At 43.2% G+C, this 71,763-nt stretch overlaps 1 protein-coding gene and 1 pseudogene across 2 annotated transcripts; both read left to right on the top strand.

The window, feature by feature from the left end:
- The first annotated feature begins 20,473 nt into the window (after nucleotides 1–20,473).
- On the top strand, nucleotides 20,474–62,448 carry RFWD3 (ring finger and WD repeat domain 3). 2 transcript variants are annotated; one of them, XM_049622602.1, is made up of 13 exons: nucleotides 20,474–20,592; nucleotides 25,240–25,714; nucleotides 34,544–34,740; nucleotides 38,032–38,102; nucleotides 39,697–39,888; nucleotides 39,985–40,076; nucleotides 48,607–48,721; nucleotides 49,217–49,445; nucleotides 53,683–53,833; nucleotides 54,947–55,123; nucleotides 57,180–57,394; nucleotides 58,035–58,246; nucleotides 60,099–62,448. In XM_049622602.1, exons 2-13 carry the CDS (start codon nucleotides 25,242–25,244, stop codon nucleotides 60,240–60,242), a joined length of 2,268 nt encoding a protein of 755 aa, XP_049478559.1. In that variant the 5' UTR covers nucleotides 20,474–20,592; nucleotides 25,240–25,241; the 3' UTR covers nucleotides 60,243–62,448. The 2 variants fall into 2 exon arrangements, with proteins under 2 accessions (XP_049478559.1, XP_049478560.1); XM_049622603.1 differs by lacking the exon at nucleotides 20,474–20,592 and adding an exon at nucleotides 20,634–21,021.
- LOC125916414 (40S ribosomal protein S11-like) lies at nucleotides 25,721–32,964 on the top strand (annotated as a pseudogene).
- Nucleotides 62,449–71,763: the final 9,315 nt, after the last annotated feature.

The following is a 71,763-nucleotide window of genomic DNA, read 5'->3' as shown; positions in this document are numbered from 1 at the left end:
TTAATCCATTTTGAGTTGATTTTTGTGTGTGATGTAACATAAAGGCCTAATTTAATTATTTTGCATGTGGATATCCGGTTTTTCCAATACTATTTTTTGAAGACACGATCCTTGCCCTATTATGTATTCTTGGCACCCTTGTCAGATGTATACGTGTGGATTTATTTCTGGGCTCTCTATTCCATTCCATCGGTTTATATATTGGCCTTTATGCCAATACCATGTTTTGATTGCTGTACCTTTGTAATATATTTTGAAATCAGAAGTTGTGATACCTCCAGTTTTGTTCTTTCTCAGGAATAATTTGCTATTCATGGCCTTTTGATTCCATATTAAGTTTACACTTGTTTTTTCTATTTCTGTAAAAATTGCCATTAGGGTTTTGATAAGGATTGCACTGAATGTGTAGATCACTTTGGGTAGTATGGACATTTTAACAATATTAACTTTCCCAATCCATGAACATAGGATGTCTTTCTATTTGCCTGTGTCTTATTAAACTTCCTTCATCAATGCTTTGTAGTTTTTAGTATATGAGTCTTTCACCTCTTTACTTAATTTATTCCTAAATATTTTTTTTTGGTGTGATTGTAAATTGGATTGTTTTCTTAATTTCTTTTTCAGATAGTTTGTTATTAGTGTGTCGAAACACAACAGATTTTTCTATGTTGATTTTGTATCCTGCAACTTGACTAAATCGTTATTCTAACAGTGTTTTTCTTAATGGACCCTTTAGGGTTTTCAGTGTATAAGATCATGTCATCTGCAAACAGGGACAATTTTACTTCTTCCTTTCCCATTTGGATGCCTTTTATTTCTTTTTCTTGCCTGATTGCCCCAGCTAGGATTTCCATTACAATGTTGAATAGAGGCGGTGAGAGTGGGCATCCTTGCCTTATTCCTGATCTTAGAGGAAAAACTTTCAGTTTTTCGCCATTGAGTATGATGTTAGCTGTTGGCTTGTCATATATGGTCTTTACTAGGTTGAGATAATTTCTTTCTATTTCTAGTTTGTTGAGAGTTTTTATCATGAAAGAATGTTGAATTTTGTGAAATGTTTTCTCTGCACCTGTTGAGATGATCATGTGTTTTTATCTTTTATTCTGTTAATGTGGTATATCACATAATGACTTTTAAATGTTGAACCATTCTTGCATCCCAAGATGCACTTGGCCCAGGATGCACATCCACTTGGCCATGGTGTATGATGTTTTTAATGTGCTGTTCGATTTGATTTGCTAATATTTTATTGAGGAATTTTACATCTATATTCATCAGGGATATTCCCTTTAGTTTTCCTGTGATATCTTTGGCTTTGGTTTTGGGGTAATGGTGGCCTCAAAAAATAAGTTTTGCAACAATTTGAGAAGGATTGGTGTTAACTCTTCTTTAAATGTTTGGTAGATTCATCAGTGAAGCCATCTGGCCCTGGACTTTACTTTGTTTTGGATTACTGAGTCAATCTCAGTACTAGTTATAGGTCTGTTCAGACTTTGTATTTCTTCATGATTTAGTCTTGATGAGTTGTATGTTCCTAGGCATGTGTCCATCTCTTCTTGGTTATCCAGTTTGTTGGTGCATAGTTGCTCATCATAGTCTCTTATGATCCTTTTTATTTCTGTGATATCAATTACAGTGTCTTTCATTTATGATTCTATTTATTTGAAACTTCTTTCTTCTTTTCTTAGTCTAATTAGGGGTTTGTCATTTTCTGTATCTTTTCTTTTAAAAAAAAGTAATTTTTAGGGCGCCTGGGTGGCTCAGTCGGCTAAGCGTCTGACTTCAGCTCAGGTCACGATCTCACGGTCCGTGAGTTCGAGCCCCGCGTTGGGCTCTGGGCTGATGGCCCAGAGCCTGGAGCCTGTTTCCGATTCTGTGTCTCCCTCTCTCTCTGCTCCTCCCCCGTTCATGCTCTGTCTCTCTCTGTCTCAAAAATAAATAAACGTTAAAAAAAATTTTTTTTTAAAAGTAATTCTTGGTTTCACTGATTTTTTTCTGTTATTTTTCTATTTTCTATTTCATCTATTTCTTCCCTAATATTTATTTCCCTTCTTCTAACTTTGGCCTTAGTTCTTCTTTTTCTAGTTCCTTACCTTATTTATTTGAGCTCTTTTTTCTTTTTTAATGTATGTATTTATCACTATGAATTTCTCAACCAAAGGAATGGGAGAAGATACTTGCAAATGACAGATCATTTAAAGAATTAGTATCCAAAATCTATAAAGAACTTATCAAACTCAATACCCAAAAAACAAATAATCCAGTGAAGAAATGGGCAAAAGATATGAATAGACACTTCTCCAAAGAAGACATCCAACCATCCAAAGATGGCCAACCGACACATGAGAAAATGCTCAACATCACTCATCATCAGGGAAATACAAATCAAAACCACACTGAGATACCACCTCAGACCTGTCAGAATGGCTAACATTAACAACTCAGGCAACAACAGATGATGGTGAGGATGCAGAGAAAGAGGAACCCTTTTGCACCGCTGGTGAGAATGCAAACTGGTGCAGCCACTCTGGAAAACAGTCTGGAGGTTCCTCAAAAAATTAAAACCAGAATTACCCTACAACTCAGCAATTGCACTACTAGGTATTTATCCAAAGTATACAGGTATGTTGTTTCAAAGGGGCACATGCACCCCAATGTTTATAACAGAACTATCGACAATAGCCAAAGTACAGAAAGAGCCCAAATGTCCATCGATGGATGAGTGGATAAAGAAGATGTGGTATATATATATATGTGTGTGTGTATATGTGTGTGTGTATGTGTGTGTATACACATATATATACATACATACACATATACACATATATATACACACACACATAATGTATATATGTGGTGTATATATATAAATATATCATATATATATATATATACACCACATATATATATATATATATATATACAATGGAATATTACTTGGCAATCAAAAAGAATGAAATCTTGCCATTTGCAACAACATCGATGGAACTAGAGGGTATTATGGTAAGGGAAATTAGTCAGAGAAAGACAAATGTCATATGACTGCACTCATATGTGGAATTTAAGATGCAAAACAGATGAACATAAGGGAAGGGAAGCAAAAATAATATAAATACAGAGAGGGGGATAAAACATAAGAGACTCTTAACTATGGAGAACAAAATGAGGGTTGCTGGAGGGGTTGTGGGTGGGGGGATGGCTACACGAGCAAGGGGCATTAAGGAAGACACTTGTTGGGATGAGCACTGGGTGTTACACATCGGGGATGAATCACTGGATTCTACTCCTGAAATCATTGTTGCACTATGTGCTAATCAACTTGGATGTAAATTAAACTTAAAAATAAATTTTAAAAAAGATTGGTTAATTTCCACACATTTGTGAATTTTCTGGTTTCCCCTCTGCTACTGATTTCTAGTTTCATTCCACTATGGTCAGAAAAGACACTTGGTATGATTTCAATCTTCTTCAATTTGTTAAGACTTTCTGTGACCTGACATGGGATTTAACCTGAGCAGAAAAGAAGCTGCCTCTTGCTCTAAGAGCTTCAAGCTCCAGACCTTCTCATGGAATCTGGATGAAGCTAGTCTCCACTGAGCCCACGTCCTTGCTTAGCTTCCCCCCACCCCAGCCCTATCCTAACTTCTGTCCTGAGAGCCCCCTTCCATAAATCACAAGTACCTGAATTTCTTTCTCAGATTCTGCTTCTAGGAAGCCTCAGATAAGAAGGAAACAGATGACACGATAGACGGAGAATAATAAATGAATAAACAAACACCCCATACATACATCCTCCATCTCTGCCTTCCCAATCCAAACTGCAATCCGATTGTGTCCTTGCAGAGGAAAATAGCCTGATGATTAAATGAATGACATCACTTAGACTTTCTAGCTGGAAACACAGCTAACTTCAATAAAACATGTCTCGCACTATAAAAGAAAGCTGGGCACTGACCCAAGAGGAGGAAGTGATTTCCCCCCACCCACCCTTAGGTGTGTGGCTTCCTTCACACCCACACCGGCCTATCTTCAAGCACAGAAAAGCAGGCGAAGGAGCCTTTTCTCCGGTTACTGTATTCTGGTTGTAATAGCTCTCTGGACGCATTTTCTGATCCCCAGCCCTAAGCACGGGGCCTGGCACTGCAGTGTTCTACACATAGTTACTGAGTGCATTTGGGAAAGTGAGGGGAAAGTGTGGAAAGGGCAAGAGGAAGGAAGGAGGAGCCTTCCCTCTGAAGTGCCCAGCAAGGCGTTCTAGTGAGTCTGGGCACCGTGAGCATGGCGGTTGGCAGCAAGAACTACGTGGAAAGCTCCGAGAAGACTTGTCAAACATCCTTGTCCACCATGTCCCAGCCCCGGGGCTGTGGCCTCCGCAGGGCTAAGGACCAAACAGCGGTCCAATAGGCTGACTGCCCGGGGAGGCGAGGCTCGGGCACGGGCGCTGCCCTCAGGGTCAGTTCCCGAAGAAACTGGACTGACGAGTCACCGCCCGACCTGCCGGGGGCGCAAGCCGCGAGGCGCCGAGAGGAGGCGCCGGGACTTGAACCTCGTTTGGCCGCCTCACCGGAGGGGGCGGTCGGAACGGCGGGAGGCTCTTCCTGCACCTGTGCCCGGGACTGACCGGACGCCCTCGGGAGGCACCACGGTGAGTCAGCGGGTCGGCCCCGGGCGCCGGCAGGTGCGGGAGGCGGCGGGGCACGGAGGCTGCAGCCGGATTTCTGCGTGGCGAGGGGGGAACGCGCGGTGGGAGGCGGGAGTGACCCGCAACCCCATTTCCTGGAATTCGGGACCGACTTGGTGTCCTTTCCTCCGCTCTGCTGCTCAAGCTGCGTGCTTCGGTCTCTGTCTTCTGCCGTGGAAGACGCGGAGCGGGGGGGTGGAGAGTGGGGATCGGGTGCAAGTCGCCGAGGTGCCTGGGGAACCCGGCTCGGAAGAACTGTGCAGAAGCCCCCCTAGAGAGACGAACTCCAGGCTGTGAGCGGGAAATTACCAAGACGGACGGTTCCAGCTCCCAACGATGAGTGCCCCCGTTTCTTTTCCCGGGCCCATTTTAGGCACGGGGAGAGTAACTTGTAAAATGTCTCATCAGTAAAGCTATGTCAGATAAGACTCTTTTGGAGGGGAGAAGGAAATGGCATTAGAGTTCTTGACGGATTTTTTTTTTTTCTTTTAAGTTTTATTTAAGTAATCTCTGCACCCAGCGTGGGAACTCACCACCCGGAGATCCAGTCGACTCCTCTACCCGTCTGAGCCGGCCAGCGCCCCTTCTTTATGGACTTACATTATTACTACCATTACCAGTATCTTATATTTAAGATCTTTCAGTTTTAAACTTAGTAACCTTATTCCTTTATTTTTTAAAAAATGTTTTTGTGTTTATTTATTTTTGAGAGAGAGAGAATGCGAGCAGGGGAGGGGCAGAGAGAGAGGGGAACACAGAATCCAAAGCAGGCTCCAGGCTCTGGGCTGTCAGCACAGAGCCGCTTGAGGGGCTGGAACGCACAAACTGCCAGATCAGCACCTGAGCCCAAGTCCGTTGCTGAACGACCTGAGCCACCCAGGCGCCCTCCTTCATTATTTTACTGCAAGTAACATGAACATGCTATTGTTAAGGTTGTCAGCAGTTTTACTTATTATAAATAGCACTGAACATCTTAGTATTCATCTGTTACCCAAGCTTTTCCAAAGCATAAATTCCTAGAAATTCACGTTGTTGAGTCAGAGGATACGTGTCTTTATATTTCCTTTCATCCTTTTGATACCTTTGTCATATAATTTTAGTTATATTTTAGTCATTACAATTTTTAATGTTTTTTTTTTTTTTTTTTTCAGAGAGAGAGAGAGATGGGGGGGGGGGGGGGCAGAGTGAGGAGAGAGAGAGAAAAAATCTTTAAACATGCTCCATGGTTAGCGTGGAGCCTGTCGTGGGGCTTGATCCCACCACCCTGGGATCATGACCTGAGTTGAAGCCAAGAGGCAACCACTCAACTGACTGAGCCACCCAGGCACCCCAGTATTTTAATATTTTGTAGGTAAGTCCCCGTATTTGTTCATTTATTTATTTTAATCCTGGTTATCTCCACCAACTTCCTCTTTCAACTTTAGGATCATTTGGTTTAAATGACCAAAATACACCTTTGGGAGTTTCATCAGAATTGCATTAAATTGGATTTACATTTGGGAAAGATTACCAGGTTGGTCATTTTTAGTCTTTCCCCAAAATGTAACAGATCCCTTCATTTATTCAAGTTTGGTTTTATGTGGTTTTCGTCCTAGCATGCCGCCACTTCTCCTATAACTCTTATTGCTTTAAATTGTCACTTTGCTGAGTGGAATATTTTTTCCCCTATCATTTCTGATTAGTTATCGCTAAGATAGGACCTTTCAGTGACACTGGAAGCTGGGAAGCTGAAATACACAAGATTCCCTGAGCAGCATTTCACATCTGCTTCTGTCTCCACTGGACCAGAGAAAGGCATAAAGCCCATTGCCCTGAAGTCTCAAGAAATGGCCTTTAGAGAATCTGCTTAGCAACTGGGAATGGCTGGGTAACCCAAGAGCCATTGAGTCTTTGAAGGCAGGCCCTAGTGCCTGTGACTTCCTCTGCCAGATCAATATAACTATGGCAACAAAAACAAAAGTATATCAACTGTTGCTTATTTGGTTTCACTTCTGCTAGTTTCTTAACTCATTCTTTAAAACCAGATTTGGGTTCCAGACCAATTACCTTCTCCAGACTGTTATCTGATCTGTAAAATGCTGATAATACTTGTCCTGCCTACTTCATCCAGCTGTTGAAATTGACTTTGTTTAAAAGTACTTTGGAAACTGTTCTGTGGCCTTGTATTTATTTAAATGCAACAACCTCCCTGAACTTCAGGGTCTTCGTCTATAAAATGAAGGTAACCATGGTGAGCTCATGGTTCCAAAGCACTTACCCTGCCGTAGGTGAATAGAGAGATTTGTGATCATCATTATTATCATCATTCATTACTGAACTCGGTAATCTTTAGTTCCAAGTACAGCAAACGTGATTCAAGCTGGTTTAAACAACAAGGAAGGGGGCGCCTGGGTGACTCAGTCGGTTGAGTGCCTGACTTCAGCTCAGATCATGATCTCATGGTTCGTGGGTTCGAGCCCTGCGTCAGGCTCTGTGCTGACAGCTCAGAGCCTGCAGCCTGCTTCAGATTCTGTCTCCAGCTCTCTCTGCCCCTCCCCCACTTGTGCTCTGTCTCTGTCTCTAAAATAAATAAGCATTAAAAAAAATTTTTTTAATAAATAAAATAAATAAACAATAAGGAAGGCTATTGGTTCATGAAACCTATAACTGAGGAATCGGTGGCTCAATGTTGTCATCAAGGACTCAGACTCTTCTTTTCTTTCCATTCTGCCATTCATAGGTTAGCCTCATTCCAAGGCTTTAGGATGAAGGCCCTGTGCTTTCTCACTCATATTCAGAGAAGAGAGAGAGAGATTAAGAGTTAGAAGCTGGCTTCCTGGGCTGTCGTAGGGAACCCAAGAAGCTCCCCAGCAAACATTCCTCCCCACTCAAATTAGCCCAGGCACCCAGTTTTGAACTGATCACTGTGATATATTAGGAGTTGTCTTAGATCAAGGTTTCTCAAACCCTACACTATTGACATGTGGGGTCGGATAATACTTTGTTGTGGGGGAGCTGTCCCGTGCAGTATAGCACTCCAACTTCTACCTGCTAGATGTCAGTCGCACCCATCCCCCAGTCATGGCGACCAAAGATGTTTCCAGGCGTTGCCAAAAGTCCCCTGGGTGGGGAGAGGCAAAATCACTTCCAACCAGGAATGGGGCCAGCGCCCCACAAACTCATTGCTGAGAGGGAAAAGAACAGATAACCTCTGAAAACCTGGGCAGTAATAGGAAGTCGAGAAACGGATGCTACATAGGGCAGCACACATGTCCCCCCAATTCCTCTAGCCTGGAAAATCTCTGAGTCTTCAGTGCAGATGCCGCTGAGACAGGCAACACTTGTAACATGAAGTCTCATTGAGTCATAGGCCAATGGGGAGGCTGGAATAAACTTACAGCTTGCTGAAAATACAGTAGAGAATGCTGAGGAGGACTGGAGAGGCAGGGATGCTCAAGCATTGGGAGGGGGAAGACAGAAAAGAGAATTTGAGATTGACAGAAGCCAACTTCTGTTACAATCCTGAATACGCTTGGCCAGCTGTGGTCAAGGTTGCAACCTGGGCCTTCATGGGCCACAGCCACTTGCCAAACATGTCTTAGGTGACCCATACAGTGTTGGACTAAAGTTTTATTTTATTTATTTTATTTTATTTTTTATTTTTTAAAATTTACTTCCGGGGCGCCTGGGTGGCGCAGTCGGTTGGGCGTCCGACTTCAGCCAGGTCACGATCTCGCGGTCTGTGAGTTCGAGCCCCGCGTCAGGCTCTGGGCTGATGGCTCGGAGCCTGGAGCCTGTTTCCGATTCTGTGTCTCCCTCTCTCTCTGCCCCTCCCCCGTTCATGCTCTGTCTCTCTCTGTCCCAAAAATAAATAAAAAACGTTGAAAAAAAAATTAAAAAAAAAAAAATTTACTTCCAAATTAGCATATAGCGCAACAATGATTTCAGGAGTAGATTCCTTAGCGCCCCTTACCCATTTAGCCCATCCCCCCTTACACACCCCCTCCAGTAACCCTCTGTTTGTTCTCTACATTTATGAGTCTCTTCTGTTTTGTCCCCCTCCCTGTTTTTATATTAATTTTGTTTCCCTTGCCTTATGGTCATCTGTTTTGTCTTAAAGTCCTCATATGAGTGAAGTCATGTTATATTTGTCTTTCTCTAATTTCACTTAACACATCCAAGCGCCCCTATTTTTAAAGTTCTTAAAATTTATTTTGAGAGAGACAGAGACAGTGCAAGTGGGGGAGGGACAGAGAGAGGGAGAGAGAGAATCCCAAGCAGGCACCCCGCTGCCAGCACAGAGCCAGATGTGGGGCTTGAACTCATGAAACCATGCAATCATGACCTGAGCTGAAACCAAGAGTCAGATGCTTAACGGACAGCCATCCAGGTGGCCCAAAAATAAATATTTAACAATAAGTAAATAAATAAATAAATAAAGGGTTGCCTGGTTGGTTCAGTTGGTTAAGCACCCTGACTTCAGCTCAGGTTATGATCATGGCTTGTGAGTTCGAGCTCGGTGCTGACAGCTCAGAGCCTGGAGCGTGCTTCACATTCTGTGCCCCCTCTTTCTGCCCCTCCCCTGCTCACCCTCTGTCTCTTCCTCTCTCTGAAATAAACACTAAAAATTCTTTTTCAATAAATAAAGTGTACAATTTAATGGCTTTTAATATATTTACAGAGTTGTGCTACCATCACCATAATGTAATTTTAGAACATTTTTATCACCCCCAAAAGAAACACTATACCCATCAGCAGTTACTCCCCACTCACTCCCACGCCCACCATCTCTAGCCCTAGGCAACTATTCATCTACTTTCTGTGTCTATAGAGTTGCCTGTTCTGGACCTTTCGTACAAATGGAGTAGCACAACGTATGGCCTTTTGTGTCTGGCTTCTTTCACTTAGCGTGACATTTTCAAGGTAAATCTATGTCCATGCTGATTTTGTTGCCACAGACGCCTGAAAGGTTCCATGCTCTGCCATCAGTGGCCAAGCTCAACACAGCACCAGTTCTCAGCTCAGGGGACGCTGACAATCCATGGCAACCGTCCCAAACACAGGCAGTCACTACACCAAGAGACAGGAATCGAAGCGAACTCTGTGCTGACAGCAGAGAGCCTGATGCAGGGCTCGAACCCACAAGCCATGAGATCATGACCTAAGCTGAAGTCGGACGTTTAGCTGACTGAGCCACACAGGCACCCCAAATTTAATTTTTCTAATGTGACTACATTTTGCCAAATAGTATGGCCTCTCCCGCTGGTTATTTTTTTTCTGCTGTTCTTGCCAACAGAGAGGACAGAGCCACTCCTTTTCCATTCCCTCTGGAAGTTTCTGCACATCTTCCAGTGACCTGATTTTGGAGCATGGAATCCCAACTCAAAGGAAAACTTCCAGTGATGTTTCTTTTCTGGGCCGCGGCTGAGGTGACTGACTTACTCTGCGTGTGTCTGTTCTTGGGTCTCGGGCCCATGACTTCGGGCCTGAGTCCCCTCCCCAGCCCCTGAAGCCTGAGTGTTATCCATTCCTCCCACACATATTTATGGAGCTCCTTGTGAGCACTGTGTGAACACGACAGACCCTGCCTTCTTGGGGATACGGTTGAGTAGGGGAGACATTAGAGAAACAACTGAGAGGTAGGTTTGCAACATGGCAAATACCACCAGGGGGAGGCATGGGAACTCTTGGGTCCTTGACCCGCTCAAGGAGGTGAGGGAGCAAACTGTGAGACATGGGGATGGAGAGTCTGAGGAGAAGCACAGCAGACCCAAGTTTGTCTCTGTAGTGAGAGGGAGGCAGGCTGCAGAGAATAGGACCTCTGAGTGAGGCTGGGCCTTCATAGTGTTTGGCTCCTTTCCATCAGTGAACCTGCCTCAATTCTCCACCGCCACGGAGTACTGTAAACTCAGGAGCTCTAGGAACCGCTCGATAAGGAAAAGCACCTCGTATTTGCATCGTCCTGGTCCTGGGGCAGCCACAGGCTTGTACAGGTAGCAGATGAGGGGGAAGGGTGCCAAGAACAGAGTAAAAATCTGTCTCCCCTATCAATAATTCCAGAGATGATGAGAGAACAGGCTGGAAGCCCAGCCTGGCTCCCTTCCCGTAAGTTGTCTTATTACTTACTCTGATTATAACCCCGTACACAGAATCCAAAGTAGGCTCCGGGCTCCGAGCTGTCAGCACAGAGCCCAGTGCGGGGCCCGAACTCACAAACCGCGATAAGCCGAAGTCGGACGCTCAACCAACTGAGCCACCCAGGCGCCGAGGGTGGAATTTAATGTCCAGGGCTGCTCTTGAGGAGTTAGGCCTTACTCTTAGGGTTGCTGGATTTTGCAAATAAAAACACAAGATGCCCAGTTAATTGAAATTCCAGAGAAGCAATGGATAATTTTCTAGCATAACTATGTCCCAAATATGACATGAGACACGTTTACTAAAATTTCAGATATACATCATTTCAGATAATAAATAATTTTTTTAGTAGAAGTAGGCCCCATGCACTTTTGGGGCATACTTCTACTAAATCAACCAGGTGTCCTGTATTTTGTCTGGCAATTTGACCTACCGTCACATGCGTAGCCTATGCTTCCTCTAGCCCAGGGATCCCCAAAGGCCAACCACTCACAGACCACTTTCATGCTTTTTAATGTCTCCACCATACTGCCAGTATGATTTACTTAAATTTTTTTCTTTAAATTAGCTCACTTTTTAAGAACCTAAATAAAGGAAAAGGGCATTTTCTATTACGACCATAAATTGGAAAGCCGAGTCACTTGCCACAAACAAGTGACCATAAATGAGACCAAAACAATGTTGCTAAATTCTGGCTTGGTGACGCTGCCTGCCCGAGGTCCGTAATTCAGACCCACATTCTCTTCATACAAAGGAGATACTAGCAGATTTAAAGAAGCATTAAAGACACCTGACACCCATCTGAGACTTTGTCCTTGACGTAATCAGAGAGACGAATAAATTGAAGGGAGAGCAATTTTCCCACCGTGTCATCCCACGTACCACTCATATCATATTTTCGGCAACACTGATTTGGATATTTATTGAAATCACAAAGTTTATTCTTCTTGACTCTCCCCACTAGTAGGTTTTAGGAGGGGTAATTCTGGATTGCGGGAGACACTGTTAGTGCCCCATCCGGAGGGCCTGTTTACCAGCTGATCATGCTCAGCCCTGATCGGCAGGCTTTGCGGCTAACAGCTCATCTACAGAGGAATATCCATGAGTACTGAAGACCCTTGGCACTAATGGGTAGTTGAAAGTGCCCAAAAATGGGGCGCCTGGGTGGCTCAGTCGGTTAAGCGTCCGACTTCAGCTCAGGTCATGATCTCATGGTTCATGAGTTCATAGAGCCCCACGTCAGGCTCTATGTGGACAGCTTAGGGCCTGGAGCCTGCTTTGGATTCTGTGTCTACCTCTCTGCCCTCCCCCACTCATTCTCTCTCTCTCTCTCTCTCTCTCAGAAATAAACATTAAAAAAATTTTTTTTAAGTTAACTGAAAGATCCTTTTACAGAAGAGGAAAGGGTTTTGTTAACTCGATGTCCACAATTCCCAAATGCTAGAAGAATATTCTCTTTGTCATCCACAGATGACTTTCTTCCAGCCTTACAAGTGCCTGGGACAGCCCTTAAATAACACAAGATAGGTCTTTCCTGACTTTCAGATGCCTTTCCCCCTCGCCAGTGGGATATAAGTGCTCTCAAACACCGTGCCTGCGCCACTCTCGTGGTCCTCACCGGACTGAAACCTGTGCTTCTCAGCCTTTCATCCCCGGTATCCAGCAGGGCGCTAGATGTCAGAGGACGTCAGTGCTCAGTAAACATGTGAGTGAAAGGGGAATGAGCCATCTAAGCGTCTACTCCTTTTCCTGACCTTGCCCCTAGAGTTGGGTGTCTGGCCGAGTTTGGGGCTGGCAGTTCTCTGCACTAAGGCATGGCACTGATGGCCAGCGTGCGTGGAGCAAAGGGAACATCAGTTGTGCTGTGGCTTCTTTAAAGTCACGGTGTTGACCAAGCAGGGGCCAACAGAGTAACTCACAGTTGTCATATTAAATCCAAAGGCACAGGCTGGCCATCCTATAGGGTCGGATAGAGCAGAGGGGGTGAGGGATGCCCTCATATCATTTTCTCACCTGCTGCTTTTTTTAATTTTAATTTTTTTAACGTTTATTTATTTTTGAGAGAGAGAGAGGCAGAGTGTGAGCAGGGGAGGGGTAGAGAGAGAGAGGGAGACACAGAATCCGAAGCAGGTTCCGGGCTCTGAGCTGTCAGCACAGAGCCCGACGTGGGGCATGATTTTTATTTATTTATTTATTTTTTTAGTGAAGGCAGAACAGCAATTTTCAATTTTATAGTAATCAACAAACTCTAAACAACATGATGTAAAATTGGTTTCTTCACATCATCTTTTTTTAATTTAAATGCAAGTTAGTTAACATATAGTATTGGTTTCGGGTATAGACTTTAGTGATTCGTCACTTACATACAACACCCAGTGCTCATCCTAGCAAGTGCCCTCCTTGATGCCCACCACCTGTGTAGCCCATCCCCCACCCACATCCCCCACCCCTGAGTTTGATCTCAGTTTGTTCTCTGTTCTTAAGAGTCTCTTGTGGTTTGCCTCCTTCTCTGTTTTTATCCCATCTTATTTTTCCTTCCCTTCCCCTATGTTCATCTGTTTTGCTTCTTAAATTCCACATGCGAAATCATAGGATATTTGTCTTTCTCTGACTTATTTCGCTTTAACGTAATACCCTCTGTCTTCGCCTGCTTCGGAGAGAAAGCAAGCCATAGGGTGGCTCTGTGCACCCTGTCCAGCCTCACTTAGTGGAGTTGAGTCCTCAACTGAGAAAGCCCCGTATCTAATACAGGAATGCGAGGACAACTACAACTTACCAAGTTTTACAGGTGCTTTATAATCATTATCTCGAGTGATCCGCGTTGCCCCATTTTATACAGAAGAAACTTCTCTGTGTTTCTCTTGGTTGCTGCCCAATAAGTTGAACCCATAATGTTACTAGTGTAGACACCCAGGTAGAAGACACCGGTGGAAATACGTCCTGTAGGTAAAAGAGCATTCCCTGACAGTCATGTGTAACACCAGCCCTCTGCCCTCTACCCCCCCCCCCCACCCAAGATTGTGCTATTTCGTTCTGTCTGTAAGTCGCCTTGGTGTCTAGCCTGTAGGATTTCAAGTGAGCAAATCACAGACTTCCATCAGTTAAGAAACTGGGAGAAAAAAGGCTAAGAGAGTCAATTCTGCACCCTACTTCTCACTTCAGATACTGGAAAATGTGTAGAATAAATATGCCATAAAAGCTTAAATATACGGGGGCGCCTGGGTGGCTCAGTCGGTTAAGCGTCTGACTTCAGCCAGGTCACGATCTCGCGGTCCGTGAGTTCGAGCCCCGCGTCGGGCTCTGGGCTGATGGCTCGGAGCCTGGAGCCTGCTTCCGATTCTGTGTCTCCCTCTCTCTCTGCCCCTCCCCCGTTCATGCTCTGTCTCTCTCTGTCTCAAAAATAAATTTAAAAAAACGTTAAAAAAAAAAAAGCTTAAATATACAGCTATGTCCGTGTTCTCGTGAAGATTCTAACTCAGTGAACCGAGTGGGAAAGCCCAAGTCAAACTTCTGAGGACCCTCAGAACTCAACTCTGTTGAGTGGTACTGGGTGGTAATGAGAGAATTCAGAGCTTTATGGAAATAGAGAGGTATGGAAAAAGGGAAACCCATCATGATTGTTCAGTTTCTTGGTTTTCTTTTGGCTTTGGAATTGTCCTCTGGGAAATTGTCACTGGGAAGATCCCGTTTGAAAGTAACCGGTGTGGGGCGCCTGGGTGGCGCAGTCGGTTAAGCGTCCGACTTCAGCCAGGTCACGATCTCGCGGTCCGTGAGTTCGAGCCCCGCGTCAGGCTCTGGGCTGATGGCTCGGAGCCTGGAGCCTGTTTCTGATTCTGTGTCTCCCTCTCTCTCTGCCCCTCCCCCATTCATGCTCTGTCTCTCTCTGTCCCAAAAATAAATAAAAAACGTTGAAAAAAAAAATTTTTGAAAGTAACCGGTGTGAAGGCTGGCTCAGATGGGTTTGGGTTCCCCTTTCAATAGACTAGAGATTCCCATCGATGCTGTCCTGGGAAGTCCATTCTTCAAAGTGGGCATTGCCGGGACTGGTCAGTGGGGTCACTGGAAGCTCTTGTTTCTTGTTTCTTCCCTAGTTGTGATGCCAGCCATTAGCATCCAGAGAGGTATGTGAGCGCCAGAGCAATTTTTTAAACCTCTCATGTCATTGTTTCCATGCCAGGCTGTGATTCTAAAATTTACCAGCTGGTATCTGTGGACCGGCACTAGGAGCCACTGGGTGATGATGACTGCCCTTCACAGTTGCGGGAGATCCCTGATGATTCCCAGGCACGTGAGCCCTCCAGGTGGCTCTCTCTTAGTGGTGGGGTTCTTTGCGGTCTGAAGAGCATGAACCACACGTGTTATTTCACATTTGTGAAAGATTTCCTTTGTGGATCACAACCAGGGGTGGTTTTGCTTCTCAGGGGACATTTGGCAATCTCTTAAGACATTGCTGGTTTTCACAATTCGGCGGGTGGGGCATGCTACTGGCATCTAGTGGACGGAGACTGCTTAGCACCCTACAGTGCACAGGAGAGCCCCCTACAACAAAGAATTATCCAGCCAAACATCAGTGTTATTCAGAAACCCTGCGCTAAGGTCACTGCTTAGTCCAAAGTAGGTTCAGAAGGCAGATTATTTTACGCCAGCCTATATTCTTTCTCTCTCTCTTCCCCGCCTCTCTCCTTCTCTCTCTCTCTCTCTGTCTTTTTTCCTCCCTCTCTCTCTTCCTTCCATCCTTCCCTCTTTCCTTCCTTCCTTCCTTCCATTTTCCAGTATCCCTGGGATAATTTCTCCTCCTCGGATTTTTATCTCACCATGTTATTAGCTGCTTATCCATAGTTTCTTCACACCATCTCCGTCCCTGGGAATGTCTCCTCCCATTCTAGATCCACATCTCTCAGACCTTCCACAAAGCTCCAGACAGAGGAGAGCATCCCTGGAATGGGGAAGTGTTTCCACTAAAGTTACTACAGAGTATAAAGGGTAGTAACTGAGCAAACACTGTTCAATCCTTCCTCTTGCCCATAGAAATCGGTACAAATTCTTCAGTGGATACCCGTGGCCTTGTATATCTGACCCAAACCTAACTTCCAGTATCAGATCCCAGAGCTCTCCTACTAGAGACTGCAAACTCTGGTTACCTAAAGAGTCTAGGAGGGGAACCTAAATGTGTTAAGTTGAGCCTGGAGGGGACTTCAGCAAACAGATGAACTTTGTAGAGAAGGACAGCCTCTACTCTGCTCCAGCCTATTTTTATCACATAGGAAAGGGGTTCCAATATTTCCAGAGCTTTCTGTTATGCAAAAAAAAAAAAAAAAAAAAAAAAAAGTTGCTGAAAATTCATATTTTTCTGTAAATTTTTCATCTTTTTAAAAGTTGGCAGCTATTAAAAATTATTTTAGTGTTGTAGAGGACACAGTATGTTAGCCTAAGAGCTCTCAATTTTAAACCCTGACAGACTCAGACCCGTGTCTCCTGCATGTGGCCCATTTGTTCTGAATTTTTACGCTTTTGCTCATGGTGTATGCTTTACCTAGGATACACCAACACTTACCTCTGCGTGTTGTTCCCCCCCCCCCCCCCCCCCCGAACTCATCCCAAGTCATTCAATAGCAAATGCGCTGGGCATTGTTCCAATCACTGAGGAGACAATAGACAAAATACATTTGGAGCTTATAGTCTAGTAATCATCTCTGAGGAATAAAATTATGGCTGATTTCTATTTTTTTTTTTTACTGTTTACTTATTCTTGTTTCTTTTAAAACCTGGAACATATTTTTTCTATAAATAAAAAAATGGAGAAGAATAAATATGGACAGGCTGAACATTTAAAAGTATTCTTTTCTAGAGTTTATCAGGTACTACAATTTTCGTCTTTAAAATCCCTTGTTGTCTTTGCTGTAGGAGGTACAATGAGAAGTCTTTCTTGTAGATTAATTATTTATACTCAGGCAGACCCACAGCAGAAGTGGATTCACTGTGAAACTTACAACACTTAGGGGCACCTGGGTGGCTCAGTCGATTAAGCCTCCGACTTTGGCTCAGGTCATGATCCCCCAGTTCATGGGTTCGAGCCCCGCATCGGGCTCTGTGCTGACAGCTCAGAGCCTGGGGTCTGCTTCGGATTCTGTGTCTCCCTCTCTCTCTGTCCCTGCTCCACTTGCACTCTCTCTCTCTCTCTCAAAAATGAAATAAAACATAAAAAAAAAGAAAGAAAAGAAACTTACAACACTTAATCTCCTGGGTCCCTCTCTTCCACAGGACATCCTCTAAGGCCTTGTACCTAATTTTTTTCTCCAACACTATTTATGAAAATTTTCAAACACACCAAAAAATCAGTGGGGTTACACTCCAAACACCTGTGTACTCATCACCTAAATTCTACAACTAACGATGTACTATATTTATCACACACCCCTATAACCATGCCTCTTTATACCCATTAATCCATCTTTATTTTTTATGCATTTAAAAGAAAATATCAGGCATCAGTACACTTCATTTCTAAACAGTTCAGCATTTCTATCATGAACTAGAGTTTAATGTTTATTTATGCGTTTTGGGGGCAGGGGGCAGGTAAATTTTCGATGTTGTGAAATGCACAAATATTAAACATACCATGTGATGAGTTTTCACAAATGTATACACATGAGTAACTCAAACCCCATCAAGATAATAAACATTATCATCATGCCAGAAAGTTCCATTATGCCCATACAATCCACTCCTGCCCCACAATCTTGACTTTTAGCAGCATTTTTGAGGTATAATTATCATACAATAAACTATAATACTTAAAAGTGTGTGATTTGATAAGTTTTTAAAACTTTCTTTAATGTTTACTTATTTTTTAGGGAGAGACAGAGTGTGAGCAGGGGAAGAGCAGAGAGAGAAAGAGACAAGAATCCAAAGCAGGCTCTAGGCTCCAAGCTGTCAGCACAGAGTCCATGCAGGGCTTGAACCCACAAACCAGGAGATCATGACCTGAGCCAAAGTCAGAGGCTTAACCAACTGGGCCACCCAGACCCCCCAATGTAATTTGATAAGTTTTGATGTATGTATATACCACCGCAATCAACATAATGAATATACCCATCAACTCCCAAAGCGTCCTCACGCTCCTTTGTAATCACTGCCTTCTACTCCCCTTTCCCCCTAGGCAACCACTGACCTACTGTCTGCCACTATAGATGAGTTTCCATTTTAAGATTTTATGTGCCTGAAATCATTTGGTGTGTAAAAGTTTGCTTTCTTTTACTCAATATAATTATTTGGAGATTCATCCATGTGCTTGCATGTATTGCTAATTCATTCCTTCTGACTGTTGAGGACAATTGCATTGTATGGATTTCACATTTTTTATCCATTCACCTGTTGATGAGAATTTGAATTGTTTATTGCTTTTGGCTATTGGAAATAAGGCTGCTACGAACTTTCACGTACAAGTCTTTATTTGACCATATGCTTTCCTTTCTGTTGGGTACATACCTAAAAACAAATGGCTGGATTATATGTGATCATAAGATCACATTTAACTTTTTAAGAAACTGTCAAACTGTTTCCCAAAAGGGTTGTGGAATTTTCCATTCCGCTAGCAGTGTAGCTCCGTATCCTAGCCAACGTTTGGTATGGCCAGGATTTTTAATTTTGGCAATTCTAATAATTATATAATGACGGTATGTCATTGAGCCTTTAATTTACATTCCCTTAATGACTAGTGATGTTGAGGATCCTTTCATTTAACTTGTTGTCGATATATCTTCTTTGGCACAGTGTCTGTTCAAATCTTGTGCCCATATTTTAAATTGGGTTGTTTTGTTTTGCCAGTTATTGAGTTTTGAGGGTTCTGTATAAATGGTGGGTACAAATCCTTTATCAGATACATGATTTGCAAATTTTTTCTACCTGTATGCAGTTCATCTTTTCATTTTCCAAACGATGTCTTTTGGAGAGCAGAGTTTTAAATTTTGATGTGATCCAATTTATCAGTTTTTGCTCGTATGAATCATGCTTTTGAGGGTTATATCTAAAAAATCTTTACCTAACCCAAGGTCAGGAATATTTTCTCCTGCTCTCTTGCAGAAGTTTTATAGTTTTTAGAATTTACATTTAAGTCTAAGGTCTCTTTGCTACGGGAATTAGCAAAAGGACTGCAGGCCAACACTGTTCTGGTCGTCAATATTTGGTAAAGGAGATTGTTCTTTTTCCCAACTTGCATTGAAGCTCTGCAGCGTATTGTAGTTTTATGGATGTGCTGCACTTTATTTGTTTTTAAGTTTATTTAAGAGAGAGAGCGTGTGCAAGCATGAGCAGGGAAAGGGCAGAGAGAGGGAGAGAGAGAACCAACCCCAAGCAGGCTATGCACTGGGCTCCATCTCACGAACAGTGAGATCATGACCTGAGCGCAAGTCAGGTGGTTAATGGACTGAGCCACCCAGGTGCCCAAGACTACAAGTTTCTGACTTGTGTCTTTATTGTTTTTCTCCTAGCTAGTCCAGCAGGTGCATCATGAATGAATATCAGAACCATTTAGAAACATTCTGTATACTTTTCACTAAACAGCTCTTTGTGTTGTCCAATTTTTTTTATCACATGTCACCTATTTTTATTTAAAAATTTTTCAAAGAATCACCCAGTATTCAATAATGTGCCTATGTATTTATTAACATGGCAAGCAATTCAAAAAATATATTTTAAGATTAAAACACTATCCCATCTATATCTAAATGTATATATTTAGATAAATGAAGATTTTAAACAAAGTTAATAATGATTTCTCTGGATAGAGACAATTTTTGTTTTTTGCTTCTCTGCATCCTCTAATTTTGCTCCATTGAACATGCAGGATTTATATGAGTACATACGTTTTTCATTCATGTTTGTTTACAAAAGAAAGTTTCTTTCTCCTCATATTAGCCCGGCTATATAGCTCAGTAGCAGGTCCCTTAGGCGGCAGGAAACGAAAAAAATACAAATGCTAACACTGACTTTGGTTAACAGGTTCAGAGGAGAAAATTGGATTATCCATGACTTTCAATTATTTATGCTCTCCTCTGCCACCAATTCCACTGAAAATTGACAGCTGAGTAAATAAAATTTTGGCAATGTGCAGTCTCTGCCTGAGGTTTAGATTTTTAGGTCTTCCTTCTAAAAAGTGAGATTTCGACTTTAAGCAAGATTCCTCAAAAAAGTTTGCCGTCAAATAACGTGACCATGGTCACCTAGTTACAATAGTTTGCTACTATTAGCAAGCAATTTATTGCAATGGTTTGGAATTAAAGAGATGGTGTAGGCAAGTTCTTTTTCAGGAGCTCTTCAACCTCACGAAAGGATATACATGAGCTGGGCTGTCCCACGGCTCGGGCTCCAGAAAGATCCGAGGGATCTTTTTACAACTTTCTCCTGCCAGAAAGTTCAAATAAAGAGCGGGGAAACCCTTGTTGGATTCTTCTCTTTGTGGGCTGGGCACAAGGTGACGGACGAAGATTTCTACCAATTGTACAAGGCCCCCTTGCGCGTGGCCTCGCGCAGTCAGTTTACGAAGAACAAGCCAATGAAGAACCAGCCAATGAGAGTGCCGCTTTTTCAGCCCGCGGAGACCAACGGAAGAAGAAGAGAGGGTATTGGCTGCCGTCTAGGAGTGCTGTCCAATAGGAGCAGGCTGCGCCCGCAACTCGGGCGGGCAGCTTGAGCTGCTCAGGAAGTAGCTGCTGCCCTCCAAGTGTGCGAGTTCTTCCGAAGAAACGACCGCCACCGCAGCGATTTTGCAAGCCCTGCAGTGTACCCCCCGGCCTTAGGTAAGGGGAGCACTTGCCTTTACCCAGGCCTTGGGCCCCTGGCTCCAGGATAACTTCCCGGGCTGGATCCCTGGCTGCAGGGCCCAGGGTCGCCCCCACGAGGGGAGCTGCGGGCGGGCACAGAACCTGGCCGCATAGGGAGGTTCGGTTCGGTGGCTCCGGGCGGCCCTAACGGTTGGGGTTGAGGGCCCCGAACCCACGCTTTTTCTGGCTTGATCGGGGAGATGCCGGAGGTGGGGGTGAAGGCAGAGAAGGCAGGAGAAGAGTCCGTCGCCGGCCGTTCTCCATCCGGGGTGCCGAGCCCCTAGCTCTTCATGTGCAAATAGAATTGCTTTCCCGCTGGGCGCCCGTTACTTGCGTAACTTTCAAGTTCACGGAGGAACCTGTTCTTTGGTTTTATCCAGCTTTACTTCGCAGCGACACTGTGACGTAAATACTTACAAAATTTTTTTTTGGATGTTTATTTTTGAGAGAGAGAGACAGAGAATGAGCGGGGGAGGGGTAGAGAAAGAGGGAGACACAGAATCCGAAGCGGACTCCAGGCTCTGTGCAGGCACAGAGCCCGTCGGGGGGCTCGAACTCAGGAGCCGTGAGATCATGACCCGAGCCGAAGTCGGACGCTCAACCGACTGAGCCACCCAGGCGCTCAGTAAATACTATTTACTCAGTAAATAAATAAAAAGTAAATACTTTTAATCCCCGTTTTAGAAATGAACAAGTTGAACAGAGAGGCTAGGAAACCGGCCTAAGGTGCCACACGTAGTACGGGGATTTGAACCAGATAGGCTAGACTGCATGCCTCGGCCCCTTATCCTGTAATTGGCGGCCATCGTCCCACCTGTTACAGACTTCTATCTGAGTAACAAAGTTTGGAAAGATGACAAGTGGGAAATTAACGTCTTAAGCGTCCACTTAAACGCCACACATAGAAAATGGCATTTGTATGGCATGCCGAGGTCCAGGACAAGGCAGCTCAAGGCTTGGGGTGGCTTTTTGGCTCTGGTCACTCCTGACATAGCCCTGGGCTGGAGGATGTATATTTCCCCGCAGTGGTTGGGAAGCTTTGCTCCAGACTGCCGCTAGGTGTGTGGATAATTCAGTAGGTATTTAGCACCTGCTGTGTACTTGTTGCTACTGTGTATACCGTAATGAATCGGTTGGATTCAGCTGTCTGCTTTGCTGTTCTAATGAAAACTGGTTGCTCTTTAATGAAAACTGACATAAGGTGGGAAGAAACTTCATTTCTAATATTTAATCATACTGATATGTACGGAGAGTAATAAAAAATAAAAACCTGTGCACACACCATCTGGATCTAACAAACCTTTTGCTGTAATTGCATCCTTTTCTTTTTTCTTTTTCTTTTTTAAGAAATAAAAACAAGGTATATATATAGACACACACACACACACATACATACATATATAGAGTTGAAGCCCATGAGAACCTCGGAACTCTCTTCCTGAATTTGATATTTTTCATGCCCAGGTTTGTTTTGTACTACAGTTGTATAAGTCCAGATAGTAGCTTGATTTTTCATGTTTTTCATTATCCTAAAAATGGCATTATAGTGGATTCCTTTATAACCTGTTTTAGTTTCTTTTCCACTTTCTGAGTTCTCTTTCCAGGACTAAAGGTAATGAAATATCCTGGCTTAACATTTTTATTTTATTACTGTCTTTTTTTGACCATCTTTTATTCTACTTTCTGAAAGAGTTCCTCGACTTTTTCCGATCCTTGTATTAAATATTTTATTTTGGCTGTCATCTGTCATTTTTCATTTCCCAGAGCTCTTCCTTGTTTTCTAATGTGTCCTTTTTTCCTCCCTGGCATTCTTTTCTTGTAAGTTTGAGGAGTTTTGTTTTGTTTTGTTTTTGTTTGTATATGTTTTTGGGTTTTGTTTTGTTTTTTACAGTTTCTTGCATTAATTTCCTTTCTTCCCTCCAAGTTTTTTCTGTTTGTCTGCTCTGGTCTCTCCCTCATTTTGGAGGCTTTACTCAAAATGTCAGTTGATCCTTGGCTATTAGTTTCTTTTTAAGGAGAGCCCCTTCCCTCCCCCTTGAGGCTGTTTGGAAGCTTTATATGAGTGGCTGAACTCTGTCAAGCTATCAGGTAGTAGGCTTTTACTGTTAGATAGAGGGACAGAGCCTCACCCATTTTCTTGGGGATTCACAACTGTCAATATTTTTAGGTTGGTTTTTTTTTTTTTTTTTTTTTTTTTTTTTTCTAGAGAAGAGTCCTCTAATTTCCTGCTTTAGGTAGAGGACGTATATAAACCAGAATATTGTGTCCTGGATTTGTGCAGGGGGAAAAGGTGAGGAGAAGAGTTGGGAGAGTCTCACACTGTTCAGTTTGTAGACTTGCACTTAACTGCGTATTTTCACTGCTCTGCTGTCACCCATGCTGGTCTTAAGCCTGTCTGGTACCAGCCTCCAGCTTCCTACGGCAGAGGTGGAGGAGGTGTGTGTTTGGCTGGCTTTTGTTCGTTTGAGACAGGCTTTCAACCAGTCCTGTTCTTCAGCTCCACGTTCAACACTGTCCTCTGTGTTGCCTGGTTTCTGCAGTCCCCTCGGTGGGAGTCCGCTTGCTTCTCTGTAGCACACAGTAACCCCCTCTTTGCAGTCACTTGGGCTTCTTCTTTTCAGCTCTACTAAGTTACCAGTTCTAGCAAAAATTGCATCGTCTCATGCCCTGTTTGAATTTGCTTTGTCTTTGTGATTTATCCTTTATCCTTTCTCTAATGCAGTTGGGGGGAGTTGTCATGTTAATGGGTTTTCAGGAATGCCTAGAAAACGAAAGATACGTGTGCTTCATCCACCATGTGTATTGTATTCCATCTCCTTACTCGGGCTGCTCCAGTGTGGCCTCGGGCCCCCTCGCTGTGCGGAAACTGCTCTTTTCTAGGTTTTGTGTCCTCGCTACATTGTTAAACCTCGTGACCATTCTTCCGCGCTAGACACACTTGACCATTCCCTCCTTGAAACATTCTTCCAAGACCAAGACACCATGCTCTACCAGGTTTTCTCCTCCTTCACAGCCTTTGTTCTGGGCTCTTGTCCTGTAACTTATCCTTTTAATGTTAACCCCTCGGTTTTGAATCCTTGGCCCACTTCTCTTCTCTCCCTTTCCTTCTTAGGTAGTTTAATCTATGATTTGAAGTGGCATGTCTATGCTGACAGTTCTTATAGCTGTCTACCACTTTCCATCTCCACTGCTAACACTCTTGCCCGAGCTTCTGGACCACTAGTTTGCACTCCCACAAGTAGTCTGTAAACGGCTTAGCTTACTTGCAATCTTGCTCCCCCTACAGTCCATTCCTAACATAGAAGAAACTCCTGGGGCGCCCGGGTGACTCTTGACTCTTGATTTCAGCTCAGGTCATGTTCCCAGGGATGTGAGATCAAGCCCCGTGTCGGGCTCCATACTGAACGTAGAGCCTGTTTGATATTCTCTCTCTCTCCCACTCTGCCCTGCTAGTGCATGTGCACTCTCTCTCTCTCTTTCTCTCTTTCAAATAAAGAAAAAGAAAGAAAGAAAAGAAACTCCTTACCAAAGCTTTCAGTGTTAGTGTTCGGCCTCATCAACCTCATCCCATACTTTCTGTCTTCATTACCGTGTTCACTACATCTGCCTGGTTTCTGTTTTACGAAACCCATGCTCATCAGGGAGCTGTGTACTGATTTCCTTCTGAAACTCTTCTTTGGCTCTTCCTATGGGCAGCTTCTTTTAGTCCTTCATGCCTGGGCTCAATTTTCAGTCTTTCTGAAAGAGCGTCTAAAATGGTACTCCGCAACTCCTCCCAAAACCAAATATCACCATGTATAATTTCCACATTTATTTGATTATTCTCGCGTTTGCTAGAATATAAACTCTGTTACAGAGTTTTATCCTTTACACAGTTTTATCGTGTCATCGCCTCTGTGGGGGATCTGACTACTTAACAGGTGCTTAATATTTCTTGAATGGATTAACATAGTGGAATTAGAGACAAGAACCAAATAAGGAAAGGGACATGACAGGTACTGAATAAATATTTGTTAAATGGGCTAACAAATGGCATTAGAGAGGGGAAACAAAAATAATGACAAGGATGAAGTAAATCAGATTTGCTCAGCCTTTTTTGGAAAAATTAGGTAAATTTCTGTTTTGAGTTAGTATTGAGTTAATTTTGCAAGTGTAAAAATGTCCTTTTTCTGTTTATCCTTTGCAACTTGGTGCTGTGAAAGATGAATATTGCCCACGAAAATCAGATGTAGCGTTCTATGCATTTGTTTTGGTAAATCTCTGTATTCAGGTCATGACAAAGAACTGCAGGAGGTCTGGGAAATTACTTTCAGATACAGTAGTTCAACCCTCTTATTTCCTAGATGTTTCTGCTTTAGAAGATAGTACTGTGATCACATGCCTTCACATTTGTAAAGGGTAAGCCCGAAAGCTAGTTTTATAAGTACTTGCTACGGAGGGGAAAAGTTGATGATGGCCGAACCCTTCTGACCTAAAATAAGTAACTAAAATCTCTTGAAGATTTTCAGTTTTGCCGAGAATGATCTTAAACAGAACATCTAGAAGACTTAGATGTGATTATATCGGCTACCTGGCATGTTTTCTCTCCTTTGCTGATACTTTTTACGAACATTACTTCCCCAGTGATGGCTCATGAAGAAATGGAGTATAGTCTTGAGATGCAGTTAGAGCATCATGCTGCAGAACAGCCCGCCCCTGCCGAAGTGGCCGGCAGCCAGGAGGGACCGCCCCCGCTCCAGCCTCTACCTGCCGAGGTGGCCGCCAGCCACGGGGGGCCGCCCCCGCTCCAGCCTGCTCCGCGGGTGTCTGCTGACCTGACGGACGAAGTGGAGCGGTTGGGAGAAGATGGTGCGGAGGACGTTCATCCGGGAGCTTCGGAGGAGCGCGGGCAGGGACCCGGTGTTAACCGCCCCGTCCCAGTGGCGTCTCTGGAGTCGATGAACAGCTTCCTCAGCGGGCTGCAGAGGCTCCACGGCATGCTGGAGTTCCTGAGGCCCCCTTCAGACAACAGCGTGGGGCCAGTGAGGGCCAGGAGGACGAGGGGGTCTGCCTCCCGCAGGTCAAGACCCGGAGCGTCTCAGAGGACTGACCGTGCCAGGTAAAAACTCGTGTCCGTCTCGGGATCGGTGCCGCCCTGGGAGTTGCGAACGCCGGTTCTGGCCCTAGTGCGCCGAGGGTTGCCACTGTGACTTTTGGCAAGTCAGGTGGCCTTTCTGGACCCCCGTTTCCTCCGGAGTTAGATGAAAATGAAAGCGCTTGCCTTATTCACTTCACAGAGTGACCGAGAGACTCAGTTACACTGAGGTGCTTTGGAAAGTAGGTGCTGGTTCGTTGGCAGCGGCTTCTGGAGAAGTGGCTCTTCCTCAGATCGCTGGCACGTCGCAGAAGTACTTTTTTAAGTCCTGAGTCCGCACTTCTGCTACCCAGGATCCGTTGTTCATTGGCATTCCGTGTAACGGGGTGGTAGACTTTGGAAGACAGGCGGGCTGGATTCAGAGAAGCCTTGTGAAAAGTACGGTGTCAATAAAGTTAGAGCTTATCTCGCTAAGTGGGGAAACATTCCACCCCTCCTCACCCGAGAGTGTGTTGCGGAGTTGAAAGTAATTTTCTTTTATAGTTTTTGGGTTGAACTTGCCTCTTGAAGACCTTAGCCATCAGGTCCTGACAGGGTCGTTATGAAAAGTAACCGGTGTCTATGCCTTGTCTGTTTTTTAACTTCCTCCTTTATTTGAAACCCTTTATTTCACGTAGATTGAATTTAAGATCTTTATTTTATATGTGAGGGAAACTTGGACCCTGAGAAAGTGTTTTGTTCAGGGTCTCATAGCCACTGCAGGGATGGAGTTGAGCTGGTATTGGAACCCTGATCTCACTTGTTTTCTAGACAGACAGACAGAGGAAGCTTCGGTCAGATCCGTGTGTTTTCCTTACATTATGGAAATGAAGAGATGATACTAACAAGCAGTAACTAGGCCACCTGTTCACTGTGTTTTACAAATGAGGAAGCTGATGGAATCATTTGTGTTTTGACTGTGGTACCTCTGGAATTGGGATTGCGCCTTCTGATCCTGGATTCGGCATCCTTTTGCCTGGGTTCTGGCGATGACTGTTTGGGGCAAGGGGAGGGTGCTCTATTACAGCTGGTCCAGTCTCTGGAGCCTGGTCTTTTCTGGATGTGACCCATCAGGGTTGATGTGCTTCGTTTTGTGTCGACAAGAGTTTCACACGCATGCTACTGTTATTTAAGGTGCCACTCTGATTGTGAAGGCAGAATAAGATTTCGTATGTTTGTGTCATAGGGGAGGCACCTTGCAGTGCTGTTTGGGGAGGCTTTCAAAGTAAGTGGGCTGAGAGTTGAGAGTGGTGTCCCCAGGGACTGGCTGACTGCCAGGAGGCCTCACAGTATTCCTCAGCCTTGGATGTTCATATACTCACTTGGGGGAGGGGAGTTGGGGGCAGAGCTGATTGCTCTTGGTGGGGTCCACTTACCAACTCACAGGAGAGTGATGCTTATAAACCAGATGCCAATTTACAGAGACAAATGGAAATACCACAGAGACCAAATTCTCTTGCTGGCACCGTTAGCATAATTCTCCTAAAAGGTGTTTATACACAGAAGCTAAACTCTGATCAGAAAATTGCTTCTGTGCTCAGAAACTGGGTTACAGAATCTAGATATTGAAGGATGTTAGTTGAGCTCTTTGACAACTGTATGTTTGTCTGTACAAAGTGAATAAATCTAAGGGGCCAGGGCCTATGCAGTTACGTGGAGAGAACATGGATTCTGGAGCCACGTAAATGTGGTATTGAAACTTCTTCCCCCTGAATATTGTGTTGTAAGTAAATGCCTCACTAAATTCACATTAAAATATGAGCTTTTCCAGGACCACTTGCTTATTTTACCTTCTGAATTTCTTTTTATTATTATTTTTTTATACCTTCTGAATTCTTAACGTGAATTTCTCACTATGGTGTTTGGCATTTACTCCCCTGATAGACCGTTTCTGGGCCAGGTGCTGACAGCCTGGGCTGGGGTGAGCAGCCGTGCCTCAGACTCCACCGAGAAGCCAGAGTCGGAGAAAACTGAGTAATGAGGTATTTTTCCTAACAGGCTTCTCAGCCAAGACCACAAACTCCTTTCCCGTTTCTTTGTTTGAGGCTGCTTGATTCTGATTCTGGCTGTCAGCATCATCACTCATTCATCAAATATTTCTGACATTCCACTCTGGGAGAGACTGAACTTTGCCTTGGAGATACATTGTGAGCAGGACAGATCAGGGTACGTGTTTTCATGGAGCTTATGGAATCTGGGACTATAGAGGCTAGGCAAGGGGCAGGAACTAACACTGGTTTTTAATTCAGAGATAATAAGTGCAGGGAAAGAGCATTTCTTGGGTTTCAAGGTTGTACTCCCAAAGACACCCTAGCACTTCCTCATGACGATAGTCCCCTTTCCTGTGTCCCCGTCTGACTTTGGAAATGCCTTTTACTATCTTAATGTTAATGAGTGTTTTTGAATCACTTGATTTTTTTACCAGTTTCTATGCAGAATGCTCAGTGTGCGTGCCCAGTAGCCCCTCAGCCTTACTTTAGTGTGGATTTCATTTGATTAAAATGTACTTAAGAAATACTGTTCTTATGTGCTGGTCTCATGGTAGCTAAAGCTGCTGTTCACACACAATTCCCAAAAATAAGTTGATAAAGTTGCTTATTAGTATTTTTTAAAAAGGAAACCTGAGTGACATCAGTAAAAATGGCCGGACCTTTGAAACAGTTGGCAAACTTTAGCAGAATCAACTTGCAGGATGCTGGAAATTAAACAGATACTTACACCATTTTCAGGGAGCGAATATTAAAAACCAAACCAAACCAAACAGCTGATGTCAGTAGAACAGTAAGCCTCGTGACATTCCTTGTTCCCGGATCCCTCTTCGGCTTAGTGTAACCATGAAAAGCCACTGCCTGCGATCACGGTGAAAACGTGAGGGAGTAGAATGGAATGGAAGCTCCTTCAGAGCCTCATTCCCAGAGAATTCCCTTTCTTTGTCCTGTTTGGTGGTTTCCTAGAAGATCTCACCTGCAGGGCTCTTCCTGATTTAGCACTTAGGCCCAGTCTAAAAAGCCTAAAAGCCTCTTCCCCAGAGGCTGCCTGAGGCGGTGCGTAACGACTGGGGCAAACTAAACTAACCAAAAAGCTTAAAAGGAAAAGCTAAGGAATGAGATCTTCGTAGGGGTTTTGAAAAGCTCTGACATATTCTTAGAAATCTAGAAGGCCACACATATGCCAAGGGCTGTGTACAACTGTGCCCGCGCCCAGGAAAGACCTAAGAAGGCACTAGTTCCTCAACTCTTATTGGCATTGAGGCTCTGCACAAGCAGGAAGAATTGTCACCTGCCTGGCTGATTACTGAAGGGGTGCCCCAGCATACACACACAGTCACACACTCAGCGAAGACCAGGAGACTTTTTGGCTCCTCAAACTCTTGAACCCTGAGATAATGACCTGAGCTGAAATCAAGAGTTGGATGTTCACCAGACTAAGCCACCCAGGTGTCCCAAGATTTTTAAATTTTTGAGTAATTTCTGCACCTAACACGGGGCTTGAATCCACAACCCCAACATCAAGAGTCACACGCTTCACCGACTAGCCAGCCAGGCACCCCTAAACTTTTCTATTAGAATTTGGAATAAACATTTCTATATGAACAAAAAAGACATAGTCATATGGAAAAGAGCAAAGCAGGGGTGCCTCTCAGTCTCAGCCTGTGGCTCTTGATCTCACAGTTGTGAGTTTGAGCCCCATGTTAGGTGTAGAGTTTGCTTAAAAATAAAAGACATCTTAAAGAAAGAAAGAAAACAGCAAAACAGTAGATATAAATCCTGCCTTAAATGCAGTTGTATTAAACACTAATCAAAAGGTACAGATCAGCAGCATTGAGTTGTTTTGTTGTTTTTTTTTAATCCAACTGTATACTGTCTACGAGACAGTTTAGATTCAAAGATATTAGTAGGTTGAAAGTAAAAGGATGGACCAAAATAACATTATGCAAACAGTAACCATAAGAGAGTAGGAGTTAATGTACTAATATCAGATGAAATAGACCTTAAGACCAAGATTGTTCTAAGAGTCGGGGTGCCTGGGTGACTCAGTCGGTTAAGCGTCCAACCTCAGTTTGGGTCAAGATCTCGAGGTTCGTGCATTCAAGACACGCATTGGACTCTGTGCTCGTGATGTGGAGCCTGCTTGGGATTCTCTCTCTTTCTCCCTTTCTCTCCCGGCCCCTCCCCACCTTGTGCTTATGCTCTTCCCTCTCAAAATGAATAAACTTAAGAAAACATTTTTTTTTAAAGATTGTTTTAAGAGTCAAGAATGACATTTTATAATGATAAAAGGCCTAATCCATCTAGAAGATAGAACAATTATAAACCTATATGCCCCTGTAACAGTGCCCCCAATACATGAAGCAAAAACTGTCATAATTGGTGGTAGAAATCTACAATTCACCGGTAATAATAGGAGATGTCAGTACACTTTTGATAATGAGTTTAACAACTAGGCAGAAAGTCAACAAGGAGCCAGAAAACTTGAACAATACTGTAACCCTACTAGATCTAATAGAAAATTCCACCTAATAGCAGAGTATCCCTATTTCTCCAGTGCACACGGAGCATTTTCCAGGACAGATCATATGTTAGGGCATAAAACAAGACCAATAAATTTAAAGGATTGAAATCATATAAAATATGTTCTCTGACCATAACAGAATGAAACTGGACATCAGTAACAAAGAATTTGGGGCAGTTCACAAGTATGCAGAAATCACACAACTCCTAAATAACCAAGAGTTCAAAGAAGAAATACCAAGAAAAATTAGGAAATACTTTGAGATGAATGAAAAGAAAAACCTAGTATACCAAAACTTTTAGGATGCAGCTAAAGCAGTGCTTAGAAGGAAATGTATAGCTGTTAAATACCATGCTAAGAAAGGATAAAGTACTCAATAACCTAGCTTAAGGAACTAGAAAAAGAAAAGCAAAATAAAAAATCCAGAATTCAAAGCAAGCAAGCAGAAAGAAGGAAATAATGACCATTAGAGCAGATATGAATGAAATAGATTTCATAGAAATAGAAAACCAAGAGAGAAAACCAGCTAATCCAAAAGTTGGTTTTCTGAAAAATCAACAAAATTGACAGACTTCTAGGTAGACTGACCAAGAGAGAAGACCCAGAGTAATCAGGAGTGAAAGAACATCACTATCACTCTTACAGAAGAAAGCAATTTTATAAGGGAATACTGTGAACATTTTTGTTTTTGTTTTGGGATTTTTTTGGTGTTTTAGAGAGCAGGGGACAGGGGCAAAGGAAGAGAGACAGAATCCCAAGCAGGCTCCACACCTGGCACAGAGCCCCATGTGGGGCTCAATCCTGTGACCCTGGGATTGTGACCTGAGCCAAAATCAAGAGTCGGATGCTCCACTGACTGAGCCACCCAAGCACCCCTGTGAACAGTGTTATACCAAGAAATTAGATAATTTAGGTGAAATTGACAAACTTCTAAGAAGACATGTTTATCAGTATTCTTTCAAGAAGAGAAAGAAATCTGAATAGATGATTAACAAATAAAGGGATTGAATTAGTAATTTAAAAACAAAATTCACACAGAAGAGCCCAGAAGTAAGTGGCTTCCCTGGTGAAGTCTACCAAATGTTTAAAGGTGAAATCAATAGGCAGTTGATGAGGAAGCCCAGACACCCTCTGGACTTTCCTTTTTTCAGACGATTGGGAAGATGGCACACATTCTGACTGAGCATGCCTACCAAAAGCAGCCAATTATCTTTCAAAATAAGAAGAGGGTTCTGCTAGGGGCACCTGGGTGGCTCAGTCAGTTGAGCGTCTGACTTGATTTTGGCTCAGGTCGTGATCTCATGGATTGTGGGATTGAGTACATTGGGCTTTGTGCTGACAATGTGGAGTCTACTTAGGATTCTCTCTCTCTGTCTCTCTCCTGCTCGCGCACGCTCTCTCTCTCTCTCTCTCTCTCTCTCAAAATAAACATTAAAAAACAAACAAAAAACGAGGGTTTTGTTTGGAGAAACCAGCAAGGAGAAGCTCCTGTGATACTACAAAAACATTGGTCGGGGCTTCCAGATGCCCAAGGAGGCCATTGAGTGCACCTGTACTGGCAAGAAATGCCCCTTTACTCATAAGGTCTCCATCCGAGGGCAGATTCTGTCTGGTCTGGTGACGAAGATAAAGATGAAAAGAACCATTGTCATCCACTGAGCCTACTTCCACTACCTCCAAAAATACAACTGCTTTGAAAAACGCCACCAGAGCGTGTCTGTGCACCTGTCCCCCTGCTTCGGGATGTCTAGACTGGCAACACTGTAACAGTGGGCGAGTGCTAGCCATTGAGCAAGTCTGTGTGCTTCCCTGAGCTCAAAGTCACCAAGGCTGCTGGTACCGAGAAGCAATTCCAAACATTCTGAGACTAAACATCTGCCCATACACCTAAAGAAAATAAAGTTATTTTCCCAGTTAAAAGAAAAAATTAAATAACACCAATACTTAACCAACTTTTCAAAAAAATGGAAGCAGGGGGAATACTTCCTGATTCTTTGAGGTCAGTATTATTCCAATACCAAAAGCATATAAAGGCATCACAAGAAAACTATAGACCAATATCGTTTATTGGTAATTTATGAATGTAGATACAACGTTTCTCAACAAAATACTAGCAAACTGAATCCAACAACATATAAAAAAGATGATACACTAAAACCAAACAGGATTTGTTCTAGGAAAGCAAGGCTGATTCAACATATAAAAAAATAGGGTCCCTGGGTGGCTCAGTCGGTAAAGTGTCCGACTTCAGCTCAGGTCATGATCTCACAGTTTGTGGGTTCAGGCCCCGCGTCGGGCTCTGTGCTGACAGCTCAGAGCCTGGAGCCTGCTTTGAATTCTGTGTCTCCCCCTCTCTTTGCCCCTCCCCTGCTCATGCTCTGTCTCTGTCTCTCAATAATAAATAAACGTTAAAAACAATAAAAATAAATAGATACTATATTAATACAATAAAGGGGGAAAAAACATGAACATCTTAATAGATGAAGAAGCACTTGACAAAACTCTTTAATGATAAAAAGAACAGACTAGCACTGGAAGGGAACTTCCTCAACCTGATAAAGACCATGAGTAAAAAAACCCTCATCTAACTTACTAACTTACTAAAGACTGAAAGCTTTACTCCTAAGGTCAGGAACAAGAATTTGCCAATTCTGTTTGCCGCTGTACTGGAGGTTCTCGCCAAAGCAATTAGACAAAAAAAAAATAAAAAATAAAAAATAAAAGGCATTCCAATTAGAAAGGATGAAATCAAACTATAGCTATTCACAGGTGACGTGGTCCTTGTATATATCATGAAGTCCTGAAAGAGACCAGACCCAAAACGCCATATATATTATGATTGTACCATATGAAATGCCCAGAATAGGCAAGTCTACAGAGACCGAAATTAAATTGGTGATTGCTAGAGGTTGCAGAAAGGGGAGAAGAAGGAAGGACTGGTTATATGTATACAGGGTTCCTTTTAGGTATGGCGAAAATGTTTTGGAAGAAGATAGTGGTGATGGTTATGTAACCTGTAGTTATGCTGAAAACCACTGAATTGTACTTTTTTTAAATTCGTATTTTTTATTTTTGAGCAAGAGAGTGCAAGCAGGGAAGGGGCAGAGAGAAAGACAGAGGATTTGAAGCAGGCTCCACACTGACAGCAGAGAGCCCCATGTGGGGCTCAAACCTACAAACTGCAAGATCGTGGCCTGAGCTGAAGTCGGACGCTTAACCGACTGAGCCACCCAGGTGCCCTGAACGGCACACTTTTAAATTGCGAGTCAAAAAGGATTCACAATTGCTACTTCTCATTTCAATTTATTCACATTTCTTTCTTTCTTTCTTTCTTTTTTTTTTTTTTACAAAGGTGTATCTTCTGTTGAATTAGATACCAAATAATTATTTTGTTCCATTCTATCATCATTTTTAATAGAACACCCTAGTTTGCCATAAATTGTAGCCGAACTAGAAGAAATCAATTTTTTTCTGAGTGAACAGTCTCCAACAATGTTTCTGGGTAATAATGTACCTTAATGTTATAAAGACAGTTATTAAAACTTAAAAGTAGATTACCTTTCAGTAATACTTTATAATTATCAGCTAGAGGAAGTACAGAACACCTTTCTGATTTTTACTATCGAATGTCATTCTGTGCTGTAAGTAGGGTGTGGTTTGATAGGTGGGTTGTGAACGAAACTACAGCACAGTAATGGGTATGGTTAAAACTCAGCCAGCCAGAATAGGGTTAATTCTGCTCCCTGCTCTTCTCATCTTGAGTTAATTTTTGATATCATGCTGACATTTGATATCATAGCTGGCATTATTTAAACTTAAAAAGAAAAATAATGTTTTAAAATAAGAGGTAAAACCATGATGACTGAAGCAGGACTCCACATTCTACTCCAAAGGACCTTGGTCTGTGTTGTTGCAGGAGCAGAATTCCCTTGAGGCCATTTTTGATCAGCAGAGCCCTTTTTCTTCTTTCCCGCTCTCTTTCAGCCCCTAATATCAGGAGACAGATTGCTGAGTTGTGTCCTTTAAAAGATACTGACACACGGCCAAAGGCCAGTAAAGTAGAATTTGGTTTTAGCAAGAGTCAACCTCCAGTGTGGCTAATGTAATAATTGAGTGGAAAAGAGAATATCGGGGCCAGCCAACATCTGCCTAAAACTGCTATTTGTGCTTCAGTGTTCAAAGGCACATTTAACTGCCTGGAGATGGGTTGAAATGACCGGGATTTACTCTCAGATTACTGTGGCTTTTTCTTGTGTTGATGGTCCATGGTACTGTGATTCTGTTGTCTTTTTGCTTACGTAGGTCCAGAGCACCGTTGGATGCTTACTTTCAAGTGAGCCGGACCCAGCCTCGTTTGCCAACCACGTCTCATGGTTCAGAGACCAGGAATCCTGTCTCTGAGGACTTGCAGGTCTCCAGTAGTTCTGATTCCGACAGCTCCACAGAGTATGAGGAGGTTGTTGTCCAGGGAGAGGAACCTAGAGCCGTTGTTATAGAAGGTGAGTATGTTGCTCAGTTTTGGATTCACAGGACTAATACCCAGAAAGCTAGAAAGTCTGGACTTGTGATGTGATACTTTCCCTTTTGCCCCCAGATGTCAGTAGATTCCTGCTTCGTACAGTACAAAGCTTTCACTGGCCATAATTCCATATAGAGGATTTGATCTGACTTGAAATTTAATGTGATCTGTGACCCAGTCAGTTGGTCACTTTGTGATGGCATTTTATATTCTCTTTCATCTTCTTTGACATCTTATAAGGTAGTAGGTTCTTTATTTAAAGGAAAGCGTTGTAAATTCGGTACCCTGTCTAGTCGGCCAGTTTTTAAGTCCTGCTATAATGCCATGTATTATGCACAAGTAGAGCTATGTTTAGCAGTAGTGGGCGGAGACCCTGGAGCATATGTCCTGCTTACCCTCTGATACCCCAGGTTATGGTCTTTTCCCACTAAAGGGACCCAGGACTTCTTGGAGAAATGGCTTTCCAAGACTGGGATAGGAAATATACAAAATGAGCCTAGGGCGTTTGTGCTAGAAAGCAAGGGAGCCATCTCTCAGAGAGTCATCAGGTCGGTAGGCGTAGGAGCAACTTTAAAGGGGCTCCTAAGTGGCCTCAAGATGGGACAGTTTGAGCATCAAAACGAATAATGGGTGTATTCTTGGAGTATGGATTGAGATATAGGTTGAAATACATCAAATCTGTGAAAAATCCTAATTCATAATTATGTGCTTTTTTAAAAGCTCACTCATCAGCATCCTAAGTTATTAGAGCCCTGACGCATTACTCTGAAAACTGGTAAATAAAGGATTACGCATTTATCCTGTTTTCCCTGGGTGAACTGTATTCAGGAAAACCAAATATTGGCTGATGAAGGAGGTCTTGTTTGTTTGTTAAGAGTATTTAAGGTTCACAACAAAATTGAGAGGACAGCCTGGAGATTTCCTCACACTCCTGTCCTCACACGTGCACAGCCTCCCTGTTAGCACCGCTCGCCAGAATGGTGCATCTAATCCGTGGCATGTTCACTCCAAGTCCGTGCTTTACCTTAGGGTTCACCTCAGGTTTTCCATTCTGTGGGTTTCGACAAATGTATAATGACATCCCCATCGTTACACAGGGTACTCTTACTGCCCTAAAAATTCTCTTTACCTCTTCATTTCTCCCACCTACCCCCAAGGAAGTTCTTTGAAATAGAAAAACTCCAGCTCATATTGAAGCAGAGATGACAGGAAAAAGTCATAATTGTGTGACTCCTCATGGAATTCTGTATCTAGGCAAAGATCAGCAGTGGATCCTAAAACCATTAGGTTGAAAGGTTGATGGGATTCGTTTCAGTGGAGGAAGCAAGCTTACACCACCAGACCATAATGTGCATTTTGATGTGTTGCAATCAGAAATCTCCATAGAGGGGCGCCTGGCTGGCTGAGTCGGCAGAGCAAGCGACTTTCGGTCTCAGGGTTGTAAGTTCAAGCCCATGATGTGTGTAGAGGTTACTTAAAAATAAAATTAAAAAAAAGAAAGAAACATCCATAGCACTTAGGAAATACTGTTACTGCCCCCCAAATCCCCGAGTCTGCTTAAGACTCTAGATATAATGGGGCGCCTGGGTGGCTCAGTCGGTTAGGCGTCCGACTTTGGCCCAGGTCATGATCTCGCGGTACGTGGGTTCGAGCCCCGCGTCGGGCTCTGTGCTGACTGCTCAGAGCCTGGAGCCTGTTTTGGATTCTGTGTCTCCCTCTCTCTCTGACCCTCCCCCGTTCATGCTCTGTCTCTCTCTGTCTCAAAAATAAATAAACGTTAAAAAAAAAAAATTAAAAAAAAGACTCTAGATATAATAACCAGGTTGCCCAGTTTGCAGTAAGTAGAAGAACAAGGCAAATAATACCAGAGATGCAACCATTTAAATCTAAAATGTGTTCCATTGGAACATCTAGAAAAAAGATCTAAACATACATGAAGTTCTAGTACATTGGAAAGAGAATATCTCAAATAGTGGGGAAAAGACAGACTTTTAAATTAATATTGTAAAAACTGGATTGCTAACTGGAAAACAAACTGGATTTATTCCTCACACTATAAAATTAAGAAATAAGTGGATCAGAGACCTAGTATAAAAAAAGAAACCATTCTATTATTAGAATAATAGATGTGATAAAACCCAGAAGTAGCGAGTACTTTGAAGTCTAGAGGCAGTACAGTAAAATTACAAAAAAAAAAAAAAAAAAAAAACTTTGGTCGGTGTGGGGGGAGGTGCTGGGTGGCTCAGTCATTTGAGCGTCTGACTTTGGCTCAGGTCATGATTTCACTGTTCGTGGGTTTGAGCCCCATGTCAGGCTCTTGTGCTGACAGCTCACAGCCTGGAGCCTGCTTTCGATTCTGTGTCTCCCTCTCTCTCTGCCCCTCCCCTGCTTGCATTCTGTCTCTGTCTCTGAAAGATGAACAAATGTTAAAAAATTAAAAAAAGAAGAAGCAGCATACAACCAAAGAAGTATTCTTGCTGCCCCTCTTCTTGCCAGAAAACAGAATTGAATCCACTGAAGCCCTTAGATTTAACTGCCAGTTTATAGGAAATATCGGTGATAGAGCAAATAGTTAAGCAATACCACAAGGAAGCAGTCAGTCAAATCTGGGATTAGAGTGTTTCATAAGACAAATGACCAGATAGCTTCCAACAAATCAGTGACAGGGAAGGGATAAAAATGAAGAATTGTTAGAGTGAAAAAAACATCACATATGTAACAGTCAAACTCGTTGTGGAGGCCTTGCTTAGATTCTGATAGCAATAAATGTAGTGTAATGAGTAACTTGAAAACAACTGGGAAATTTTGAATATGAACTGGGTGTTAGTATTAAGAGATTATTAGTTTTGTTAGGCGTGATAAGGATAGTGTTGATGTAAAAAGAAATCTTTATCAGTTAGTATTACAAAAGTTTTTATAAGTGAAATGACATTTTAGAGTTTGTTGTTAAGCTTTGTAAAAGAAAATAATGGGGCTGGGGGGGGCTTAGTTGGGAAAAGATTGGCAACAAGATCGATTTTTTTTTTTTTAATTGGGTGATGAGTACTTACATGTTATTTATACTGTTCAGTCTAGTTTTATGCATATTTGAAAATATCCAAAATAAGTTAAAAAATAAATTCACTGTTACAACTTAGGAAACTTAAAACAATACGACCAATTAGAAATGGAAAGCTGTGATACGCTAGGCTCTCCTGCTAGACTCTCATTCCTGACTTCTGTCTTCTTTTGTGCGTTACTAATCTTATCATTTCTGGAAATGACTTGGCAGACCAAGTAGGAGGTACCTCAGCAGAGCAAGAAGTTACAAGTATCCGTGAAGGAGAGACCCTTCCCAAACAGGTAATATGAGCATCCTTTTAAATGAAGTGGTGATTTGCATTTAAAGAGGCTGCAGGCTAAAGTGGAAAGTTTGCAGACTTTGTAGGTGGGAGGTCAGGGTGTGGGTCCAGTCCACTTACTCATTTATGTGGCTGCTTCCTCATAGGTTTAAAAAAGCAGGGGTAGGGGCACCTGGGTGGCTCAGGCGTTAGACGTCCTACTTGGACGTCATGATCTGAGGTCATGATCTCACAGCTCGTGGTTTCCAGTCCTATGTCGGGCTCTGCGCTGACAGCTCAGAGCCTGGAGACTGCTTTGGATTTATGTCTCCCTCTCTCTCTGCCCCTCCTCCACTCGTGCTCTGTCTCTGTTTCTCTCTCAAAAATAAATAAACATTAAAAAATAAAAAGTAGGGGTAGGTGTGAGGATAACTTGTCCTACCTACCTAACAAGGTTAAGTTTTGATTATACCTTTTATCAGTACATAAAGTTGACTCTCATGAATCACTGCATAGTGTCCCATCTATAAATAAATTTTTGGTCAACTCTTTTGTCACATACACTATAGTTGTTTCTTCTTTCTCTTGCTCTCCCTTTCCTTCCTTCCTTCCTTCCTTCCTTCCTTCCTTCCTTCCTTCCCTGGTACAAGTGCGTGCTTTGTACAGTTGTCTTGCAAGTATTTGTGACGAATATATGCTAGGTATATTTCTAGCAGAGAGATTGCTCTGTCAAAGGAAAGATACATGGGAGCTCAGTTGGGAGCATCCAACTCTTGATTTTGGCTCAGGTCATGATCTCATGGCCTGTGGGATTGAGCCCACATCAGGCTCTACGCTGACAGCTGCTTGGGATTCTCTGTCTGCCCATCCCCCGCTCACATGCACATGCTCTCTCCTCTCTGTCTCTCTCAAAATAAATAGACATTTTTTTAAAAAAGGAAAGATACATGTATTTTAGTCTTTATAGATAATGCCATGGACAATTTGTGTCACTTTCTACCTGTAGCAAAAATATATAAACATGCCCATTTCATTAACCCTCAACATTGCTTGGTGTCATCAGACATCAGCTTATACCATCTAATAAATGAAAAAATGATCTCTTTAATTTGCATTTTTCAGTTATAAATAAACACTTAACGAACCATTTGTATTTTTTGGTAAGCTGTTTATATCCTTTGTTTTTCTGTTTTTGTTTTTAATTTTGATTTACATGAGCCAAGTATAACTGCTTGAGTTGATTATGAATCTAATTTTGAACGTATAACAAACCTGCTACTCCCTGTTGTTGATTATCTGGGTAACTGCCAGGTCTGTTTTGTTCTGGTTTGTATCTTTGTAAACATAGCTCCTTTTCTTCATTTGCATGAAAAAAAACCCAAGAATTTCCTAAGATGAGAGGATGGTAGTATTTTCCTGGCTTGTTATGAAACATTTGGCCAGCTTGCGTTTTAACAAAGAATGGCAAGTGATTCCGAACTGTCGCGGTTTTGCTACAGTGTTTTCAGTTGGGTTTGTATTGTTTTTGTGTGGTTTTGTTGATGTGACAGTCGCACATCCTCTTCAAGACCGATATGCATTCTCTCTAATTTGAATGTATTCTGGTTTCCGTCCAGTCTCCCCAGAAGACCAGTCCTCTTCCATCTTCTGTTCCTATGGATGATGAAGAAGGGGACACTTGCACAATATGTTTGGAACTTTGGACCAATGCTGGGGATCACCGACTCTCAGCGTTACGCTGTGGGCACCTCTTTGGGTATAAGTGCATTTCTAAGTGGCTCAAGGGACAGACACGAAAATGTCCTCAGGTAAGAACCGTACATAAGGACTGTGCATGTGCACAGTCAGCATGTTAGGTCAGGGTTCCTAGAACCACACTAACTTTGTCTTGTTGGGCTCTTTAGTGCAACAAGAAAGCCAAGCACAGTGACATCGTGGTTCTTTATGCCCGAACCCTGAGAGCTCTGGACACTAGTGAACATGAGCAAATGAAAAGGTAGGTGACAAGAATCTGACTACCTGGCAAATCTGAAAAAGGAGGTATGAGTCACACTTAATGTGGTTCTCGGGCTTTACTTGGACCGTACTGGGGATCACTGGCAATCTGTCTCCCATTGTGATTTATAAATACACGTCTGATGTCTTCTGAGGGAGGTCTACATGGTGTGTTCTTGATGTTTTGGAGGGGCGCCTGGGTGGCTCAGTCAGCTAAGCGTCCGACTTCGGCTCAGGTCATGATCTCGCGGTTTGTGGGTTTGAGCCCCGCGTCAGGCTCTGTGCTGACAGTTCAGAACCTGGAGCCTGCTTTGGATTCTGTCTCCCCCTCTCTCTCTCTCTGCCTTCCCCCATTTGCACTCTCTCTCTCACCCTCTTTTGAAAGTTAAATGAATGTTTTTTTAAAATATGGCTTCAGAGCAACAACTAATTCCAACTTCAGCTAGCTTAGTGAGTATAGGCCCCAGGTTCACTGAATGAACCTTCTCAACTATAGGGTAGGGGGAGCTTATCTAAAAAATGAAGTCAGTGCCCAAGAAAGCAGAGCTAAGCAGTGGAGGAAGACGGATTCCTGACCCTCAATTCAGCCATGCCTAAATTAGTTTCCAGTGGATTTCTCAGTGATAACGTTAGTTTTCAATTTTAGTTGGCCAGCTAAAGTAAAGTTTCTGTCCTGTAATCTAAGGAATATTAACCACTGTTTCATCACATAATATTTTCATTCTGGGAAGACTGACACCTGGATCATGAAAATCTCCTTCCTCGAAACGGGGGAAAGGGGCACCCGGGTGGCTCGCTTGAGCCCAGTCTTGATTTCAGCTCAGGTCATGATCCCAGGGTTGTGGGATCGAGCCCTGCATTGGGCTCCACACTGAACATGGAGCCTACTTAAGATTCGCTCTGTTTTTCCCTCTGCCCCTCTCCCCCGCTGGCTCTCTTAGTCTAAAATAAGGGGGTGGGGGGGTGGGGGGGAGAAGGGGAAGGTGAAAGAAGGATGACAGGTGGTAGACCTGCCGCTCATTTCTTCTGTGCCCTGTACCTCTTGTAAGTTTCTGCTTTCAGGGCCTGAGTGTCATGTGCAGATTAGAACAGGTAAATTCAGAAGGAATGGAGTGGCTGTTCCTTCCGCAGGAGCACTTAGCTATCCCCACCAACTTGGAATCAGCTCTGACACTTAAGCCTGTAGTAACGTGACCCAGGGAAGAAGACCATGGTGTCTTAAGCCCTCTCCAAATCAAAAGTCATAGAGAAACCTATAGCCCTCCAGTAATACCTCACACCTGGTGTGGGCGGCAGACCCCAGCAGAGTGAGTCCCTGGAATTTTTGTAGCTTATTCAGATTCTTCCCTAAGGATTACATTTACTGCCTGCCTGTGCTGCTAAATACCTTAGTCAGGAATTCCTCATCTTACTTTTTGTATACAGTTCACGACCACTTGGAACATTCTCCAAGTCTTAATCTCCTCTTCCCTAGAATAGGCTTAATGATACTTTAAACAAAGCAATAACAGAAAAGAGGATCTGGCACACGGCTTAAGTGTTGCCATTTGTTCCCCTGTTTGTTCGTGTTGCTAAGCCCTCCTACAGCAGCACTCTCCATGGAAGTTTCCTAAGTGAAGCTTTGCACGTGTAGTGCAGTACAAGAAATTATCAGCATTTTGAAAGCCCAAGAACAATTGGTAATAACACTACTTAAAATAAACTTTAAGAACATTAAAAAAATATATATCCCCCCACTGAAAGAGTGTAGGGACTTGGGTTTTCTCACGACACTGCTGGTAAGAATGTACACCAACACAACTCTTTAGAGGCCTTTGGCACTATGCTTTAAAAGCCTTCAAAAGTAAATCTGCAGGCATTTATTCTAAAGAAACAATTTGTGAAGAAATGCGTGCAAAGATTTATTTAATGAGACTTTTCATTTAAACATTGTTAATAATCCAGGGGGCCTGGGTGGCTTGGTTTGTTAAGCATCTGACTTCGGCTCAGGTCATGATCTTATCCCTGGATTCGAGCCCCGTTTTGGGCTCTGTGCTGGCAGCTCAGGGCCTGGAGCCTGCTTCAAATTCTGTGTGTCGCTCTCTCTGCCCCTCCCCCTCTCATGTGCTCTGTCTCTCTCTCTTTCACCCTCAAAAAGAAACTTAAAAAAAAAAAAAAATGTAAGCATTGTCAATAATCCAAACTGAGAGAATTAACTGATTGAGTAAGCTCTGGCATATTCATGTGATAGAATTCTACACATTTATTTAAACTGATGTTAAAGTGCACATAATATTTTGTCATGTGAAAGTACATTATGGTGATTATATTTTTGCAAAGTGAAAAATACTACAGGTAGTCACTGAGTAGTGGAATTACAGGTGATTTTCATTTTCTTCCTTAGTTTTTCGTATTTGGTCCAACAAATACTTAGCATTTTTACATGGTAGCTGTGTGGAGAGGCCAATTTTGTTTAAAAAGCTTAGTTTGTAGGTGTCGCAGTTAATATGATTGTATTTAAAACTTTGCGGGGCACCTGGGTGGCTCAGTTGGTTGAGCGTCCGACTTCAGCTCAGGTCATGATCTCACGGTCTGTGAGTTTGAGCCCCGCATAGGATCTGTGCTGACAGCTCAGAGCCTGGAGCCTGCTTCAGATTCTGTGTCTCCCTCTGTCTCTGCCCCTCCCCTGCTCATGCTCTGTCTCTCTCTGTCTCAAAAATAAATTAAAAAAAAAAAACCAAAAACATTAAAAAAAAAAAAAACTTTGCTGATTACTCAGAAAACTCCCAACAAACCAGCGTCCAGGACCAGTTGGCTTTACAGGTGAAGTCTACCAAAGTTTAAAGAAAAGTTAATAACTATTCTTCTAACTTTTCCAAAAAATAGAAGAGGAAGGAAAACTTCCAAATTCATTCTATGAGGCAAGTGCCTCCCTAATACCAAAACCAGATAAAGACACCACACAAAAAAAGAGAACTAAAAAAGAGAGAGAGAGAGAACTATAGACTAATATCTCTGATGAACATAGATACAGAAATCCTCAACAGAGTATTAGCAACTGAAATCCAATAATACATTTAAAAAAAATTTAACCATGATCAAGTGGGATTTATTCCTGAGATACAAGGGTGATCTGTTATTTACAAATTAACCAGTGTGATATATTTTCTCAGAGAAAGGACAAAAAGCATAGTCATTTCAATAGATGCAGAAAAAGCTTTTGACAAAGTACAACATCCATTCATGATAAAAAACCCTCAACAAAGTAGATTTAGAGGGAACCTACCTCAACACAATAAAGGCGACATATGGAAAACCCATCATCCTTAAAAACTGAGAGTTTTTTCCCTGAGGGCAGGACCAAGACCGGGATGTCCACTCTCACCACAGCAATCAGACAAGAGAAATAAAATATAAAAATAAAAGGCATCGAAATTGGTAAGGAAGAAGTAAAACTTTCACTGTTTGCTGATGACATGATACTATATGTAGAGAACCCAAAGGCCACCAAAAACTACTAGAACTGATAAATGAATTCAGTCAATTGGCAGGATGAAAAATCAGTGTACAGAAATCTGTTGCATTTCTGTATACTAATGATGAAGCAGCAGAAGGAGAAATTAACGGTCCCACTTAAATTGCACCAAAAAACCCCAAAACCTAGGAATAAACTTAAGAGGTGAAAGACCTGTACTCTGAAAACTATAAAACATTGATGCAAGAAATTCAAGATGACACAAAGAAATGGAAGACATTCCATGCTCGTGGACTGGAAGAACAGATATTGTTAAAATGTCTATATTGCCCAAAGCAGTGTACTCATTTAATGTGATCCCTGTCAAAATACCAACAGCATTTTTCACAGAACTAGAACCAGCAGTCCTAAAATTTGTATGGAATGATAAAAGACCCCGAATAGCCAAAGCAATTTGGGAAAAGAAAAATAAACCTGAAAGCATCACAGTTCAGACTTCAAGTTATATTACGAAGATGTAGTAGTCGAAACTGTATGGTACTGGCACAAAAATAGACACGTGGATCAATGGAACACTGGAAAGCCCAGAAATCAACCCACAATTATATGGCCATTAATCTTTGAGAAAGCAGGAAAGAATACGCAATGAGAAAAAGACCGTTTCTTCAACAAATAGTATTGGGAAAACTGGGCAGCTACGTGCAGAAGAATGAAACTGTACCACTTTCTCACACCATACACAAGAATAAACTCAAAATGGATGGAGGACCTAAATTTGAGAGCTAAAACCATAAAAATCCTAGAAGAGAACACAGGCACTAATTACTCTGCCATCAGCCGTAGCAATGTTTTTCTAGATAGGTCTCCTGAGACAAGGTAAACAAAAGCAAAAATAAGCTATTGGAACCACATCAAAATAAAAAGCTTCTACATAGCAAAGGAAACAATCAATAAAACTAAAAGGCAACCTGTGGAATGGGAGAAGATATTCACAAATCACATATCCGATAAAGGGCTAGTATCCAAAATATATAAAGAATTTATACAAATCAATACACACACACACACCCCCCCCCCAAAGAATCCAATTTAAAAATGGGCAGAAGACATGACCAGACATTTCTCCAAAGAAGACATACACATGACCAACCGACACATGAAAAATGGTGGACATCACTCATCAGGGAAATGCAGATCAAAACTGAAATGAGATACCCTCTCACACCTGTTGGCTAAAATCAAAACCACAAGAAACAGTAGGTGTTGGCGAGGATATGGAGAAAAGGGAACCATCGTGCACTGTTGATGGGAATGCAAACTGGTGCAGCCACTGTGGAAGACAGTATGGAAGTTGCCTCAAAAAATTAAAAATAGAACTATCCTACAATCCAGTCATCACGTTACTGAGTATTTACCCATAGTTTACAAAAACACTAATTCATAGTGATATATGCTCCCCTATGTTTCGAGCAGCATTATGTACAATAGCCAAACTGTGGAAGCAGCCCAAGTGTCCATCAATAGATAAACGGATAAAGAAGTAGTATATATATACCAAATCTTGCCATTTACAACAACATGGATGGAGCTAAAGAGTATTATTCTAAGTGAAGTAAGCCAGTCAGAGAAAGACAAATACCATATGATTTCACTCATGTGCAATTTGAGAAACAACTAGACAAAGGGGGGGGGTGGGGGAAGACAAACCAAAAAACAGACTGTTAACTATAGAGAACAAACACATGGTTACCAGAGGGGAGATGGGGGCGGGGCGGGGGGGGAGGCAGGTGATGGGTGAAATAGGTGATGGAGATTAAGAGTACACTTACTGTTGTTGTTATTATTTATTTATTTATTTTTGAAAGAGAGCGAGTGCGCAATCTAGGAAGAGGGGCAAAGAGAGAGAGAAAATCCCAAGCAGGCTCCATGCTCAGCACAGAGCCAGACACGGGACTTGATCCAACGACCCTGGGATCATGACCTGAGTCGACATCAGGAGTTGGACACTCAACCTACCGAGCCACCCAAGCACCCCAAGAGTACACTTACCTTGAGGAGCACTGAGTAATATATAGAATTGTTGAAACACTATATTGCACACCTGAAATTAATAGAACACTGTATATTAGCTACACTGGAAGTAAAATGAAAAATAAACCTTGCTGATTACACATAATCAGTATGCCCCCTATCCTCTTTAGAAAATGTGAACGTTTTGAAAATGCCAATAAATAGAGACTTCAGTGAGCACCCTTGTACTTGACTTTATCAGATCTTAACAACTTGCCATATTTGTTTAAGGCCTTAAGTAAATAAATAAATCATTACAGATAGAGCAAAAGCTTCCTTGTGAACTACATGTCCTTAATTCCATCACTTTCCTCAGAGGAGTTATAAATCATATTATAGTATGATTTAGGAAGTTTTTACAGTTTATACAAATGTTATTGGATTATGATTTTCCTCTGTAACTTGTTTTTTTGGTTTAGTATTATGATTGGGGCACATATCCAACTTCGTATCGCTCCAGCTTATTCATTTTAACTTCTGTATAGTCTTCTAGTTCTCTAATTTAGAATTTTCCTATCCATATTTTGTAGTTGTGGACAGTTAAGGTGGTTTCCAGTTTTTGTTAACATAAGCCACGGTGCAGAGAGATGGGCAATAGTCTCCTTAGGTCTAGAAATGGAATTACTTTATCATAGGTCACATATAATTTCAGCTTTTACTAGATACTGTCAAATTGTTCCTCCAAGAAGCTCTTCCCAATATATATATTCCCGTCAGCAGAAGCCAGATTTCTTATTTTTTCATACTTCGTCTGCTTTGTATTATCAGACTTAATTTTGATGGTCTCATGAAGTGAAATAGTATTTACTTAATCTGCATTTCCTAAGTTATTAATGAAGTTGGACATACTCTTCTGTCAGTTTTGCTTATATCATTTGTTCATTGATACTGAGAAAAATACATTGCTTTTTTCTTATTGATCTGTATAGTTTTTTGTGTTTTCCTTATACAGTTGACCCAGGAGTTAGAGGTGCCAGCCCAACCCACAGTGGAAAATCCACATATAACTTTCAACTCCCCCAGAGCTGAACTACTTATTAATAGCCTACTGTTGACTAGAAACCTCCCTGGTAACATAAACAGTGGGTTAACATATATTTTATATGTTATATGTATTCTACGCTATATCCTTACAATAATATCTCACTTTTAATTTTTTCCATATTTCTGGGCTACGCAGTTTATCTGTGAGTTTTTTCAAATTGTTCCAAATTTCCAAAAAGTTTTCCAATGTATTTATTGAAAAAAATCCACAGTAAATGGACTGGCGAGGCTCAAACCCGTGTTGTTCAGGGTCAGCTGTACTGATGCTTTGTTGCTTGTGTATATTGCAGATATAGTCCTCCAGTCTGGGCTTGTCTCTTTAACTTGTTTATGGTATCTTTGGTTGAACATGAGTTTTTAATTTTAACACAGTCCTTTATCACTTGTTTTGTGGGTTTTTTTGTCCCTAGTACTTCAAAGTCTTAAAGACGTAACATCATCTAAAGGTCTTTAAATTTTTTGCTTTTTACATAGGTTTTGAATATTTCTTAAATCTCGTTTTACAGATAGCCAGTTGTTGTAGTGTAATTATTAAGTAATATGTTCTTCCTGTGTAAGTTTTCATTGCTACTTCTACGCTAGATTAAGTTTCTGTATATGAACGGACTACTCTTAGGTTCTGTGGTCTCTTTGTTAATTCTCACCCCAGTATTCCCAGGTCGTAGCTTTAAAATATGTCCCCCCACCTTGTTCTTCAAATTGACTTTGCTATTCTTGGCACTTTGCTCTTCCGTATTAATTTTAAAATTAGTTTGCTGAGTTCCATTTAATGTAATTTCAATCAAGATTTCAAAGGAAACTTTTGAAATCTTGATTGAAATTGCATTAAATTTTTGAGAAGTTCCATCTTCATGATTTTGAGTCTTTCCAGCCATGAGCATTCTATAATAACCTTCCGCTTATTCGCTGTTTTCTTGTGCCTTCTACTAGTGTACTTTGCTTCATAAAGGTCTTGGCATGCCCTTTCACTGTATTCCTGGGTTGTTATTGTTAGACTTGCTGTTGTGAATGAGTTTTTTTGTATTACATTTACTAATCAGTTAGCTGGCATATGGGAAATACTTGATCTAAATTTCTTTTTTTTCTTAAGTCTATTTTTTTAGTAATCTCTATACCCAACATGGGGCCCGAACTCACGACCCCGACATTAAGAGACACATGCTACTCCTACTGAGCCAGCCAGGTGCCCCAATCTAATTTTCTTGATCTTAATTCCAGCGCCTTGCTGAGCTCTAATAATTTGTGACTTCTCTTGAATTTTCCGTGAAGATAAGTTGGGCAGCTTTATCCCTTCCTTTCCAGCTTTCATCTTTTTTCTATCCTATCTTGTTGGAGTGGAAATATTTTTTTTTGCATTTCATATTTTGAAAGTGTCTTTAGGTACATACAAATTTATTTTTGTTCTTGGTGAATGTATTTTTTTCCTTATGTATAATTCCTCTTTATACCTATTCATGCTGTTGAATTCTAAACGATCTTAGTATTTTCCAGGTATATACTTTCTATCTTTTTAACTTCAGCCTCATTTTTGTAGTATTACTTAATTTCAGTATCTGATGAACAGCTGGCAGCTTATTATTTTCTTTTAATCCAGCAGATAACTTTGTGGTCTTTTAACAGGCCATTTTACTCTTTTGGCCCTAACTCAAGCGATAAGCTTGGCTCTGTTCCCTCATTTGGCATTTTGGCATTTTTAGTCTCATTCCACGGTAAGAGCCGAACTCCTGGTCCTCACTGCCTTCCTTAACACTGAACCTCAGTGATTCAAGAGTTCAGCCCTGCATGCTACTTTTCTGCAGTGTTGCTGGATGTGAGAGCTTCCTCTTTTGTTCCATTCATATTCACCATCACGACGTATTTACAGCAAAGTGTGTATATCAGAGCATGAACTTGATCTGACATCTTGATGGGAGGTCTTTTGCCGCCTTCCTAATCTCCCCCTGTCGTTGGCTTCCCCTTCTAGTTCCTTACTAAAGGAGCAGATGCTAAGGAAGCAGGCCGAGTTAGAATCGGCGCAGTGCCGGCTCCAACTTCAAGTCCTCACTGATGAGTGCACGAAGCTTCATAGTCGTGTCCAGGTAGGCTTGCCCTTTCTCGTCCAGAGAGCTTTCGGGATAAAAATGGAAGAGGAATCTAAACTGGATTTCCGTTCCTCTCCGATACAAAGAAGGATCTATCAAGCTTTTCAGGAAATAAGCAAGAACAAGTGTTTCATTCTTGATTAGGGCAGCGTGCACACTTGAGGGTGAACTCTGCAATTTGAACTTTTAAAAAATGAATCAGCTAGCTGATAATTTGAACCCTAAGTCATTTTTACCTCCCTGAATCTACCCCTAAAATGATGGGTTTAGACAAAATGACCATTAAAGACTTTGAACGCTACTCTTTTATGATCTGTGCTCTCCTTAGTTCAGTTGCTGGTTGAAATACTATGAAAACCGCATCAGTCCTCTAGGATTCATGTCAGCGTTTTCATATAATGGAGAAAACATTCCATATTAAATCAAGGAATTGTGCATGAGGGGAATATCAAATGAAAAGGCTGCACATTTACAAAATCTTTTTCACTTTAGGATTTGCAAAAACTTCTTGTGCAGCATCGGGATCAGATTTCACAGCAACCCGGGGGCTCCCAGGCACGTTTCCTGAGCTGCCTGCCCTCCAGCCAGGGCCGGCACAAGTACCGTTTCCAGAAGACCTTCACGGTGTCTCAGACAGGAAACTGCCGAATCATGACATACTGTGACACTCTGAGCTGCCTGGTGGTGTCACAGCCTTCTCCTCAGTCCTCCTTCCTGCCAGGTGAACCATCCAGAACCTCAGCATTCATGTTCATTATTGGACTTCATTTATTTCTCTCTCTTTTTGGAGAATCCAGGACTCACTAGTGGGTGAACACTGACCCCGGCCCACCAGATCACCTTTCCTAGTCTGTTAATGCAGGTCCTCTGAGGTACTGCAAAGGTATCTTTAGTGTCTGGCTAAAGTGTTGGCTTCATCCTGTAGATTTGTTCACCAAGAGCTCAGAAATGCCAGTAACCGTGATAAAGAGGAAGATGGGGCACTTGGAAGTATGAGTTACTAGTGTAGGCCAAGGAGAAGGACAGCACTCCCTGTATGCCCCGTGGAGGCACCTCGCTGGCTCACTTGGTAGAGCATGTGACTTACGTTTGAGCCCCATGTTGGGTGTATTACTTAGGGGCAAAAAAATTTTTAATAAATAAGGTCACAGATTTTTTTTTTTTTTAACGTTTAATTTTTTGAGAGAGAGAGAGAACGTAAGTTTGGGGGTGGGGGGCAGAGAGCGGGAAACAGGACCCAAAGCGGACTTTGCGCTGACAGGCTGACAGCAACAAGCCCGATATGGGGCTCAAACTCGGAAACCGTGAGATCATGACCCGAGCTGAAGTTGGATGCTCAATCGACTGAGCCGCCCAGTTGCCCTTGTCACAGATTCATTTTACACTAGAATTTTTTTTTTTTTTAAGATATTAGTTTTTTTGAGTTATCTTGGGGTGCCTGGGTGGCTCAGTCAGTTGAGTGTCCGACTCTTGATTTTTGCTCTGGTCTTGATTGATTTTTTGTTCAGGTCATGATCCCCGTGTCGGGTTCCATGCTCAGTGTGGGACCTGCCTAAGAGTCTCTCTTTCCCTCTGCCCCTGTCCCCTGCTCATGTGCACGCCTGCTCGTTCTCTCTCTCTCTCTCCCTCTCTCTCTCTCTCTCTCTGAAATAAAAAAAGGAGGGTGGGTGCCTGAGTAGCTCATTCAGTTAAGTGTCCCACTCCTGATTCTTGCTCAGGTAATGATCTCATGATTCGTGAGATCGAGCCCTGTGTTGGGCTCTGCGATGACAGCGCGGGGCCTACTTGGGATTCTCTCTCTCCGTCTCTCTCTGTGCCTCCCCTGCTCATGTGCGCACGCTCTCTCTCTCCCTCTAAATAAACTTTAAATCAATAAAATAAAATGTTATCTGTACACCCAACGTGGGGCTCAGACTTAGAACATTGAGATCAAGAGTCGCATGCTCTACCAACTGAGCCAGCCAGGCATCCCTGGACTAGGAATATTTTTTTAATAATTTTTTTAAAATGTTTATTTATTTATTTTGAGAGAGAGTGGGGAGGGAGGGAGGGAGGGAGAGAGAGAGAGAGAGAGAGAGAGAGAGAAAGAAAGAAAGAAAGAAAGAAAGAATCCCAAGAGAATCCCAAGCAGGCTCTGCGCTGTCATCGCAGAGCCCAACAGAGGGCTCGATCTCATGAATCGTGAGATCATTCCCTGAGCCAGAATCAGGAGTGGGATGCTTAACCAACTGAGCCACCCAGGCACCCCTCGAATTCTTTTTTAAAATAATATCCCAAGGGCTAATTCAAGTTGAAACAAGATTTAATATTTATGTTCAGTAGTGTTAAATTGACAAATTCCAAATAAAAGAATTTGGAAATGCATAGATTAGTATTGATAATAATACATTAATACTAAATTTTCTCAAATTTTGTGCTTTTTTAAGATTAATTTTAGATTGTCTTTTTTTTTTTTTTTTTTTTTTTTAATTTTATGTAATGTTCATTTCTGAGACAGAGAGAGACAGCATGAGCCGGGGAGGGGCAGGGAGTGAGGGAGACCCAGAATCCAAAGCAGGCTCCAGGCTCAGAGCTGTCAGCACAGAGCCCGATGTGGGGCTCGAACTCACAAACCGTGAGCTCATGATCTGAGGTGAAGTCGGTGGCTCAACCGACTGAGCCACCCAGGTGCCCCAAATTTTAGATTGTCTTAAGGTTGAAAAACAAATCTCCTCACATGCTCGATTAAATTATTCCTGATGGTTATAGATGTTTCTTTCCATGATCTTCAGCATATGATTTCCTCCAGCTGTCAGGTCTTTTTGCTTTAGCCTGATTTCCTGTTTACTCACTTAAACATTCTGTTCAAATGCTTCAAAACTCTGTCCCTCCAAACTTAGGTATAATCAGGTTTTGGAGTAGAATTCCTAGATTATTATGTATTTTTCTAATCACTTATAGCTGTGAGTTGAGAGAAACTCCTTTTGAGGAGAACATAAAAGGACTGTTTATAATGTTTCTGTATCCCATCCACATTTTTAGTAAGATTCACCAAATTGGGAAAATATTTATTTTTAAGTTTTAGAGAGAGCTCACGAGCAAGGAAGAGGGGCAGAGAGAGAGAATCCGAAGCAGACTCCACGCCGTCGTGGAGCTCAATGTGGGGCTCAGTACGACAACCGTTAGGTCATGATCTGAGCCAAAAATCAAGAGTCGGAAGCTCAGGAATGCCTCGGTGGCTCAGTTGGTTAAGCGTCCAACTCTTGATTTCAGTTCAGGTCATGGTCTCATGGTTTGTGAGGCTGAGCCTCCAGGAGCCCCCGGTCCTTTTTTCTTGTTTGTTTATTTAAAGTTTATCTATTTTGAGAGAGAGCTCGCAAGAAGGGGAGGGACAGAGAGAGGGAGTGAGAGAGAATCTTAAGCAGGCTGCATGCTGTCAGTGCAGAGCCTAATGTGGGACTTGATCTCACAAATGATCTCGGGAACCGTGAGACCTGAGCCGAAGTCACAAGTTAGACACTTAACTGACTCAGCCACCCAGTTCCTTTCTTTTTTTTTTTTTTTTAATTTTTTTTTTTAATGTTTATTATTTTTGAGAGAGAGACAGAGACAGAGAGCAAGCAGGGAAGGGGCAGAGAGCGAGGGATACAAAAAATCTGAAGCAGGCTCCAGGCCCCAAGCTGTCAGCATAGAGCCCAACGTGGGGCTCGAACTCACAGACCACGAGATCATGACCTGAGCTGTAGTCGGCTGCCCAACCAACTGAGCCACCCAGGCGCCCCGGTTCCTTTTTTCTAATGCATGCATTCCACACTGTACAGCTAGCTCTTCTTGCTAGCCTGTTGGTGCTAATTTCTCCTTGCTTCCCTTGATCATTAACTAGGCCAGTAGTCATGTTCCCTTGTTGATTTAAAGCCTATGGTTTCTCTGTTTGTCTCTCCGGCTGTCCTAATTCTGTTTCAGCAGAGAACACAATAAACTTTTCCCACTTCGTTCCCTGGAGAAGCTGAGGTAGGACTCGAGGCTGTCCTGAATCTAGGATTTGACAAATCCTGTTTGTGGATAACTTGGATAATAATGGATACTTAGTGAAAACAAATATAATGTATTTACATGGCCTAGTAAGAGAACAGTAACATGACTTTTTAAGGACCTGTCAAGGACAAGTTTGGGGGGGATTTTTTTCCCTTTCTGGAATGACACAAATTGATTAGAATACTTGAAGTGTCATCTGTTTTTATTCCATTCAAACAAATGTAGCATATCTTAACCACCTGACATAGAGATTACCTGTCTCCATTCTTTATTGTTCCTTCTCTTCTACATCTTCAGTGTCTGTGGTTCAAGTAGAATAGTCTCTGTCCTAATAGCTTTATTGAAGTATGACTGACATACAATAAATTGCACATATTGAAAGTATACAGTTGGGTGAATTATGTCTATACCCTTGAAACTATCCCCGTAATCAAGATAATGAACATATCTATTGCCCCAAAGTTTTCTCATGCCCTTTTATAATCCATCTCCCACCTGCCCCTCCCTCCTCTCCCCATCCCCAGGCGGCCACTGATCTACTCTCTGTCACTATACATTAGTTTGCATTTCCCAGAATTTAACATAAACATAATCATGCAGCATTGTTCTTTTTTGTCTGGCTTCTTCCAGCATAAAGTTTTGGAGATTCGTCCGTATTAATATGTATATCAATATTTCATTTCCTTTTATTACTGGGTAGCATTCTGTTCTGTGTACATGTTCACATAGTGGTTTATCCATTCACCTGTTGCTGGGCATTTGGAGTAGAATATGCTTTTTAAAATAATTATAACCCTGGGGAATTTTTTTTGTTTGTTTGACCAGCTGTTTTCCAGGGATTTATATGCCAGGAAAGGTGAACGAAGGAGCTACTTGAAAAGGTCGTTTGCTTTGCCTTGAATTGACTTTCGGTGATCTATTTCACACTCCCTTGTCTTTGGCAGGCTTTGGTGTTAAGATGTTGAGTACTGCCAACATGCAAAGCAGTCAGTACATTCCCATGCATAGCAAACAGATCCGTGGACTGGCTTTCAGCAATCAGCCCAAAGGCCTACTGCTCTCTGCTTCCCTAGACAGCACTATTAAACTGACCAGGTGAGTGCTTTAGGGAGGACGGTAGGGCCTGGGCTGTTTAGTGTTAAACAGCGTAGAAATTAGTATCTGTATTAAGATGGCCTTAGATTGCGTTTTTTGGTCTAAGGCATTGTCTTCTGAGATCCAGTTTCGTTGAATGTAAAATGTGTTGCTCATCAAAGTAGATGCGACATCATAAATGGTATGTACAACGTCCTGTCTGTTTTAAAATTATTTATGTTACAAAATGCATCTTAAGCCTCGCAGATGCGAGTAACATGCTAGAGATGGTCGAATGACAGCGTGGAAGGAGCCTTGGTACCTGGCACCATGGAGTTACCAAACCAGCTTGGAACTGCTTGCTGCTGGTCTGTTACGAGGACCATTCTGCCTAACAGAAATGCTCACCAGGAACTCACTGTCCTGGGGTGCCATGACTTCTCTCATCAGTAACCCTCGGTCACTGTATTTCATCTTTCATGATGAAATGTGAACCAGATGGAATGTGCCTTCATCTTTTAGAAAGTAGTTCTGATCAGATGTCTGATAGTTGGCTTCCTATTCTGCAGTTAAATCTGAGGAACATCATTATAGCACTGTCAGACCTGAGAAGCCTCTTGACTTTTCAAGAATGCTTCAGCTTAATTTGCCCCAAAACTCCATGTAGCATTATGTTTTATATGTATATATAGGTTATGATTTTTTTCTCTAGTCGTGTTAAAAAATAGATGCAAAGGGCAGGTTAAATACCAAAGTGTTATTAATGACTACCTCTGGGTGGTTAGATTATTAGTTTTTATTTTTCTCATAGGTATATTCTAATTTTTTCAGCATTGAATATTGATTACTTGCATAATAGTAATTATAGAAAATAGGGGTAGGGTAGGGAATGTACTGTTTAAATATCTCTTTGATCTCCTTACATTTCAAGAAGAAAACCTGTAACCCCCAAAATAAATATTTTGGAATTAAAAGGGATTATCTGGGCAGTCCCTAGAGGAAATTGGAAATCCCAAATAGTTTGGGTGTGGGGGTGTGTTCTTAAGGGATTATCATTTCAGTGATAATCTTTACATCTTTGTTTTATAATTGATTTCCTTAACACATGGTTGTAAAAGTCTTCTATCTCCACAGCCTGGAGACAAATACAGTGGTCCAGACTTACAACGCTGGACGTCCTGTCTGGAGCTGCTGCTGGTGTCTTGATGAAAGTAATCACATCTATGCTGGACTGGTCAATGGTTCAGTTCTGGTGTATGACCTTCGAAACACGAGCTGTCATATCCAGGAGTTGGTACCCCAGAAAGCCAGGTGGGTAGCCACTTACTTTTCCCCTGTAGCAGCTTCCTCTTGGACCGTTGTATGAATCCTGTCTTCTGAGTGTGTTTCACAGTTGATCAGAATTCCTCAGAGGGCAGTTCCCCTGAGTCCAGTGAGGTGTTGTCGCTTCGGAATCACTAAGATCCTTAGAGCGTGTGTTCGTGATATTTCTACACAGTAGAAAGCCCTGGTACCAAGTATAGCCAGGTTCATACAGTCGCTCCTCCCCCAGTGTGGCAAAATGAAGTCAGATCTGCATTCAAAACCAAACTCCGCTGCGTAGGAGCGTATGAGACCTTGGTCTCAATTCTTGGCCTGTTACACAGACTTGCTTTAATGGCCACATGTCTAACACGCAGGAAGAGATCAGTAAAAGGTAGGCCTATAAAAAAAAAGATTTAAAACTTCCCTAATCTCCAGCTAAACCAACTTGGTCTAAAGATACCAGTTACCATGATTTATCCTTTATAACCATTTACGAAGTTGGGAGGTTTATAAAGTCAGCCCGGATTCTGAGGATGGGTGGTCACCAGCACCACTGTGACTCCTCAGAAGCTATCACCATAGTAGTAACTGGTTACGAAAACCTAGGCTCAACACTTTGAGGTCTTTTCATTTGAGTGGGGTAGAATCATGCTTCAGTTATGTGGTCTGTAGGCCTGAAGATGACTTGATGTAAACTTCTAGAAGTGTGAACTGCAGGCAAGCATGGTAACTGCCACTGATGTAGAGAGATCTGCTCAAGAGTAGGCAATCGAATAGAGCAAATGACGAGGAAAGAATAGTTGTATGCAGTGTTCATTTCTGTTTTAGTTTGCTTCATCGTGACATGACGGGGCAATGAAAGAAAGCAGGCACAGCGACCACTTGGGCAACTTCAGCAGAAACAAAGTTCACAGGAACATAGTCTACAGGCGGACACTTCTGAGAGAATTCTTGGCACACATTCCTGGTCATGTGCTTGCAGAAAGAGATTTAGAACATTTCTAAAACCATCCTGTTTCTGAATTAAAATGTAGTTTTTTCAGGGGCGCCTGGCTGGCTCAGTCAGAAGAGCATGTGACTCTTGATATCATGGTCATGAGTTCAAGCTCCACATTGGGTGTAGAGATTACTTACACAAATCTAAAAAAAATGTTTTTGCTTCAGGCTGTATTTTAATTGAAGGTTCTGTCAACTGCATCTTGGAGACTTTATTAGATGTATAAGCTGCATTTCCTTTCTGACTTTCCTTGTGTTCACATCTAACCCCATTTCTAGAAAACTTCACACTGGTCAAGCTCTCTTGTAACTGTGACTTTGTAGTATTAAATTTCCTAGTCCTTTTTTTTTTTAATTAAAAAATTTTTTTTAATGTTTGTTTATTTTTTGAGAGAGAGTGAGATGGGAGAGAAGAATCACTAGTGGGGGAGGAGCAGAGAGAGAGGGAGACACAGACTCTGAAGGGCGCTCCAGGCTCTGAGCTTGTCAGCACAGAGCCCAATGCAGGGCTCGATCTCATGAACCACAAGATCATGACCTGTGCCGAAGTCAGACACTTAACTGACTGAGCCACCCAGGTGCCCCCCTAGTCATTTTTAAAAACTATTTTTAGAATATGCGACATCTCCTCTGAAATTAGATGCCAAAGATTATATGTGTACTCTTTTAAAGTTTCTGCAGTATGGGTTGGTAGATTTTACCAAATGTCAAAGGATAGTGACCCAAAGAAGGCCTTTTTTTTTTTTTTTTTTTTTTTTTTTAAACGGTTATTTTTGAGAGACAGAGCACGAGTCGGGGAGGGACAGAGAGGGAGACACAGAATCCGAAGCAGGCTCCAGGCTCTGAGCTGTCAACACAGAGCCGGATATGGGGCTCGAACCCACAAACTGTGGGACCATGACCTGAGCTGAAGTCGAATGCTTAATCAACCGAGCCACCCAGGTGCCCCAGAAGGTCTTTAACCTCTTCTGTAGAGGTGGAAGTGTGCTTGAGGGCTCCTGCTAGTGGAGTCTGGAGTAGTACAAGTATTGGAATGTGACACATCGTTTCCTTTCTTTCCCTTCAGATGCCCACTCGTATCCCTGTCATACATACCCAGAGCTGCCTCGGCTGCATTTCCTTATGGTGGCGTGTTGGCTGGAACCTTAGAGAACGCTTCCTTCTGGGAGCTAAAGATGGGCTTTTCTCATTGTCCTCATGTGCTGCCCATAGAGCCAGGGGGTTGCGTAGACTTTCAGACGGAGAGCAGCACCCGGCATTGTCTTGTGACCTACAGGCCTGGTGAGTGCTGGGACGTCCTTGTTCTGTTTGGGAGCAAGTCGGTTCAGGGGAGGAGGGGAGAGCTGGCCCTGCCCTTCAGGTGGCACCGGAGAGCCCCTCGCAGGCTAACAGCTCTTGCTACTATATTGAGGCTGGTGGCTCCGCATTCCTCCATAGATGCCGCCTCTACCCCTCGCTTATGTGACAGGGCAAATTCTGCCAGGTACTCCCTGGAGCGAGTTAGCCCCTTTAGGAGCCCCTGTGACTTAGTAATGGAATGAAGGGTCCTGCCCCTGAGGCCAGGGCATCCCCCTCAGCGCAGTTTCGTGTCATCCGCCTGCCCTGAAGGAAGATAAAAACCGAGGCAGGGGGCGGCAGGATACAGTGATTTTACTAAAAAGGATAGCTTATGCCGAGAATTGTTTCCCTCATAGGCAAAAATCTATTGTAGATAACTTGCTTTATCCTAGCCTGCGGTTCGGAATTTCATTTGTGCTGTATTATTTTGTTCTTGTTGCTTTGTTTGCTTTGTAGCTACTCTTGATGATGTAATAAACTGTGGCTCTTCCACTCAGTAGTTTGTAATCGTGTGAGGTTCAGGATCTTCATTAATTTCTTGGGATCATCCCCACGGAGCAACACTGACTCCTCTGTCCCGTAGATAAAAATCACAGCACTTTACGAAGTGTGCTGATGGAGATGTCCTCCACGCTGGACGATGCTGGAGAGCTGGTCTGTTCCTGCCATCCTGTGCAAACATTCCTTGGGGGACCCACTTGCAAACTACTGACCAAAAGTGCCATTTTCCAAAACCCGGAGAGTGATGGCAGCATCCTGGTGTGTACTGGGGATGAAGCATCAAATTCTGCCCTGGTGAGCCTGTTATTTTTTTATACAGAAGCATGTAAAGCGAAAAACCGACGTTCTCCTTGATTGCACACATCTGTGTATGTGTATATGTACGATTGCTTCTTTTTACACCAGGCACGCTTGAGACACGCTCTGTAATTTGCTCTTTTCCCATTTAGCTTCCTAGCTTGGATACCTTTCCATTTCAATATCTGTAGATTCGCCTCATTCTTTTTTATATGAGCTGTAGTATCCCATGGGCCGTCTTGTGAACCTTTAAAACAAAAATTAAGGAACTACTGAAACTCCTATAAAACAGTTGTTTCAGGCAACAGTTTCATCACCAACAGATGAATGATTGATGGGGGATTGTAGAGTGGATGGGTCAGTCTTTTATAACCTGAACACAGTGATCGACATCACTGTAGGTGGGTTAACAAAAAATAATTCGCCTCTTAAAAAAGCTTATTTTGAGAGAGCGCACGTGTGTGAGCAGTGGAGGGGGAGAGAGAGAGAATCCAACGCAGGCTCCATGTTGTCAGCAAGGAACCTAACGTGGGGCTCAAGTTACTCACAAACTACAAGATCAGGACTTGAGCCAAAATCAACAATCAGATGCTTAACCAACTCAGCCACCCAGGCACCCCAATTTGCCTCTTGATGTAAGAAGATACGAAGTACATAGCGCCTTTTATGAGATGCCCTTGAACCTAAATGTAATCCAGCTTTGGAGCATTGCTGACCAATACAGTTGTGCTAGCCACATGAGCTCTTGAAATGTGATTAGTGTGAATGAAGACTTTAATTTTTTTAATTTTTTTTTTCATTTTTAATTTAAATAGCTTTATGTGGCTAGTGGCCACCATACTGGATAACACTATAGATTAAGGGTAAAATGATATGAAGTCAGTAAAGAAAACAATAGAATCAGTAAAGCAGATATGGTGAAAGCTTAATAATTTGTTGTACTACTATACTTTATATTAAAATTTTTTTTAATTTTTTTAACATTTATTTCTGAGAGAGTGAGAGACAGCACGAGAGGGGAGAGGCAGAGAGAGAGGGAGACACAGAATCCAAAGCCGGCTCCAGGCTCTGAGGTGTCAGCATAGAGCCCGACACAGGGCGCGAACTCACGAGCTGTGAGATCATGGCCTGGGCTGAAGTCGAACACTTAACCGACTGAGCCACCCCGGTGCCCCCTAAAAATTTTTTTTCATAACAGGGGCGCCTGGGGGTCTCAGTCGGTTGGGCATCCGACTCACAGTTCGTGTGTTCGAGCCCCGCATTGGGCTCTGTGCTGACAGCTCAGAGCCTGGAGCCTGCTTTGCATTCTGGGTCTCGTTCTCTCTCTGCCCCTCCCCAACTTGTGCTCTGTCTGTCTCTCAAAAATAAATAAATGTTAAAAAAAAAAAATTATAAAAAAAATAATTTTTTCATACCAAAAAGTTTTTGAAAAGGAAAAGAAAGCACTAGTTATTAGATAGATTTCCTGAGGGCCGAGAAAGGGACTTTCTGTCTTGCTGAGTGTTCTGGGCCTAGAAGAGTTGCTGGCACCTTGATGGCAGAGCTGAATGCTGGGCTTGCTTTTCAGAGGTAGACTCATTGCTGATCACAGTGGCAGAGCCCACACCTGATGTTGTGTGTCCTGGCTTTGTGAAGGTTGAGAACAGTCTGTCGTACTCCCCTGGCAGCGCTCTCTCTGCAGCCCTTTCAAAGTTGCCCGATGATATTAAGGAGTGCACTCGTGGTGAGCAACGGGGGTGGTCCGGAACTGTGGAACCGCTATATTGTAGAGCAGTAGAGCGATAGAGCAAGCGAGTCCCCCAGCTGAATTGAATGACTCCTGACCCTGAACTCTGCTTGTCTTCTTTAGCTGTGGGATGCTGGCAGTGGCTCGTTGCTACAGGAACTGCAGGCCGATCAGCCCGTCTTGGACATCTGCCCTTTTGAGGTGAACCACAACAGCTACTTGGCTACCTTAACAGAGAAGATGGTCCACATGTATCGGTGGGAGTGACTGTGTCTGGAACTTGTCAGGCATGCTGCTGGTGAATGTTAAATGTTTGCCAGCACCTAACAGCCCTGAGCAAGATCTCTGCTTACTGTCTGTGGTCTAGAACTTCTGGGATCATGGTTCCTTTGGATTAATGTGATTCTAAGAGGCCAGGTCACTGAAACACTACAGACTGTATTTGCGGTGTCCATCCAAAGAATACGTGATTGGTACTGCATCTACATTATCATTGTCTTGGGCTCAAAGCCTTCATGAATCTGTTGAGAATCTGTATTTCCGATCAGACATTCTACTGGACCTCAGAGAGTATCCTCCCAGCAGTCATTTAGAACGAGTGTGCTGCAAGCATTTTCTGGAGGGTGTGACACCCACCTAAGTGGTCTTGTCACTCGAACTCAGGAACGGATGCTAACGTCCCAGAAGAGACCTACCATCTCCATGTTGCGTGGATGCAGAAGAGTCTTCAGTTGAACACAAGAGGGCACTGTACGACCTGGTGAAGAATTGGATCCGTTTCTGACCTGGCGTGTTGGCAGCCTTTCAGCAACTTGGTCTCATCCCCGCAGAAGTGTGAGGTCGAGCGCATCTGGTCTACTTTGTGGCAGCAGCAGATACATTCCAGGTGTGCGGTGCTGGGATATTGGCAGGCCCGGTGATGGAGGCAGCTGGTGCGCTGTGGACCCTCTCGGAATGCTGAGTACATTAGGTTCATCACATCGTGGGAGCCGAGAGAAGAGACCGGTTGTTTGAGCAGTGGGGAAGCCTCCTTTTTTCTTGCTGTCTGAGGACCTCCGGATTGATTTTACATAAACCAGTGCTCTGAAGACCCCTCCTTTTCCCTCTTACTAGGAAAACATGAGCAACATGTCACAGCTCTTGTTTGATTCTCTCCCAGTAAAAGAGGTCAAGGGAGAGGGGCTAAGCGAGACAGGCTTGCAAAAGAGAAGCTGCCGAGACCACTGCTGGGAACAGAAGCTAAAGCCTTCCGCATGTGAAACTGGCGTGTGACTTCAGCTTCCTCTGATATGGCTCCCTTCCTAGCCTTTTTAAAGACTCTTGTCAGTGAAATATTCTCAGGAAGATAAATGTGGTTGGAGACCTGTGCGGATTGCAGGGAGAAGCCCATCAGCTTTTGTTCCAGCCGTGGATTGTCCAACATTGCGAACTTCACTTTTCTCCAGTAGGGAGAAAGGCTTCCGTTTGTATCTGTTTGCCTCGCCCACGGCTGCTGTGCTAAACCGCAGTCTACAATAGAACGCGCCTCAGGGTGTGGGCGGTCAGTGCCCCGTTCTTGGAAGCAGGATGGCCAACAGTGTGACTTTTTTAAATAATTGCTCTAGAAGCGTTATTATTTTTATTTTAAAATAGTTCTGACCGACGACTCCTGAGCGGTTTCCAGCATTTCTCACCAGCAGAGGGTTATTGCCACAGATTTCCCCAGAGTTTCAAGTTCTAGCTGTGCCTTCTAAAGAGTGGCCTCCTTCTGTTTTAGGATATCTTTCAAAAAGCCAGTTTCCAGAGCCTGGGAAAGAGCCCCCTTTTCTCAGAGGAGATACTCCTTTCAATATGTTGATGATTCAGAATGACGGCCCAGACCTAGAGCATCAGTGGCAGAAAGGGATTTGGATTAAAAAGCAGGACTCATCTGGTTTCAGCAAGTCATCAGAGAGGATGCAGTTGGCCCTGGCTGCCTTTGTCTTTGGCAGGGACAAATCCCACGGTAGGGTTAGGATTTGACCAAGGCGGATGCTGATTGATTCCGCCACGCAGAGGAACCAAGGGATTTAACTACCAGGGAAGTTGGGTCAATCTCTCATGTCTTGCCAATTCTTGCATTCCTCCAGTAAATTTGGACATTTTAGAGAGAAACTTATGTAACTTCAACTGATTTCTTTAAAAGAAAAGACCTTGCCCCCAGCCATCCTACCCTTGCATCCCTCATCCAGCAGGAGATCATGTAGTCCCAGGCTCTGGTCTCCTGTGCTGCAGCAGGCTCTGCCCCGACATGTTCCCTCCCCCCTGTCTCTAAGGGAGGTTTCCCATATGAGGGTTTGGAGTTAAGCAGACTCCAAATACCTTATTGGCGTATATCCTTGTACCTGCTGTGACAAACAGGGCAGTGGGATCTCTGTTCATGTTCTGTGTTTTAATGTCCGTGCTTTATGTTTTAATGTTAATATGAAAATAAAACATTTGCTCTGTGTACCAACTGCTGGCGTCTTTTGCCTCTCTGACTGCCAGGGGCAGGAACTTGTCTGCCTCTTGGGCAAGGGGTACAGTCTCAGCCTGGTCGATTTCTTCATTTCACGTGGAACTGGGTCTGAATTTCACAGGATGGTCCCTAGATCTGAAGTAAATATCTTCTTTAAATTGATGAGGTGGCTGCGGTTGTTTAACTGGCAATTCTGTTCTACTGTTGTTAATGGGAAGCTGTGTGTTTGCTTCTTAACTTACCCACACTGGTTATTTGTTTGCTTTCAGATCCAAAGGGCTTAATCTTGGAAACTACACTTCGCAGACTCCCTTTGCCTGCTGGCTTCTTGTTACTTACTTTGAATCCAGAAAACTGTAGTGTGGGGGAGGGGAGTGCAAGAGAGGACTTACCCTTTTATTTCTTTCGGTCAGCGGCAGCAGCCCTGGGCAAGCGTGGACTCTGGGTTCCTGCTCGGCACAGTTCTGGCCTCTTGCCTCAGCGTCTTTTTTTGCGTTTAGTTGAGGTATTTCTGTTGCCACAAATCACAGTTCCGGGATTAGGTTGGAAAGGCTGAAGATGTTTTCCAGCTGAACAGCAAACGGAGTATACTCGATTCCAGGAGGACCAGATCCATAGGTATAGGCTTGCTGTTGTCACGGAGCCTGGTGCTCCCACAGCGGATGACACAGGTCCTGGGAGTAACCCCCACATTCCTAAGAAACCAAACGCCATTATTTTCTCTTCCACGGTACTCTTGTCTCCCATCTCGGTGACTGGCTGTCAAATGAAATTCTGGAAACAGACATTTGTATGTCCTTGTCTTTTAATGAGTCAACTTCTGTGTGTTGGTAACAATTGCTTCTGTTTATTTATCCCTTTATAGTTTACTAAGTCCCTTCCTAATGTATTGATTAATTTTTAAGCAGTGTTGCAGAACAAGTATAGTTCTTCCAATTCACAGGGGAAGCAACAATTAAAAATCCTATTAAAGGAGAATGACAGTAGGTGGCGTGTAATTAAATTTTTCATATCCTCATGTTTACATCCTGTCCTTTACATTACTGACAGCTAAGCAGGATTTGGGAAACCTGGGTGGAAGTTCACTTTCATTCCTGACGTCTCCGTCTCCGGGGCAGCCTAGGCTGATTGTCCCACAACTTATTCCTCCTACGTTTAAAATGAAAATAAAGCAGACGGTCGTGAATATTATCGTTGATACTTTACCCTCTTCTGGGTGCCGCGGCCGGGAGCACCACCGCCCAGTGGAAGAGGCTAGACACATAGCTAGAACCACCCAGGTCAGGGCTCATCACAGAGGTCAACTGAAGGGGGAAAAACAGTGGTGGAGCTGTGTGTTTGCCCTAGAAAGCAGGGTGCAAGGCTGGCTAAATAAGGAGCCTGGTGTTGGGATGGGATGTGAGGAGGGCTGCCATGGCCATGAACCTCACTAGCCCCTAAAAGTAACACTAGCTTTATCCGTATATGGCTACAATAAGCAGAAGGGCTCACCTACAGGCTGGACGTGGGCCGAAACTAACAATATCTGGATTTGGTTAAAAGGAAATGTTCTCCTCTGAGAGGAAAACAAAGGAAATTCAGGACTTAGCAGATGATTGGGTCAAAAGACCTGGAGGTTCTGTTCTGTAAGCTAAGCTCTGTGTGAGTTGCCAACAGTTGGGTGGACTGTGAGTTCATGGAAGTGGCGGGCTTGGCAGACCACTTGTTCTTGAAATAAAGGAGGGAATACCTTCCCCGGAATAAAGACCCTGCCGTCTGATTAAAATGCCACCGCTAGGTTAAAGCAGTGTTTCCAGAAGGATCCTGGTCAATTTACCTAGGCTTGAGCTATGGTGGGGCTGTGAGATGTTGGTGTGGCTCAATCGTTTCTCTTACACGTGGTGTAGAAAATTGGTTGTCACTCAAAAGGTCATATCTGGGGATATGAATCTGGGGCCTTACGAAAAAGACAGTTGATTGTTAAATTAACCAGGACCACGTAGGAAGGAATGAGGGCCTAACTTAAAGGGTGTGAGGACAGGAGAGGAGAAATTGCTGCGCAAGCTTAAGCCCTGTGAAGTGCTGACACCTGACTTGTACCCCAGTGGAAACTCTAGAATTAACCATGCCACCAGTTGGCCTCATGAGAATGGTATCCTGTCAAGAGTGACACTGCTTCACTAGGCGAACAATATGCTCCTTCCCTCAGCTCACATGAGTCATTTGCTACCTGAGTCAAGGAAAGGAAACCCACATTATCAGTTGCTAATATTAATGTCTCTGATTAAGACCCTCCCTCCCCCTCAAAAAAGGCATGAAATTCCTTTAGAGTAAGGACCACAGTTTGTGCAACTTGGCAAATTGTTGTAAGGGAGGTAAGGACATCCATACCCTAAAATGCTGGGTTCCTCTCCGGATCTTAGATTCTCAGCCTAGATAATCACTGACATGTCTGGGACAGACAAGTTGAGGTCCCTTAGCTGCATAACTTGGGCATGCCTGGAAGCATGTTATTACATTTTTTTTTTAAGTGTATTTATTTTGAGAGAGACAGTGTGAGTAGGGAAGGGGCAGAGAGAGGGAGAGAAAGAATCCCAAGCAGCCTCCGCACTGTGAGCACAGATCCCAAGGTGGGGCTCAAACTCATGAAACATGAGATCATGACCTGAGCTGAAACCAAGAGTAGCACGCTTAATTGACTGAGCTACCCAAGTGGCCCTGCTTTTACATGTTTCATCCCCTAAGTCCCAATGTTACATGGTACACCTTTTACAGAATTTGCCCAGGTATGGTGGCCATGAAAATGAGCCACTCAGAACTCCCAACAATGGGGAGCATAATTGCTGTTCCAGCTTGTAAACTCTGAAAATCCATAAATGCATCCACAGTAGGGCCACACTTCCCCGGGGTTATTCCAGGCAATGACTGAGGATGGCAGGGACACTGAGGCCCATTTCTAGGAAAGGCTGAACAGTTCAGTCTCAATTCAGTCTAAGTTTCCACCCACACATCTTTCCATCCTTCTCCATTTCACACAGGGTCAGACCTGCATCATGTTTAACGGCTCTTTCACTCACCCAATTTTTCCTACAGATGTTATCCAAAATAATTTTTTTCGCATAGCTAATTCCTCCTCTTTTTTTTTTTTTTAACGTTTATTTATTTTTTAGAGACAGAGTACTAGGAAGGGAAGGGCAGAGAGTGAGGGAGCACAGAATCTGAAGCACGCTCCAGGCTCTGAGCCGTCAGCACAGAGCCGGATGCAAGCCAGAACTCATGAGCCATGAGATCATAACCTGAGCCAAAATCAGATGCTCCACTGACAGAGCCACCCAGGCGCCGCCCCGCTCCTTTTTTTTTGCTAATTTTTGTATTATGGTATGGTAAAATGCACGGGACACATCTGGGTAGTTCAGTTGGTTAAGCGTCCGGCTTCAGTTCAGGTCATGATCACGGCTCATGAGTTTGAGCCCCACATCAGGCTCTGTGCTGACAGCTCTCAGAGCCTGGGAACTGCTTTGGATTTTGTGTCTCCCTCTCTCTCTGCTCCTCCCCTGCTCGTGCTCTGTCACTCTTTCTCTCAAAAATAAATATTTAAATTTTTTTTTTTAATTCTTTAAATCTTATTTAGAGAGAGAGAGAGTGTAAGTGGGCAGGAACAGAAAGAGGGAGACACAGAATCTGAAGCAGGCTCCAGGCTCTGAGCCATCAGCACAGAGCCCAACGCAGGCCTCAAACCCACCAACCATGAGTTCATGACCTGAGCTGAAGTCAGACGCTTAACCGACTGAGCCACCCAGGCACCCCCCAGAAATTTCTTTTTTAAATGCACATAACACAATATACCATGTTACACATTTTTTTCTTTATTATTATTTTTTTAAGTAAGCTCTGTGCCCAATGTGGAGCTTGAACTCACGACCCTGAGATCAAGAGTTGCATGCTCTACCAACTGAGCCGGTACAGTTCAGTGTATTAAGTTCATATTGTTGTGCATCCATGTCCATAATTTCTCATCTTGTAAAACTGAAACTCTATACCCATTAAATAATAACGCCCCATTCTTCCCTCCTGCCACCCCCTGGCACCAACCATTCTACTTTCTCTATTTTACTGCTCTAATTACCTCATATAAATGGAATCATACAGTATTTGTCTTTTTGTGACTGACTTATGTCACTTAGCATAACGTCCTCAAGGTTCACCCATGTGGCAAGATATGTTAAAAATTTCCTTCTTAGTGGCACCTGGGTTGCCCAGTTGGTTAAACATCTGACTCTTGATTTCAGCTCAGGTCATGGTCATTAATTTGAGTCCCATGTCTGGCTCTGTACTGACAACGTGGAGCCTGCTTGGGATCCTCTAAACATGGAAAGGAAAGGAAAGGAAAGGAGAGGGGAGGGGAGGGGAGGGGAGGGAGGGAGGAAGGAAGGAAGGAAGGAAGGAAGGAAGGAAGGAATTTCCCTTCTAAGATGGAATGATATTCTATTGTATAAAATACCACATTTTGCTTATTTATTCTGTCAGTGGGATACTTGGGCTGCTTCCACATTTTAGCCATTACAAGTAATGTTGCTGTGAACGTGGGTGTACAGATATCCCTTTGAGACCCTGCTTTCAGTTTTGTTCACCCAGAAGTGGAATTGCTGGGTTATGGTAATTCTGTTTTTAATTTTTTGAGAAACCACCATACTGTTTTTCCATAGCTGCTGTACTATTTTACATTTCCACCAACTGTGCACAAGGGTTTTAATTTCTCCACATCCTCTCCCACCTTTTTTTGTTATTTTCTGTTTTTTTTTTTTTTTTTAATTTTTTATTTAAGTACCCAGCACGGGGCTCAAACCCAAGTCCTAAGATCAAGAGTCGCATGCTCTTCCCATTGATCCATCCAGGTGCCCTCATTTTCTGGGATTTTTTTGATGGTAGCCATCCTATTGAGTGTGAGGTCATGTCTCATTGTAGTTTTGATTTGCATTTCCTTTATGATTAAGGTTATTTTAGTTTTATAAAGAGCTTGAGTGGGGGAGAGGGGCAGAGGAAGAGAAAGCTAAACAGGCTGCATGATCAGTGCCAAACCTGACACAGGGCTTGATCCCATGACCCTGGGATCATGACCTGAGCCGAAATCAAGAGTCGGATGCTCTCTTGATTTCAGCTCAGATCATGATCTCATAGTCTGTGAGTTCGAGCCCCACACTGGACTCTACGCTGACAGTGCAGAGCCTGCTTGAGATTCCCTCTCTCCCCTCTCTCTCTCTGCCCTTACCCCCACTTTCTCTCTCTCTCTGGGATAGAGAGAGAGGGATAGCTAATTCCTTTTTATTGTCTGCTTCCTGGCAAACATAAACTAATAGAAGCTGTTCTGGGAGTGTTCCAGAAAACAGGTAGTAAGATGGGGACGATGGGACCCCAGAATAATAAAGACCAGACGGTGGTACTTAACTGCAAGCATTGAGGAGACCACAATTACCATTAATGTCACCAAGACTGAAGAGGCAACCAAAGGGTCAGTCATCAGGGAGTTGTGGAGAGGGTTAATAAAAGATAGCATCCCTAGGGGCAAAATAGACGCAATCAACAAGGGTGATTTTTAACATCCATAACCAAAAAAGTCCATAGAAATGGAAGAGCGGGGCACTAAGGGTGGCCATCTCCAGTAAGTCATGTTCCCGTGCCCAGTCTCTAGACCTGAGCCAATTTTCAGATCCAGAACAAATCAATGGATGAATAAGTAGCTGGGAGCTTACAAACAAAGATCCTGCAACACCAGGGAAGATGTATACCACCACAGTGATTTCCTCAGTCCTTCCCCCAGAGAGATCCATGGCCATTTACTTGGGTGACTGGATACTGGTGAAAGGGAAATAACCAAATATTTTGAGGACCATTGGACACTCGATCTGAGTTGACCCTCAGAGACCAAAAGTATCACTAGCCCCCTGGCCTCTGGGGGCCAGTAATAAATGAGATCCTAGCTAAGGTATGGTTCATACGGGCCCCCCTTTGTCCAGCGATCATTTCCCAATCCCAAATATATAACTGGAAATGATCTAGAATAATGCCACATTGCGTTTCTGGCCTGTGGGATAAGAATTATAACCGTAAAAAACAGATGTAAGCCTTGGAAACTGCTCTCCACCACTGGCCAAAACAGTAAATTAAAAGCATTGTTTTATTGGGGGATGAAGGATGGTGGAGATTAGTGCCACCATTAAAGACATGAAGGATACAAGTGTGACCCTGAAAGATGACGGAGAATGAAAAATATTCCCAACAAATGGAATTGCAAGCTGTGCCCTTGGCTTTCCACTTTGTATGGAAGGGCAAGTGGTCTAAGGTGAGATTATGTACAGGTTCCTGGGCAGGTTCCAGTGGACTGGTGGATGTAGATGAACTATATGGAAGAAGGTACAACATATGATTTTTTTGATATGCCAATGTGCACCAGAAAGCCTCCACCATGGAAGAAACACAAACAACCAAGTAGGCAAAATGACTAGGTCAATCAACATTAGCCCGTGTTCAGTCCTTGCAGACTTGACATGCTGGGCCCGTGAACAGAGTGGCCATGGTGACAGAGATGGAGGCTGCATATGGACCCAAAGTCCATATGGGAGAATGGGCTCCCACTTACCAAGGCTGCCTCTGAACGTCCACCCTGTCAGCGATAGAGACCGACACTGCGTCTCTGATATGCACTATTCCTAGAGAAGATCAAGCAGCTATGTGGTGTTAAGTCTGCTACAAAGTGCTCCTTCCTTCCGAGAAGGTCCAAAATTCATCCTTGTAGGGCTATTCTGGATATGGATTTGCCTTTCTTGCTCTCAGAGCGTCAGTCAGCAAAACGCCTAATTGAGGCACAGATTACCACACGGCATAACATCTCACCCAGGGGACTCAATTTACAGTGAACTCACCACCCAGGGTTGTGGAAGGGGGCCCATGACCATGGTATCTGCTGTTCATATCATATACTACATTCTCCAGAAGCAGCCAGCTAATAGAACACTGGTAATGACCTTCTAAAAGCACAGCTGAAGCACTAGCTCAGAAACAACACTCAAAGCATGGGGTGCCATTCTTCAGGGTGCAGTACTAAATAAGAGACCTCCATATGCTGCTGAATCCCCAGTAGGAGGAATACATGGGTCCAGGAACCAACGTGGGGAAACAGGAGTGACCCCACTTACCATCACTCTCAATGACCAGGGTGATCTTGTGCTTCCCATCCCAACAACTCGGGGCTCCATATGGTTGAAGTCCTGTGTCCCTACAGGGGGTGCACCTTGCCAGAGGACACAGCAAAGGTCCTCCTGAACTACAAGTTATGACTGCTACTTTGGGACCTTGTGCCCGGGGACCAGTAGATATAAAACGGTGGCAGAAACTAACCCTGATCATAGGAGGAAGTAGGGCTGCTTGTACATGGTGGGGGGGCGGGCAGGAGGGAATACCCAGGTGGTCTGCTTGGGTGCCTTCTGGTTCTCCGTTGCCCCTCTGTAAGTATAAACAGATATGTGCAACAATACCGCACCAGACTGAGGAGGGTACAATGACCAAGAATTCAGACACTACCACCACCAGCAACCCAGGAATGAAGTCTTGGGTCACACTACCAAGTAATCCACCGAGACGTCTAGCTGCTCGTTGAGGGTAATAGAAATTCAGAATGGAGAAAAGTGAATACATCGCAGCCCTGAGACAACTTGCAGCAGTAGATGGTAGTTTATCTCGCTGATCTCCCTCATCTGAGTTCTTACCTCAGAAAAAGAGATCCGTGGAAACTATGGAGTAGCTGTTCACCACACTAATGGAGAGAAAGAACTCTGCGGGGTCCAAAGGGTGGAGTATGGTGTTCATGAAAACTTGCCTCTCAGATCTCCAATGGTGGGAGCTCAGTTGACCGACAGACTGATAGTGCTCTGAAATCCATCACCGCGTTCACGCTGAGGCCACATTCCCCAAGGGCTACTCCTAACCGATGACTGAGTGTGGCAGAGGTGCTAAAGTGGGCTCATTCCTGGGAAGGTTTCATCCTCATGAATCTCTTCCATGGCTCATCCTGTCTGGAGACTTCTTCTTCTCCTTCTCCTCCTTCTCTACTTTCTCCTCCTCCTTCTCCTCCTTCTTTTTAATTTTACTTATTTAAGCAATCTCGACACCTAGCATGGGGCTCGAACTCACAACCCCAAGATCAACAGTCACAAACTCTTTTGGCCGAGCCAGCCAGGCACCCTTGGAGATCGCTTCTCAGAGAACCCAGAATAACCCACCAGAAGGCAAATGGTGGAGTAGATAATGAAATGGCTGTGCTAAACCACAGCGCCATCCCCAAGGCAGGAAATAAGAGGTGCTCAGAAAATAAGTGCTATATAAATGAATATAAAAATGACATGTTGACAAGGGGTTAATCTTCCCAGGGAGGCTTCAAAAACGTTGCAACCTTTCGAGAGGAGTGTTGAGGAATAAGAAAAAAAGTTTCAGGATGAAAGTGTTAGAACTCCATGGGTCAGTGTGACTTCTCTTTGATCCTGAAACCTTGGATATGGCAAAGGTCAGGCGGTTGCCTGAGGAGAGGGAGGCCACCAGAGCAGCCCTATACCACAGTACCGGTTACTGAGGACCCGCGGGGATCAGTGCCAACTTAGTTGGAAAAGGCACACTCCTGGACACCGTAATCAGACACGTCTGCAAATCGCTCCAGTGACTGAGCTGCACGGCCAAGTTTGGGGAAGTGGCGCTGAACTGTGGAAGCCGCCACAGCCCTCCAATCAGAAGACTGTAGGAAGGGGTGGGCGACTGATCTACCCGAACACCTCTTTTCACCTTGTTTGCCCAAACAGCAGATGACGGAGCAACTGGAGGGTTTCAGGCACTTAGGACCCTTTCAGGCATCCAGCGGTAGGAGAAGCAGCTTGGCCATTCAGTAAGTCCTCACCGATTGCCCTCTGGGTGCCCAACGCCACACCGAGCACTATGGGGGTGGTTGTGACGTGTTTAAGACTCTACCTTTACTAGCTCTTGCTTGGCGATCAACTCACACCCCTGCTGAAAACCTCCAAGGGCTTCCCGTTGCCCTTATATTCTTTTTCCCATTGCGCTTAAATTTAAGTGGATTTATTATTTTTTTAAATGTTTATTTAAAAAAAATTTTTTAACGTTTATTTATTATTGGGACACAGAGAGAGACAGAGCGTGAGCATGGGAGGGGCAGAGAGAGGAGGAGATACAGAATCCAAAGTAAGCTCCAGGCTCTGAGCCGTTAGCACAGAGCCCAACTTGGGGCTCCAACTCACAAGCCTTGAGATAGTGACCTGAGCCGAAGTCAGA

The sequence above is a fragment of the Panthera uncia genome, assembly GCF_023721935.1.
Source record: "Panthera uncia isolate 11264 chromosome E2 unlocalized genomic scaffold, Puncia_PCG_1.0 HiC_scaffold_20, whole genome shotgun sequence".
In the NCBI taxonomy this organism is placed as follows: domain Eukaryota; kingdom Metazoa; phylum Chordata; class Mammalia; order Carnivora; family Felidae; genus Panthera; species Panthera uncia.
This window is presented reverse-complemented; position numbering and strand designations above follow the sequence as displayed.

What these genes read in the sequence shown, in the direction of transcription:
- RFWD3 (XM_049622602.1), top strand. Translation starts at nt 25,242, where the DNA reads ATGGCTCATGAAGAAATGGAGTATAGTCTTGAGATGCAGTTAGAGCAT. An exon ending in CAGAGGACTGACCGTGCCAG is followed by an intron (nt 25,715 to 34,543) that starts GTAAAAACTCGT and finishes TTGCTTACGTAG; the next exon opens with GTCCAGAGCACCGTTGGATG. An exon ending in AAGCATCAAATTCTGCCCTG is followed by an intron (nt 58,247 to 60,098) that starts GTGAGCCTGTTA and finishes TGTCTTCTTTAG; the next exon opens with CTGTGGGATGCTGGCAGTGG.